We start from the raw sequence: 60,630 nt of genomic DNA, 5'->3' as shown, positions 1-60,630 counted from the left end.
ACACTAAACTGATGAGCGGTAAAAGCGTTTAAAGCGTCGCCTATGGCCAATTTTGGCTGCGGTCGTTTTCTGCGATTTCGCGGGCGTGCGCAATTTTAAAGGTTGACATGTTTAGTGTCTATTTACCCGACGTGACCCCGTCTTTTATATTGTACCAAAAAATTGGGGTAAAAATAAATGTTTAATAAAATTTTATAGGGAAACATGTTTTTTTTCAAAATTTATGGTACTTTTTTGTTATATAGTAAAAAATAAAAACCCTATTGGTGAATAAAAGCCACCAAAAGAAAGCTCTATCTGTCCCCAAAAAATGGTATGAAAATCGTTTCAGTAAAGTGTTGCATGACAGAATAAACATCAGTCAAAGTACCGCAGCACTGAATAGTGAAAAATGGCCTGGCCAGGAAGGGGGTGAAACACTATGGCCTTTAAGTGGTTAACACCGCGGATGTCAACTGGTTAAAAGGAGACTGACGCCTGTCCCGAAGCGATCCTCCTTTCCCCATTCTTCCTGGTTGTTGGGGAGGATACTGATAGCAAAGAGCCATAGGCCTTCTGCCATCAATTAAACTGTTGGGCGAAGAGGAGGGAAGTGGGCTGCCGCAGGGCTGTGTGCGTCTTTTGATGCACACAGCCACTGTGGGGATGAGCACGCACAGGGGCTTCCACGGCAGCTGCTTGGTGGATGGCGGCACCCGTGCAGTGCATGGGGGATGAGCGCTGTGGGGACTAGAAAACGAGGAATTAAACATTTTTAAAAAAAGAAGAAAAGGAGATTTAGTTAAAGGTGGGCCTCCTAGGTGGAAACAAAAAAACTCCTGAAATTGTATTATGACTTTAAGGTATGAAAGGCAAGCAAGGTTACAACAAATGCTCAAATGCTCAAATCTTAACTTTTTTGGTGTTTTAAAAACATTTTTGGCTCTTATTGTAGATACAGATGATACATTTACTAGGATAGTAGTGGTGACATTGTGACAAATGGCTTTTAGAATGGCTTTTGCATAGCTACAACTAAAAGAGACATACGAGAAGTCAATTCTTTTGGTATATTTAAGGCAAAACACATGGGTAAATCTTTTTTTATTTTTTTTATTTCTATTCTTTTGTGAAAGACTAAAGTTGGTCAAGAAAATCACATTAGCAACATCCTTCTGAAAAATGCAGGGAAAAGCAAGTTTTTTTTAAATGGTACCTTCCCATCAGCCCCTACCAGGCCACAGGACAGGGGAGCAGGCGCAGGAGGGGCAGCTGGCCATGTTGCAGTGTATTCATGTTGGGAGGTAATGCACAGCATTTCCTTTCCTGGTTCCCTACAGGAAAGTAAACTCTTGTCACTTAGTTCCAACCCTGATACCAGATCTGCTCTGTGCCCAGATTATTTGCTCATTTAGAAAAAGCCTTGGCCATTTCCACGTGAGGGTTTGGGATGTATCTGTTGAAACAAGTAGACTTCCACCTACCCAACCGCTTGATCACATGCGCCGTTACGCCATGCTTGGAAGGAGCCAAAGCCGCCCCTAACCAAAAAGAGTGGCCCGTACAACGCTTGGCATTGAAACCTAACTGCGTAAGAAGGATCCTCACATGTCCTATGAACTGGCTTGATGACAGCGGGTTGCTTGGGAAAGGTAGTAACGGACTCTCATCAGTCAGATAAGCTGACTGAGACCTCAACTGATCTAGGACCATGACCGGACACCAAGGACTACCTGAGGGAAAATACATTACCTCCGTAGGCTCCCCAACTTGATTCGCTTTACACGCAGGAGTAGTAAAACGTAATGCCCAGAATGCCTGACCAAATGTTTCTGCAAAACTACATTTGACTTTGACCCGGGTGAACTCACCCGGCCTCAAAAAAACATAAAAAGAGAGGTAAATAGCTGCTTTTATGACCAGGCTTGGCAGAAACCCGAACGGCTTTCCATCCAAAGGTGATACCTATGACCCCCACCTCTCCTATATGAATATTAATGTGCTTCCTACTTTTTTTTAATATATATGTTCATGAACCAAAATTCAATGTCACCCATGGAACCAAGTGACTCCACCCCTCAAAGCCCTACTAACGTGAATATGTAGCGTATGCTGCCTCCGATGAATGTGACTGAGTGTGACGATTGCACCTCCATTCGGTCCGGCGGCGGAGTCCGGCAACGTCCTGCACAGGCGCGCCACGGGGCTCCGCCCCATCCTTCTCGGGCACAGTCAGGCACAGGTGCACCACAGGGCTCCTCCCCCTTTTGCGGTGCTTTGACAGGGGGTGACCACTGCCATGACCAATCCTGACAAACACTAGCTGCAACATGACAGCTATGCTCCCAAATGTCAACAAAGGGGTGGAGCGAGTTCTGACATCACATGACTTATTCCTCCATTTGTTTACATTCCACTGGGGACCAGGAGCTATCATGGAATGTAAATAGATGGGCGGAACAAGTCCTGTGATGTCACCACTCGCTCCACCCCTTTGTAGACATTTGGGAGCAGAGCTTGTATTTTGCGGCCGGTGTTCGTAGGGTTCAGTCATGGTGGCGGGTCGTGGGGATTTTTTCTTTTACAGCCATTGTCCATTGTGATTGACATGGATCTGCATTGCTGGACGATGTGATTTATGTTTCGATTATCTTTGGACCATTTTTAGTTGTTTTTTTTTTCCCCAAATAAAGGATTTTTTTACAGTGTGGTGTGTTTATTTACTATTTTTCTGTATTTAGTGAATGAGTAGAGGTAACAACTACTTCAACCTTCAAGAGCTATGGCTGCAAAATAATCTTTTGTATCTGATAGAGTTCTGGGAGTGTCTGATGTTTGGTCCTTTACTATGCAATCTGGTTTCTCCCACCATTCCCTTTAATTCTACCATTATGGCCACATAGTGATCATAGCTCATGGCTGTGAAAAACATCAACTCATCACTAATCAGACATCCGAAAATATAGCACTGAAAAAAGCAAGCATCATAGAAAATTGTGCTGTCCCCTGTTGAAAGTTATTAAGATTGCTATAAAGAGTGACTATGGTGGAACACATATTCAGGGTAGACAGATTAGCCAAGACAAAACTGTAAGAAAAAACATAATAAATAAATCCATTCACTAAAATATCATTTTTTTTTTAACAATATATTTTTATTAAGTAGAAAGAGCAGGTGCATACAGAGTCCAAAACAGTAGGTTGAATACACATGTCGACATAACAGTAAGATCGGTAGTGTCAGAGGACTTATCAGCCTGTCGGTACACCTCGGTATAAGTAAGGAATGCGACATAAAATAAATAAGAAAGAGAGGAAGAGAGAGGGGAAGGCATAGAGTACCATGCCTATCCCTCAACAGGTATGAGGTATCAACTGCGCTTAGATACTTGAATTATCTGGTAGGGGATAAGGATAGGGAGCTAAACATGTAGGGGGAGGGAAGGACAAGACTATGGAAAGGGTCTATGTAATTTGCCATATTACCTGAATGTAAATTAGACTTCAAAGTAAAGCTACTCAGTATATGGTACACTGTTAGACAGAGACTTGTAGTCTCAAGTGTAACCAAAGAAATGTTTTCAGTCTACACTTTAGAAAAAGGCTTCGCTAGGGGGACGAAATCGGTGAGGGTAGCTATAAACGACAGGCAGTAGGACCTGGTTGGATATCATGTGGTAATGAGGCCTATTTCTGCATTAGTTGCAGCCTAGCAATGACATCCCTGGGTATGGAGGCAGGGAGGTGCTGCGGTTTATGCAGCCTGTGAGCTCTGTCAATGAGCAGCTCTGATGCAGGGAAAATCGGTAGCAGAGACGTCACCATTTGTTGTAAGAAGACATGTAATTTAGCAGGGCTGACAGACTCAGGGATCCCCCTGAATTTAATATTATTCCTCCTGGACCGGTCTTCAAGGTCTGCTATCTTATCCTGGAGCTTTTGAAGCATATGTTGTTGATCAGAATAGGCATCAACCATGCTATTATATGCTGATGCATAGTCACTCATTCTGGCTTCAATGTGATCTGTACGTTCCCCTATCTCATTAACTTGAGATTGCAGGGAAGTGAAGGAAGTTTTGAAATCATGTTGAAGTTCGGATCTAAGTGACAGGAGCATAAGTTTGATGCTGGCTTCAGAAGCAGGGTTGTTAGAGACTGGAACATCTTCTAACAGGGCTAGATGTTCAGGGGGGCCCTGAGAGTAGGGTTGCCACCTTTTTCTTCAAGCGAAACCCGAACACTCTAGTGACGCGCGGACATTTTTTGGGAGAATGAGTTGTGGCTTCTATTCATATGTAAATATCAGAGTTAACACTATTTTCAGTGGGGGGCCAGTAGCCCCATATCTTAATTTTGGTTGCCCCTATCTGCCTGACATCTTGTGTCCAGGTCTCAACTGCCATGGAACCCGGACACAGCATTCAAAACCCGGACTGTCCGGGTGAATCCTGTACAGGTGGCAACCCTACCTGAGAGGGGGGGCCTGTGAGAGTGTGCTGGTTTGATTTTTTTTTCCACAGACTCCTTGGTGTGTGGAGAGCTGAGAGGAGAGCTAGCTGGCCTCTTGGAAAGGTGCTTTGAATGCAGAGGTGAAGTGCTGTTGTTGTCATCCATGTCAGAGTCCTGGCTGCCGCTGTGTGAGGAGCGGGATCTGTGTGAGGTAAACACAGGAGCTGCACCTGCGCCATCTTGTCTCCCTGCTGTCCTGTGAGGAGGATAGTAGTCTGTGAGCCTGCGAGGTCCTTTTTGCTTATTCTTTCCCTTAGTCATGATGATCAATGCAGCGGGGAGTAGAACAGGCAGGTTAGGGAATCTGAAGTTGCGTGTGTGGCTGCTGTGAATCTCTTACAGAGGGATCTCTTCGTGAGCCTCAAATCATGCAGCCATCTCTGTCTGTGGCCAGGCCACGCAGCTTTAACATGTTTAAGTGTTTCTCTAAACAAAATTTTGGATAGAGTTTATACCCCTGTCACGTTTGAATTTTCCCACCTCAGCCTAACCACTGAACTATAACTTTCTATAACAATTCATCCCCACATAGCTACCTCCTCATGTATTACTTGCCCCTCCCTTTTAGATTGTAAGCCCTCAGGGGCAGGGCCCTCCTTACCATCTTGTCTTGAATTGTATAGTCTTCCTTATTTTGTAAAGTGCTGCGCAAACTGTTGGCGCTATATGAATCCTGTATAATGATAATAATAATAATAATAATAATAATAAAAAAATAATTTTAGTCTGTGTCCCCTTTGGGTAGATTTACCTCAATATTTGTGCTCATGATCATTGCAACCAAAAATGAAAGCGAGAACATATCCAAAACTTTAGAGTAATCAACAAAACAAGGTTAAAGGGAAATTTTCAAACAGAACTCCTGTTCTGGGGAAATCTGTCTGAGAAGGAAATTCCCCTCATTTTGGGAAATTTCCTCTGACTTTCTTCTGTGTCTCTTGAACAGGTAGTAATAGGAAATCTGGTCAATTAAACACACAGCGAAAAAAAGAGTACCTGGCAGGGTTTTAACCCTTACTTACACTATCCAAAACAAAAAAGTGTTGGCTATAATAAAAAAAAAATGTTTTCATATTTTTAAATCTGCAGTTTTTAATAGTATATTATTTGGTTTCTAGGTGTTGATCAGTCATAGGGTCCTTATAAATTACTATTCTGATAAAGGAGAGAAAAATTATTTATTGGATTACTTCCTAAAGAGCTAAATTCTCTGTCATTTTGCAAAAGAGTTTTCTCATACCACTTTGCAACGTATACCCAATTAGGTGCTATAGAAATAACAATATTTTTGCTTTCACATGGCATCCCCAGCCTGTGCTCTTTGTCTTTAATAAAATTGGGCCTAGACTAGTTCATAAAAACTTTCCTGCTGCTGGCCTATTTTGCACCACTGTGGTCTCTTAATTCATGTAGTACATTTTGGCCTAGCCACGCTCATTAAAAATTTCCTGGTGCAGGCCAATTTTACACTACTGTATTATCTGCGGTCTCATAGAAATTGTTCATATAAGTTGGCCAGCTGCACAACAGTTTTGTATCAGTGAGTAAAGGTACAGCCACATTTTCTATACTTCCACCTGTCAAAGAGGGTCTATTATAATTTAATTAAAAAACACATGCATCACTGCTAAACTTACTGGGAAAAAAACTGTTTTGCAACCTGAAATTAGGAGTCTTGCTGCCTTATGTAAGCCAAACTAAATATACAAGAAAGAAATCATAGCCACAGCCAAATATGCTCTGTCAAGTGTATGCTGTCACCAGAAAATATCTTAGAAAATTGCACTGTTCCATAGCACAATGTAGAACTATAAGGCATCCCCTAAGCATGTTGTTTATAGGATTTGTATATTTTCAATGCTGCCCTTAAAGCTGCACAAAAATATCTTCTCCCCACTGTATGTTTTTTTTTTTTTTTGGGGCGGGGGGTTGGTACATGTCAACTATGGCAGTTGCCTGCTTAACAATGACTTTTTACAGTAGTTTACCTTTTATCAATAACAATGGCTAGAATTTAAAAACAAAATGTACTCTCCCCAATGGACTTCAGTCATAATCCTCTCCAAGCTCAGCTTTACCAAACTTTGAACAAGATTTGCGGTAGCCTTGGCAAATGGAACGCGGGCAGATTCCCCCATTATCACGCATGATTAGACTTCATCCAGATCTGTTTACAGCTGTTTGAGATTTTTGGTTATTTCTAATACATAGTTGGTTCACTGTCGTTTAAAGTAAACTTTTCATGTGAGAATTATGGAAGCTGCTATTACTGAACATTTGAAAATGCTACTTTACTGGCTGTTATAATGACTCCTGCTTCACTGCTTTGTGTCACTGACCTGGAAGACATATACTGTACATATCAGGAAGTCAGAAGTCCTTATTCATAATTGTTCTGGGTCAGTGGCTCAAGGTATTTAAAGCAAAAGGGTCAATATGGCAGCTTGGTAACTAGTATTTACAGAAAGTGAAGCTAGCATGGCAGCCTCTGTGTTTCTGTCTAGAAAGGTTACTCTATGAAACGAATGTGTTTGTTTAAAAAAAGGATTTACTGACACTGACATGCTGATGCCAGCAGTACGTTTTCCCAGTACATCTTTTTTTAAGACAGCAAATAATGTCCACAAGTAATGTTTAAAGCAGATCCCAAATGTATTTAAAATGAAACATTTCACTGATTGCTACATAAGACATCATTGATCTTCCTATGTATCAGTTATTAATAATGTTTGTATATTTTTAAAGTATTAATTATTATCAGTACTATTGCTGCTAATTTATAAATTTCATATAGGCTCACCACATCTTCCTAACATTCATTAAAATTTGAAATAATCTATTTATTTTATAGCATAAAATGGTATTTCCAGAAATAAAGTCATGGTAGCAACATACAAGACCTTGGATTGATTTAGGCACTATATTTTGATATGTGATTTACCCGCAGCACAGTAAAGGTTAAAATATATTGTCTGTAGATTTTCTTTGCATCAACTTCCTTATGTGAACGTTATAATGTCCAAAAAATATGCCTTAATTACAGTCAACAATCAATGTTTTTCCTTTCATATAAATAGTACAATTGTTTTGAAACAATTAACACATGCAGCAAGGCCTTGTCCCTTATTTTTGATATGGCCATACACACCTAAACACAACAACCTGAATACAAATTACAGAATTCTAGTAGTAAAGACAGAACTCACTGTGAACAATAGTGAGTCAATCAGCATGTCCTTTTACATATATGTTTCTTTATTTAACCCCTTCCCGACTGCAATCTGTTTATTAATGTTCGTTAGAACAATGCCCTGTGCCAAGCATACTTAAGTAAATGTCCTTCTCTTTGTACTAAGTATATATATTTTTTTCTACATTTTGTAATAAAAACAGAGCAGTTTCTTTTTTTTAATTTCTCTTCCAAACTACCAAATGAAGCTTACATGCTCTTTTTTGCAGAGGAAACATGACAAAGGAGGGGGCATGTGGGTTGGACTTAGGTATACATACTATATATGTTGCTACAGATCTGGAAGGGGAGAGGTCAACCACCCATCCCGTGGGTATATGGGGACAATAAACAGAGGAATTTACAATTGAGGAATTAAATGTAGGGTGGTCCCGTTCCCAATCCACCCCCCATATACTTGGGGGGAGGGGGGGGGAACTCGTCACCTGACGAACTAGGTACCTCTTCTGTGGTTCCCCTCCGGGAGGATGTAACATGGTGGGATAGTCCATCTCGAAGGTCCAGGTGCCCTCCCCCAGTCCTGTCAGAAGAAAACAGAGCACAACAAAGTACCTGGAGGAAATAAATGGTAGTCTACCATGAAAAGGGGGAGTGGTACAGGGAGGGGGCTCAGTCCAGAAGGGTCACAGCGGTAGTGAGAGTTAGGCCTCTCGGGCATTCGGGGGTCCAGTACGGAGTCCCGCCCTCCTAGTAGTGTTACGAGGGCTGTTTGAAATGTTGCTTGTGGAGCGTGTTCGGTATGGAGTGGTGTTCCGGGGGGGGGGCATCTCGATTGCGTGGGTGCACCCCGGTCGATTCTAGAGAGGGGTGGAGCCAGTCCGGTACCGCGACACATTCAATTTCCAGGAAGGTGAATAAAGCAGGAAGATCCGCAGGAGTCTTCAGTGTAAAGGTAGTTTCCGCTTTCCGAACCACCAGATGGAACGGGAAACCTCCCTCTACATACTCTTTAATATATACTATATATATTATAGTATATATATATTATATTATGTTAAATATATATACATATATATATACATGTAATAGTGTATATGGGTAAGACGTATTAGTCCAGTAGACAAGATGTCAAAAAAACAGAGTATTGCAGTATGCAATGATACCTTTCTAATTGGACTAACATAATATTTAAAAGACAAGCTTTCGAGAGTTAACAAATATGCAAATTCATCATAGAGTTATTGCGACATTACCCAACACATGCTGTTACTGCTAAATTTGGTCTGGGCATAATATGTTTTCTGTTGGTCTTAATGTAAAGTTTAAATGAGACATTTCCCAAATCTTCAACAACAAACAGTTCACATTCTTCTGCAAGGAAGTACAGGTGAAACTCGAATAATTAGAATATCGTGCAAAAGTAATTGCAGTAAGTGCTGCAAAAGGGGCCCAAACCAAGTACTGAGTACATATGCATGCTTGTACTTTTCAGAGGTCCGATATTGTTCTATGTACAATCCTTGTTTTACTGATTGCATGTAATAATCTACTTTTTTGAGGTTGTGGATTTGGGGTTCCACAACCTCAGCTGATCATTATATGTGGATGACCTTAGATGATGACTGATGCATATGAATTCCCATGTTTTTTTTTGTAGTTTGGGTCCTTAAATATCTTTTGGGAGAAAGAGACCAAAGTCTGTTCCAAAGGCTACTTGTGTATATCTGCTTCTGTTGTTGACTGAGCAACAAATGTTTAACTGCCATTGTCGCCGGGTTTCACTATTCTATCTGGTATCATTTTTAGTTGCTCTGGTTGTGTTGTGGCTCATCTCATCAGGTGGGGCTACCAGGATCTACCCAAATATTCTGCACAATTGTGCAAACTTTTCTGGTCCAGCCTGGTTCAGGTACCAATAAAAGTAGTTCATGATCATTAGTTACAGACCAATGCAGCCCTGCTGCAGACTCCTAGTTCTAAAAATGAATGTATCTTAACATACTCTTAGCATGGGACGTGCTGGGGAATGTTCATATATTTCCGTAAGAGGGCTGGAAAGGGTTCATTACAGCTTCCCTTAGGCTTTTGTAATTCTCTTTAAACATATGTTTAAGTTTTGGTTGAATCTGAATCTGAACAGTTGACATAGAAAAGGAGTTGTACCCTAAATGTATCTGAAGCCAAAACGTTTGACAAGGGTTTTAGCTCTGCCCCTTCCTATCCACAACTATTACACACACAAAAAAAAATAGTTTTGGCTTTAGAAACACTTTAATAACAGAAGTTACCAAAAAATACTATATTGTTAAAGAAAACATTTAGTAAGAAGGAATTGTTTTGTTTAATATGAACTTTCTATTCTGCTGGGTTTTGGGCTCTTTGGAAAAACAACCAAGGTGCTAAGTGACTAATTAATCTTAGCTTAGTTATTGTCATTAGAACTGTATATAAGAAAGAAATGCTGCCACATCCTTGACTGAAGATTCTATCTATTTTTTACTTACTTTTTAATGCTAAATATAACTTCTACACAACTCAGGTTTTCCATATTCAGGTCTATTCACAGAAGGGTGAAGAGTCTGGAGAAGGCAGGAGAAGTGAACAATCTAGGACAACATAGCTGATTTGGAAAAATTATCCAACTCAGCTCACTTTCCAGTTCAGCTATGTTGTCCTAGATTGTTCGCTTCTCCTGCCTTCTCCAAACTCTTCACCTTTTTGTGAATAACCCTGTAATGTTAAGCCAGTTGTTGTTTAAACCAGTGCACAAGCCCATTAAAACATAGTGATTATTTTTGTTAAAAATTAGAATTTTAGCTTCAGGGTTCAGAATTGTTATTTTCATACTTCACCCAAATGAAAATTCATATCTTGAATGAATATGAATATAACAACATGTTTCATTATTATTGGGGTTTCTAATCATCCTGTGTTGCAGCTTCTAATTTTTCTAGTCCTAATGATGTATCTGCTTGCTCTTGGTGGTAACATGATCATTTTTCTACTAGTATGCCTGGATCCTTACCTTCACACTCCAATGTACTTCTTCTTGGCCAATTTGTCCATTTTGGATATTTGCTGTTCCTCAGTCACTTTACATACAATCATTATTGACTTTATATCAGGTGACAATATTATTTCTATTACTGGCTGTGTAGCACAGATTATAACGTTTTTATCCTTAACATGTGATGAGTTGCTGATTTTGACAGCCATGAGCTATGATCGTTATGTAGCTATTTGTGTTCCCTTGCATTATCATCAGGTCATGAATTATAAGGTCTGTGGACTTTTAGCCACAGTTTGTTGGACTTGTGGTTTCTTAGAAGGCATACCAACTCTTATGGAATTACTGAAGCTCAAGTGTTTCATTTCCGATAAAATCAACCATTTTTTCTGTGACATTGTACCTTTAATTAAGCTAACTTGTCACAACACTTTTGTTCTACAGCTCTATATACTAACTGTGGGTAGTTTTGTATCTGGTTTCCTTCCATTTGTTCTGACTTTCACCTCTTATGTTTTCATAATTTCCACCATACTGAAGATTCAGTCCAGTGCTGGCCGTAGCAAAGCCTTCTACACATGTTCTTCCCATCTCACAGTAGTTACCCTGCTCTATATCTCTCTTATCTTCCAATACCTGAGACCAAATTCAATAGTTAATTTAAGCTCCATTAAATTTTCTTCACTGTTTAATATAGCTGCAATCCCAGTGTTAAATCCATTGATTTACAGTTTAAAAAACAAAGATGTAAAGGACACCTTAAGAAGGAGATGGAAATGCATCATTCTGCCACACAAAGAACGTTTTGCTGTTTGATAATGAAGATATTTAAATGCCTGTTTTGTTGACAATGTGTGATTCTCAATATGGTATGGTTGTGTACAGATCAAAGCAGTTGAATACTTTAGAAACAGAAAGGAAATCATTATTTGAATTTGCTTTTTTAGACGAAAAAAATCCATGTGGGTAGAATATGTAAAAATCATAATATTTTGCATTCTTTAGTTATATTGTTTGCCATTTTTAAATCATATAGTGCCAAATTGTTAGTGCATATTCTTATTATTAAAATAATTTTTATTAAAAATATTAAATATATAAAAAATATACATTTTTAGTTATGTCAACCCAACTTTTTGATAACAATGGTGTTGTACCCTCTTGCAATTCTGGGATCAATTCTGAAGTTATGACTTGGCTGGGGGCAACAATAAACAAATAAAGTTTAACTAACAAATAGATCCTGGGGAACAGGGGCTGACTGGCAACTTTTAGCCCAGGGGGCAAGTACAACCCAGAGGCCCATGGTGCAGCAACTTGGCCCCCCTCACGCTCTGCCTCTTCCCCGGCTTCTCCCCGCCCCTGTCTGTCACTTTTGCCTTCTATGTAACAGTAGTTTGAATGTATTTATCGGTTTAGGAAATGTAAAGCGCACTGGTAGTGGAGAGATGCCTCGTCAGGGCTGTGCGTGTATGCATGACTGCTGCGCCTCTGGTAGTTCTGCCACTAACTCAGAAATACATTTTACAGCATTGCAGAATGGCATTGGCTATAGAGAACTACAAATCCCAGCAATAGTACATTATACAGCGCAATGCAGAATATCACCAGCTATAGAGGACTACAAATCCCAGCAATAATGACTACCAACAGATAGAGAACTACAATTCCCAGCTAGCGGCCGCACCGATCATAGAGCCGTCGGATGCGGCGGGCGGCCATGTGCAAGTGGCAGTGGGGGTCAAGGGGCCATTCGAGGTGGCTTCAGAGAGGCCCGGGGGGCAATTGCCACCCTGCCCCCCGGCCCAGTCCGCCCCTGCTGGGGTACAATTTTTGAATCATTAGCCATGATATACGTTATAAAGTCATTTTCATATTAAATTGAAAACAAATCTTAACTGTTTATTTGTGGCTCAAATGTGGGCTGTATTTTGGCCAGGCTGTATACCTGTTATTTACATAAGAAAGTTGGTTCACAATTGTTTTAAAGTTTTTTATGACCTGCCTTAGGATAGCATTGTTCCCATTTATCTTTATATTGCTTTGGCAGCAATATAAAGACTTGAAGTCTAAATATAAATAATGCATAATTTCCTTGTTGGTTTTAAAATACAATTAGTGTTCAAAAAATCTTACAGTGTTAAGTCAAATAAAAACACTGGAAGCTTGCAGCACTCTGCTCACTGCCCTGCTCGACCTCCTGACAGTTTCTCTCCTCCAAGCTAGACACCCAATGAGGCCAACCCCCTCTTTCTCTTCCCTGATTTATATCCTCTGGGTCTTTGGGGTAGGCATTGCTGATTCTTGTCAACGATCAGAGTGTTTTGAAGGCTTTCCATTAGTGTGGAATACCAGATAGAATTTTCTCCTTCTTTGCCCCAATAGGTCCAACTCCCTCTTCCTCCTACCTGATTCATAACCTCTGAGTCCCAGCATTGCTGATTCTTGTTGATAATTATAGGTAGTTTTGTTACTGTTTTTTCTTTCTTTTTCTTTTTATTTCCTATGCTTTCATAATTTCCACCATACTGAGGATTAAGTTCAGTGCTATTTATAACAATGACAATTTGATAAAGCAGGGGGCATGAAGATGCAGAAGCATGGCAGCACACCGCTGATTAATTAGACCACAAAAAACATTTACAAACAACTTGGGGCTTTCGAGGTGCCAAGAACTGAATGACAATATGTATCTAAAATTCCATTTTTTATTTATATGAATATACATTAAAATGTTTGTAAAAACAAAAATTGCCATGTGTCGATTTTGTTTGTTGTGAGTAAATATATAGTAATGGCATACACAGTTGACTATATCAATAAAACAAATATTGTATTTAATTGTACAGACTCGAATCGTTTCGCAGTATCTCTTCCTCAAGAGTCCTGACAGTTCATGGCTCTTAGATCATCCAACACCCGCAAATCACAGGAGCAGAGGGATGGGAGAGAAGGGATAGTAAGGTGAAGGTAAAGCGGTGGAGCTGATAACAGTATGCACAGTGTTCCAGTAGGGGTTTTCTAGGGAGATCAAATAAACAGGAACCCACTTTGTATTCAGTGTCCGAGTACAGACTCTCCAAATAAAATTTCAGCCATTTCAGAATCACCATTTGGTTGTTGAATACAACTTCCCCACTCCCACAGAGTGCTGATCAAATGGGTGTCCTCTTTTTGTATTGCATGTGGGTCCTGTCAGCAATGGAGTCTGCAAGCATCCACCTCCCTCCAGCTGGAAAAATGATCATGTTGTTTCATTGATATAGTCAACTGTGTATGTCATTAATATATATTCGATCGCAACAAACAAAATGGACACAATTTTTGTTTTTACAAACATTTTAATGTATATTCATGTCAATAAAAAATGGAATTTTGGATACATATTGTCATTCAGTTCTTGGCACCTCGAAAGCCCTAAGTTGTTTTTTATGTTTTTTGTTGTTTTTCAGTGCTAGCCAATGCAAAGTCTTCTACACTTGTTCTACCTTACTCAATATTTGTCCTGTCTTCCTGTCTTCCAGTCCCTGAGACCAAATGCTTCAATGATATTAAGCTTCACTAAATATTAATTCTCACTTAGTACATCCCAGTGCTGAATCCATTGATTTACAACTTAAAAACAAATTGTAAAGGCAGCCATAAAGTGGAGCTTCAGTTTTTCGTTTTTCATTTCAAAGTCCCCCACCCCTCCTGTGAAAAATGTATTGCTTGATTTCTTTGGTAAAATGTATATACATATTTTTAAAATATTTTTTATAAAGGATGCCAGGGGGCTTTTGGTGGGCTGAGGGGCAGTGGTAGGGCATGCAATTCCTGAAATTTCACTTTAAAAAGGGAAAAATTATTTAAATTAAAAATAAGTATGTCAAGAGGCCTATGTACTGTATGTGGAAATGTGTGATATGTACTTAATATGAAATGGGTGTTAATAGACCTAAGTACTCTAGGAACATAAAGGACATGAGTATGGATTCTGTTTTGCCATTTAAAAGAAAAATGTTTGTGCTAATATAAAAGATCATGATAGATGCATATTGGAATATGAAACTAAAAGCAAAAAACAATACAATAGGATTAACATCTTTATTACACATTGTAAACCATCATAAATGGTGCATCATTTGTTATGCTATGCCATTCTAACTTTTTGCAAACAAAGATTGATGATATTCTCTATTGGAATCCTCAAAATTTTCAAATGTTTCCACTTATATAGAAAGTTTATGTGCTTGCTCACAGTACAGCAACATGCATAATCTCTGCAAAGACCTCATGGGGGTTATGCACTGCAGAACCGAAGGATCCAGCCGTAGCTTCGGATGATCCTTCGGCTCGCTCCAGCCACCTGAGTCCTTCAGGTGAGTCAAACTGAAGGGCTGCTATACAGGCCCGTACAGCAGCCGAAGGCAGCCATCACATCACAACGTCACGCCTAGCTCCGCCCAATTGTTTATACCGGCATCTGTCAGATTTGACAATATGAGGTGGGAGTTTGTCGCATGTAGTTGGGTCGGTGATTGTCGTTTTTTTTTTCTTTTTTACATAATTTTTTTCTTTTCTTTCAAATATTTAAAAACATTGTAATTTTCCTATTTTTTTAAATTTTTAAAATAATCTCTCAAACATTTTTTTTTCATTTTTTTCTTCTATTCTGCTCGCTACCCTGGAGGTAGCGAGCAGAATAGCCTATTCACTTACTGCCGTTCGGCCCTTATGTAAATAGGGCGAACGGCACTGAATGAGCTGCTGGAGCTTCGGCTCAGCCGATTCAGATGTTGGATCGGCTGAGCCGAACTCCTTCTGCACTTCGGCTCAGCCGAACATGCAGAGCATGTTTAGCTGACCGAAGGCAGCCGATGTACGGCTGATTTTAGCTCACTTCACTTTGGCTCGGTTATTCACTCGGCTGCCATCAGCAGCTAAGTGAATAGCCCCCTTTAAAACTATTTGCAAACAATATAGATAATTCCATTTCAAAGGAAGGTGAGTACAGACTAGAGTTACCAACATTCTTTCTAGTAAGTGAAATATCAAATCTGAGGGCAGAGACTGTCAGCGATAATAAGTTAATTTAATGTTAAATGCGAACAGCCTAGATAGCAGTCTTCATTTTCAGTTATGCATTTTTAACCTATGTAAATAAAAATTATTGCTTTTTATTGGATATATGTTTTGGCTATCTGGTTGTACCTGCAAAGCCACCAATTCTCTTTATGGTTCTATCTATGTTTTTATAGGGGTGTGGTACCAGAGCCGACCCTCTTAGTTGATAGTTATATGTGTCATCTAACACACAACGTTAAAATAAATGAGCTAAGATAGAGAAGTGCAGATGAGCAAAAACCTAAAACACCACAAGATGGCAGCCTACAGCCAACAAACATACAGGTGAAACTCGAATAATTAGAATATCGTGCAAAAGTAATTGCAGTAAGTGCTGCAAAAGGGGCCCAAACAAAGTACTGAGTACATATGCATGCTTGTACTTTTCAGAGGTCCGATATTGTTCTATGTACAATCCTTGTTTTATTGATTGCATGTAATAATGCTGTAAGCCATAATCATCACAATTATGACAAATCACGGCTTGAATTATCTTGCTTTGCATGTAATGAGTCTATCTCATATATTAGTTTCACCTTTTAAGTTGCATTAGTGAAATAAATGAACTTTGCACGATATTCTAATTATTCGAGTTTCACCTGTATAATAATGTACACTGTATATATTGAAAAGATGTGTAACAATAAACAAAATACAAACTAAAAAAGAAATTATATGGATAAATATAAAATGTATAAAGCATTTTACCAACCTCTAGAGGCAATGGATTATACAATTACACGCCATTTATCATAAAGCCTATGAGATCTAGTACATTATTGGCCTTGGAGATTAAAAACAAAGCATCCTAATTAACTTTTTCAAAAAATTGCATTTTCTACAGGACAGTTTGCATAACAAAAACTCAAATATCTGACACATTTTTTTAAATGAAATATAAAAGCCAATAGTTCCCCCGGGACACTGCAAAGCAAGGGACTTTTAAGGGGATAGTGAAATTAGCAACATTTCTAATGAAAAAGAGTCAACACATGTCTTAATATAAAAATAGGATGAATAATCAGTTTGTAAAATTGAAGTTTTTACTAGGTTAGGGACAAAATGTTTGGGGTTTAGATACCTTTTAACTATTATTTAAATAGAGTTCACATTGTGCTTTATAAAAACTGATCTGATAGAATCACATAGGGGTCTATTCACTAAGCTGCCGTAGGCATTCGGCGTGGCTGTTCTGCTCGGTACCTCTGTGGTATCGAGCAGAATAGAAAAACAGTTAAAAAAGTAGTAAAAAATAACAGCTAGCTCCGCCCAACTGTTTTAACTGTTTTCTATTGGCCGGGCAGTTCTGCTGCCGTCGGAAGAATAAAAAAAAAATCACCATAGGAATGCATAGCTAGATTCCTATTGGCTATTTCACTTTGCAATAGCCAATAGCAAACTATTAGAGAACTGCAGGTCCCCCTCTGCAGATTGACAGCAGCACTGGGTGGGTGCAATAGCTAGTTTGCTATTGGCTACTGCAAATTGAAATAGCCAATCAGAATCTAGCTATGCATTTCTATGGTGATTTTTTTTTTTATTCTGACGGCAGCCAACAGCTCCGATGTCAGAAGAAAAAAAAAACGAGCAGGCAAAGGTATACTCTGCTCGATCGAGCAGAGTGAACCTTTCTGGGAGAAAGTGTTTCTCTCCCGGGCGGCCGGGAGTCGTATTAGACTCCCAGAGCGTCCGGGGGAGTAATGACAGATGGCGTTCCTGGTTACCAGGTAACCAGGAACGCCATCTGTCATTACACACTGAGAACACGGAGAGGCCGCTCTCAGTGTGTAATGACAGCGTACCTGGTTAGCTGGTAACCAGGGTCTCTGATCTCTCTGAAAGTGGCCGGAGCCAGCAGTGAGATGACGGCTGGCTCCGCCCAGCTGTCAGAAGCAGGCTGTCGGCCGGCCATTCAGCCAGCTTCAGCTTTCACCGCGGTTCAGTCGAGCCGAGGCATATGCCTTCGGCTCGACTGAGCCGCTCTGCCAACTTCGGGAGCTGTACGGGCTATAGTGAATCAAGACAGATATTAAAATGAACCTAATCCTAGATCATGGACAATAAAGTATCTACATATTCTGAACAAGCAGTAAAATAATTTCACAGCAAGCTCTCATTTATCTTTATATCTTTAAAGCTATACACTTGCTTAGTAGTGTTGCAAAGTCAACTGAGCATCATCATCTTCACATTGTGCCTGAGAACAATAGAATATATGCAATAGCTAACAATATGAAGCACCACAATGCATCCAGGTAGCCATCAACCATGTAATCTTTAACAACACTTTACGACACATGTAAGACCCTAGGAGCAGCATTTGTTTCATTATGTTTTAATTTATTTGTATTATTCTTAATGATGGCAAGAATGTGTTAGTTTGTTATTAAAAATATTAAAGTGATTTAGTAATGCGGACATGCGACCTGCTGATTCATGTGAATATTAATGAGAGGTCCACTTCAGGAAAAAAAGTGTTTTCCTTAGTTTAAAATAATATATAAACACATAGATGGAATGATTATAAGAATAATTTATTTTACTTTTGAACAAAGGCAGGAATAGAATTGATGTTTTTTAGAATATACGGCATCTGTCTGAAGAGGTTAAAATTATAATGAAAAATCATGATGAAAAAAATGTATACATTTTGAGTTACCTTTTCTTAGGCTGCTCTTCCTTTAAGCATCTCACTCTATTGGGAAATCCTCCCATGACTATACCTAATTTATTTATAAGCATACGTATAAAATATAAATACCAGTACACACTTAAGCAGACAGTGTCAACGTATATCATCTTACTTTGATGCATAAATGCTTCTCGCTATATAATATTGACTGATTTAAAATCAATGTATCAATTTGTTCTTATATCTTCATCATCATTATATGTTTAGGTATAACAAATTTAGAAATATATATTTCCCTATGTAAATCCATTTTGCACGTTTTCAAATGTTATGGTGTCTTTGTGATTTATTTGTTGTAGGACCATCTGAAAACCTTCATATTGATATCAATTGTGCTACATCTTCAACTTTCTATGGATCAATCTAATGCAAGTGCTGTCAAATATTTTATAATTGCTGGTATGTCAGACCTTCCTGTCCTCCGTTTATTAATCTTTCTTCTGGTCTTGATAATTTACCTCATCACTGTAAGTGGTAATCTGACCATTCTTGTACTTGTCTGTCTGGATCATCATCTCCATACTCCGATGTACTTCTTCTTGGCCAATCTGTCCATCTTGGACATTTCCTGCTCTACAATCACTTTACATAAAATCCTTGTATCTTTCATTTCAGGGAATAACATTGTTTCAGTTGTTGGCTGTTTAATACAAATATATATGTTTTTCTCCATGACTTGTAATGAATTAATGATTTTGTCAGCAATGGGTTACGATCGGTATGTGGCAATATGTAACCCGTTGCATTATCACACGGTCATGAATCCCAGGGTCTGTGCATTTTTAGCCACTGTATGCTGGCTTTTTAGTTTCTCAGAAAATATTCCAACTCTTATACAGTTATGTCAGTTAACTTGTTATAAGTCAAATGTAATAAATCACTTTTTCTGTGATGTTGTCCCCGTGACAAAGCTGTCTTGCAGTGACACATTCTTTTTAGAACTTTACATGCTTGTTGTAGGGAGTTTTATTGCTGGTTTCTTTCCATTTGTTCTGACATTTATCTCCTATATTTACATTATCATGGCTATACGGAAGATCCGAACCAGCACTGGTCGACATAAAGCCTTCTACACATGTTCCTCACATCTTACAGTGGTTATCCTCCTCTACAGCACACTAATCTTCCAGTACCTAAGACCGCATTCAATGGTCAGTGTGAACACCAATAAACTTTTTTCTCTGTTTAACACAGCTGCTATTCCCATTCTGAACCCTTTGATTTACAGCTTAAAGAATAAAGATGTAAAAGATGCTTTGCGGAGGTGTTTATGTCGTCAACAAACACAGATCAAGAAGAGATGAAGAGGGAGAACTTACCAGGTACCTAAGCTGGTACACAGGTGTGATACAGCAACACATATTTATGACTGTAGTACCAACTACCAACATACACTCAATGTTTGAAGTCATTTAGAAAGTTCACAAATCAGTAAACCTCGATCTGTACAACCAGATTGTATTTTTGATGTCAGCAGTGCTTCAAATTAGGTTTGTCATATTGCTCCTGTGCACAGGAAGCCTTTCTGATACTTGCACTTGCAGTGCAAGTATAATAACAAGCAAAGGAACGCCTCCTCGTGTATCTCTATTGATTGACGATTTTATTTTAACAAATTAACACACTTGACAGTACTGCTTGCCAAATGTTCTCCACACAGATTGCCTGTACGGCTTAAAGGTCCAAGTCTGTGGTGGCAGCAATTACTTTGCTCTATTTCAAGTACAAGGAGTCTACCTTCATGCTGGATGCACCTGACCCTCTTCCCTCTCTCCCTGGAGTTCAGAAATAAAAGAGAATCGTCTTGGAGCTATTGTCTGGACTTCAATCTGTCGTAACCACTGGAGGTGGTAAGTGCTATTGGGGCAGCCATGTGTGTTAATAATCCCTAGACAGGCTATGGAAGACCCGATCATCCAGCGGCTCCTTCGGGGGTGAGCGCTACACGTGGGGTTGCTCGTCCGGGATCTTCCTAGCCATTTTGACCCGTTTTGTGATATTTTTTTGCTGCAGTAACCCATAGCAACCAAAATTGGGATCGGGGGATTTTTGCTCAAGTGTGCTATTTTTGTGCTCTAATTACCCCTAGCAACTCAGGAACTGTGTCATGTGATCGTTTGTGCTATTAAGGAAAGGAAAATTTGCTTTTATTGGGAAAATTTCCTTTTCAACTGGTCACAAGTTCCTGCCATGAGGGAGAGGGTTAAAGGCACCCAGAGAAATAGCGCGTGTCTCTGTGTGGGCGGAGATGGCTGTCACTCACGCAGCTGGGCGGATCCCGACGTCTAAGTAGCTGTAGCTCGCGGTATACTGAGCTTAGGGTAACGGGAGGACGCTAGTTTGTGTCCTCCCATTACCCTAAGGAGAACTATGGGGAAAAACACTGACCCCATAGTTCTCCTTTAAGACGTAAGGTATTCCAATCAATGACGGAGGTGTTCCGAGAAATTCAGTGTGCCGCTGACATGCTCTGTCATACAAAAAGCATACTCTCTCCACATGTGGTGATTTCAGCCGATATACAGCTGAAATCAGCCGTACAAGCCTGCTGTTAAGACCGAACAGCGTTCGGCTCACTTCACTTCGGGTTGGTTATTCACTCGGTTGCCTACGGCAGCTTAGTGAATAGACCCCTTAGTAGCAGCTGTAGGTAAAGGATAGGGAAAGCTAACAAACTGCATAGTGAGAAATTAGGGTAAGAAAGGATACTGTACTCTAATTCTAATTGGTAGCTCTTTGGGCAATCAACTGTTTTGCTGTTTTTTTAGTTTTCTTTTGGAAGCTTTTTTGTCTTTGATTTTTGAATGTAATGTCACCAATCAAGCGCAATGTCCCATTCATCAGGCTCATAATGAGGTCATTCATAGCATGATGAAGGGGATCCGGCATCGCCCCAAAATGTTGTGCTTGATTAGTGACAATACATCAATAAACAGATAAATCTTTGACACTATACTACGGTGTACTGGTGTTACATTCAAGCTCGGATTCAAACGTCACCACCTGCTGTCATTTCAAGCACCCATCTTGAGTTGGAATATCCGGTAAGGAATATGGCAAGCAATCTGTAAATGTTTCATTTCATTTTGTCGCTGATTTGAATTGAGGGGTCACATTTAACTGATCTCCGATCCATAGCAATTTTTTTTGTTGCAAGGCTTTCCTTTTTCATATTTTGGTGGTATATTGTTTTTTTATTTTTTGATAGGGCCCTTTATTTTAGATGTAACTGCTTTTTTCGCAGCAAGGTTTCCTATGAAAAATTGGGTGACTGTTTCAAGTCGTATTAATATAAAGTTGTTTTTTTTTCAATCAGATAATTTTTATTAAGTTTTTCTTTATTAATATAAAGTTTTAATTCACTTTGGGGTATGTTGTTTTATATTGTGTATTGATAGGGCATTGTTTAATTACTTTTATGATGTAAAGCCCCCTTTTGCTTTAGAGGTGATTGTTGAGGGTTTCTTGATTTTATTTTATGTTGATAGGACCTGTTTTTAGGTTTGGGGTACTTAAAGTGCTACATTCACTTGTTACTAACCATTTGTTCTAGTTCACGTTCAAGAACAGTATGCACCTAAACCACCTCAAATAATATCAATCACATTCACATACCACATATCCACGTGGTAAAAATAAACATTAGGCATACACTGGTTAGGCCTATGATCCCTGGTTAAAAGGTAGGGTTGCACAGATACCAAGTACAGTACTTGGTACAAGTACAAGTACATGTACCGATACTTTTGAGCTCCAAGACTACACTAGAGAAAAATTCAAAAGTTAGGAGGCAGCTGTCATTTGTAAGGAGCACACGGAGCTCCTGGGATTTGTACATCTCTGTTTTAATGTACGATTTTGTTTTTATAAATATTATTATTTTTTTATTTCCAACAAGTTTTTATTGTTTTATAGTGTTATACGTTAAGGGAAGGGGGTAGGATCTCAATTCACAGCACTTAAACAGTACATGTTCATCCACGGTTGCCCAATGCAGAAAAAAAAACTTGCGTCATGCCTTATATGTATATTTCAATCCTGTCTGACCTAATTTAATTTTTAATGCTACTCATCACCCATATAACCGCTAAATGTTATTACTTCTGAAAATATAAAGAGCATAATCACAGGTTTCATTAGGCTTGTAACAACATCGTGGTGTACAACTCGTGCCACAACAGTTTTTTCTCTATATGAGTACCTAGCACAACATTTTAAGCTCTTTCACATTCCAATGTCTCTTAATGCTCAAGGATCTGCTGAAAAACATGCCCTTGAAAAGAAAAATGGATACCTGTTCCCTTTGGGGCGTAGCGTGGCCGTGGGGTACCCCCCATAGACCTGACCCCGCTCCTCATCGGGCTGACAAACTTTTGAAAAACTATAACACTCCACATTGTGATACCCTTTACGGGCAGATGACCTTCGTTTGAGGTAGATGCTCCACTCTATACCCTGTATGCAGTATGTCCGCCTGCATTCAGGATTTAGCTTTGAGAGCTTGGAAATCCTGGGTGCTGGTGAAATGATGCCAACACGCCCACATACGTGAGAACTTGGTCAGAGCATCTCTTTTTGTGAATAGCAGTTCTTCCATCTCATGTACATGTTCGACATGTCTGATCCACTCGGACAGCGAGGGTGCTCTCGTCTTTTTCCAATGTCGGGCAGCATTGATCATATGTTGTCTTAATGATTTACTGGGGCCTCTGGTATGGTCAAGGTCTGTCAGTAGGAATGTCGTTGGCGTATAAGGCGTGTCTAGTCCAGTGACCTGCGAAGTGATTTTATGGATTTCGGTCCAGTACGAGTTCAGGCCTGGGCAGTGTAGCTGAGATCAGCAAGTTTGGGGGACTGACCATTGGTCTGTCTGGATCTGCAAGCCACATAGATGAAGATAGTGGTTGCTTGAGCCAATTTTGTTCTATGTCCACCCAAGGTTTCTGAGTCTGCTATGTGTGCCATTGTATTACTCTGGCTAAGTGTGATGCCTGGTAGTATCTGAATGGATCTGGCACTGCCAAACCTCCGTGTTGTTTGGGTGTTTGTAGTAGGTCCCAAGACAGACGTGGTCTTTTGTCTTTCCAGACAAATTGCGAGAAGGCTGATCGCAAGCCCCGGAAGAACGACCCCAGAAGAGTTATTGGGATTGTTTGAAATAGATATAGCAGTCTCGGAACCACATTCATTTTGAGTAAGGCTACCCTGCCAAACCAGGTAAAAGTAAGAGTTTGCCACCTCTGGAGATCAGCTTTAAGTTTGGTCACCAGCGGTTGGAAGTTAAGTGGGAATAGGGTTACGAGATCTGCCGGGAGATGTATTCCCAGGTATTTGATGGAGGTGTTGTTCCATTGAAATGGGTATCTTTGTCTTAAAGGATCCGTAATTGAGACAGGGGCGGAAATATTGAGCACCGCTGATTTGCCTAGATTAATTTTTAGGTTGGACAGTGTGTTATATGTCTCAAATAGTTTCATCAGTACAGGCAATGAAGTGGATGGTTCGATCAGAAAAAATAGCAAATCATCCGCAAATGCTGCGATTTTATGTTCCACTCTGCCCATCGTGACTCCCTTTATTTGAGAGTTTCTAAGAACCATACGAATGAACGGTTCTAGTGTCAGAATAAAAAGCATGGGAGAGAGTGGGCATCCCTGACGCGTACCATTTGAAATTGGGAGACTCTGGGACATACAGCCCGTCGTCTTCACCCTCGCCGTTGGTCTGAAGTACAAAGCCTGTATCCAGGACATCATCTGGGTCTGAAGGCCTATGTGATGTAGCACGGCAAACATGAAGTCCCAGGAGACCCTGTCGAATGCCTTCTCCGCATCCGTGGAAAGTAAAATTGTCGGCACTCTTTTGGCATGTGTCCAGTGGATAACATCAATGGCCATCGTGGTGTTGTCTTTAGCCTCGCAACCCAAGACAAATCCCGCTTGTTGAGTACCGACCAGTCCAGGTATATGCAGGAGAAGGCGATTCGACAGGATCTTGGTGAATAGCTTCACGTCAATGTTCAGCAGCGATATTGCCCTGTAATTTTCACAGAGGTGGGGTTCTTTACCGTCTTTAGGTATGACCGAAATCTGTGCTTCGAGTGTTTGGCTGGTAAGGCCGTGATTGTTATCTATCGAGTTAAATGTCCTTAAGAAGTGGGGCGAAAGTATGTCCTGAAATGACTTATAATATTGCGTGGTAAGACCATCAGGGCCTGGGCTTTTACCTGGTTTGGAGTGTGCAATAGTATTTCTAAGCTCCTCCTCCGAGATCGGCAATTCCAGGGCCTGCGCAGCCTCCTGTGCTAATTTAGGCATGTCTGAATCCTTTAAGAAGGATTGGATCGCCCTCCCCGCCTCTGCAGGCTGTCTGGGATGTCCCGCACTCTGGTTGTACAGTCCCTGATAGTACTCTCTAAATCGTTCCGCTATATCTGGGGGAGAGCTGGTCGATGATCCATCACTCCTTTGAATTTGTTGTATGTTTAGGGTACGCAGATGCGACTTGACCGCTCTGGCTAACAGTTTTCCACATTTGTTCCCTCCCTCATAATATAGGCCTGTGCGTAGGGTATAAGCTCTGCGGATCTTATATCCCAAAATCTCTTTTAATTCTTTCCGTGCACTAGTTAGAGCAGCCAGCGTTTGGGATGCCAGGGATTGTTTGTGTGATTGTTCTAGTCTAGCAATGCGAGTCAGAAGGTCTGTCACTGTTTTCTGTCGTTGCTTTCTGAGTTGTGTTGCATATGTCATAAATCTCCCTCTCATAAATCATTTATGTGCTTCCCATTCATAAATGGGTGCCATGCCAGTGGATTCGTTAATAGCAAAATATTCTTTCAAGTCTTGTGTTAGCTGTGACAAAACGGTCTTGTCTGTGAGCAAAGAGGGATTGAGTCTCCATGAAGTTTGGCGCTTTATAGCCGGGCTCAGGGATAATCCCATCATAACTGGGGCGTGGTCCGAGGAAGTCATTAAGCCAATAGTCGAGTTTTTGAGATGTGGCAAATCCGTCTGTGTTATAAAGAGGTAGTCAATGTGTGTATATTTACCGTGTAGTGGCAAGAAATAGGTGTAATCCCTTCTGTCCGGATGAACGGTCCTTCAAACATCACAGAGGTTCAGGGATGACAACTGTTTCTTCAGGAATTTGAGGGTCCTATAGGGCAAAGATGTCTTACCGTCTGAAGTATCTAGGATCGGGTTGAGGGGGGCATTAAAGTCACCCCCCAAGATCAACATACCTTCTGTGAAGTCTGATATTAGTGTCAGGAAATGGGCGAGAAACGATGCATGGCGTGAATTTGGGAAGTACGCCGTCGCTAACGTCACCGGGATGGTGTTGAGTTTTCCTTTCAGGATAAGGTACTTACCCTCGCTGTCCGATATGGAGTCCGACAGGTCGAAAGACAGAGATCTATGAAACAAAATCGAGACACCTTTAGATTTGCTAGATAAGGACGTTGCATGATATACAATCGGGTAGTCAGGGTTTGAGAATTTGGGTGGTGTCCCCGAGCGAAAGTGTGTCTCCTGGATGAAAGCTATGGAAGCCTTAGCTTTCTTTACATCTCCTAATATGAGTGACCTTTTCTCGGGTATGTTAAGTCCTCTGGCGTTAAGTGTCATAACTTTTAGTTTCGTTAGGGAGGACATTATGGACTCGGTGGGTCCGGGACCAATTATTAAGGGGGGACTAGGTTATTCCGTAAATAGCTTTTCAGGAGATGTCTAGTGACGTAGGGCAAATGGTAATAAGGGAGCTCGTGAACGTCACACCGCAGTGATACCCTATCTATTTGCAGCTATACGGGAGTTTCGACGTGTCAGTAGCCAAGGATGAAGGATAGGGGTAGGGGTAATTGTGCGGATGGGACAAAAGGGAGATTGTCAACTTCAGACATGTGTCTCACCGTTTCCCGAGAAAAAAGGCTCGTCTCTGACCTAATCCTGCTATATCCTGCTAGGTTATTTCCCCACATATCGCCTATCTGCATTTCCCCTTCCTCCTCCGCTCGTCTCAGGGACACATGTGGGTAGCTTCTGACCAAGGGGGATCCCACTGCAGCAAAATACTTGCATAACAATAACAGTATTGTTAAAACGTTTCAACTAAAAGTTTAACTTTAACCCTTTTAACCAGCCGCTGACCAGTCCTTCCAAGTACTCCACTTAGATGTGTAGTGAGTTATTATCTGTCTGCAAAAGTAACTGTCGGCCTATTCGGTATGAATATTCGAGTAGGGAAGCTGCCCGATAAGCTCAACGACTTGAAGGAATAAGTGATCCTGGTCTGCTGATCTCTGGTCCGGGTAGCAAAGCCATCTCCAGGCGAGGTCAGCGGCGGCTATTGTCTCCTTCTATTCCTTCTGTAGGGCTTAGGCGGTAATCGTCATGGTAGAATAGTTCCTTCGGAGCCCTCCGGCGGCGTTCTGGTGTGGAGGCCTCCATGCCTTTGCGTGCGCCTATCTCCTGAGGGGACCTCTCCCGTCGGCGGCTTGGTCTCTCAGCTGTGGCCGGCATCCGTAGGTCTTCGTACCAGTCAGGCACTGATATAGTCGGGATTCCTAGGTGTTTGCAGAAATCCACCGCTTCTTCGGGTAGACGCAGGGTAGATGTGCGTCCCCTGTGCTGCGCTGACAAGCAGAAAGGGAATTTCCATCTGTATGCAATGTTGTGGTTGCGGAGGTGGTCTAGCAATGGGCGCAATGCTCTGCGTTGCTGCAAGGTAATATTGGATAGGTCTTGGAAGAGCTTTACCTCAGCACCTTCAAACTTGATCACTGCCTTAGCCCGGGCCCGTTGCATAATTTCCTCCTTCAGTGGGAAGTTCTGTAGACAGCAAATTATGTCTCTTGGGATATCATCTTGCACATTACGAGGTCTCAGTGCTCTGTGGGCTCTTACAAAGTCGATTGGGGACTCCGGCAGGCGATCCAGCAACTCGTTGAAAATATCTGTCAGTGCCGCTTTAACAAAATCTGGCATGACTCTCTCACGCTGATGTTTGCGCGGCGGCCTCTATTATCGAGGTCTTCCATGTGCCTTCGCATGTCAATCAGCGAGTGGGTGGTCGAGTCTTGATGGACCCTCAGTGCATGGATAGCTGCGTCTCTCTGAGCCCCGGCCCGTTCCGCCTCTTGAAGCCTGCGGCCTATATCTTGGATGTCCTGCTTGAGCTCGGTGACCGCTGAGCTCAGCGCACTTTTGATATCCCCCGCTAGAAAGGTAAGATCTGACCTGGTTGGTAGTTGATGTATGTAGGAGGATATCCTTCCTGGCTCCAAAAAGTCGTGGGGCATCAGCGAGTCACTGCTAGCTTCAGGCGGGGCTGTCGTGGTTGGCGCCATGTTGGACGAGCGGGCCGCCGGGGTCTCTGGGCGCTGCGTTCGGAACATTTCAGGAAACTGGCGGCTCAGTTGGGTTCCTTCTGCTCCAGGTGACCTGGACTTGCCATCTTGTCTGCCTATTTTCCCCATAATTGCCTTTTGCAGGAGTCTGTAGCGTCGCTCGGGAAAGCTGGAGACGGAGCTCTGAAGTTAAGCGTCCATCTTCCTCAGCGGTTAGCCTTGTTTTTATAAATATTAATAAAGGGTAATTTACCTTCAATAGACTTAACGGTGGGATTCACTGCTAAGTTTGGATTCTGCAATTTTTAATCACAATTCTGGAATTCAAATCCAGGTAGATTTGCTCATTCCCAATTAAGATGAACACAGCTTGATTTTATTCACTTTCATTTTTATTCACTTTAATTTTTAATATCAGTGAACATTCCTTAAAAACCTGTAGTTCCACTTTTAGTTTAAAAAAAAAAAAAGGATATGTATTCATGTAATAAAGAAAGATGCAGTTAGCTTTTTTTTCCCACTAGATGTCCTCAACAGATTATGATTTATTGTAGAGGTTAAACAAATTACATTTTGATATAGTTTGTCACATTTAGATATATTTGTATATAATTATAATTAATGTAATTATCACAACTTCAACATGTTACAACAATTATTGAATTAATTAAAAGAATGATTTATGCTGTTTTAGAGGATCTCTCTTCTCCCTTGATTCATGTGTTTGATTAAAAGCATGATTAGTCTCAGCCAACTTGCTGATTTAACTAACTATTCAAACACCTATGAAAACATGGTTTAATGATGATGAGCAACACTGAAAGTTTTCATTTCACTGAAATTTTGTTAAAAATCAGGAGACTTCAACAATATTTCACCATGTACTGAAGATGTACTGGAGACAGTAAGAAAGGGGAATTTAAGGTCATTTTTTAAAATAGATTTTAAGAGCACAGTGGGCCCCAAATGGAGCTCCTTTTACCTACCCTTCTTATGCCCAATAAAGCCTCATTATTTTATGTTTTTGTTTATGTTTTTGTTTATAGAGAAAAGAAATGAAAAAATGAAAATAAAAAATGTTAGAAGGGGGCATGGCCTGGTTTGCAACCAAGATGGAGACAAAAAAAGCTGAGTTCAAACACACCAGGATATATAATTAGTTTACAAATGGAGTGGAGCACACCCACAGCTAAACCTCAGTAGGAACTGGGTATGCACCTCAGCCTAAATACCCAAGGAACTTATTCGATTTCAGCATGTGGAATTCTTTGCCATATCCCTGACCACTCAGCTCTCAGTCTTGTTTTCACGTGGGAAGCTATCCTACTTACAAGGCAGCAAACATCTGCTCTCTGACCCAGCAAGTTGACCAATTCCTCATCACATATGTCTGCCAAGAATGACAGATATACAGAACATTACCTCCAAAATCAAGACTCTGTATCTGCTGCAATCTGACCTAAGGGTGGCTATCCACATGATTTCCACAAGGCTAAGCAGAGTATGACAGAAACTGTGCTCTAAAGGAACTTTAACACTTCTCCACAATTTACAATGTGAGATTCATTAAAAATGCATAGACATCTAGAAGACATTCACAGGCACAATTTTTGGGTTCGGGGGATCACGTAGACAATGGAGCCAGAACACCTGTGCTTTGCTCTCCAAGCAATTCTCAATAGCCTGTTAGACAGGGTATTGAGGATTGACCCTCACACATGGATCTTGGTAATGTTCAGGGTCTCAATTATCACAACAGTACAGTGCAGCTCTTTACAGGAGTGTGTTCTTGGGATTTGAGATCCTTAACGTTCCCAGGATCCCACAAGAAGACACAATGGGGACATTTATCAATTTATTTGCATCATCAAAGTCTTTTAAATTATTGCATCACTGATTTCTAGTACAATTAGAGACAGATTTATTATCCCAGTCCATGCTTCATCCCTACTTGCCTTCATAAGGACAATTGTCTCAAAATTGTCTCTAAATTGTCTCTGTCTCTCTAATCTGTCTCTAAATTGTTGCAAGCTTTCAGGGAACCTCCTGGGGGACAGCTGACTAGTCCTGAAGTGCTTAGCTGACTTGAGGTTATGAAGCTGAATTATCTTTAAAGAATTCTCAGGAGGACTTCTAGAATTTGCGGGAGTTTGGAGTGTTTTTAATATAAAAAATGTTGGACACAGTTGAGAAATTATGGGAAATGTCACAAAACATGTGCAGTGAGATACATACATGAAAATGTTGCAAGAACACTTAAACTTTTCAGTTAATTAGCATGACATTTTGGTTTCTTGCACCTAAAAATTTTGTTGCACAGGCGTTCATAAATTCCCCCCAATGGCTTCACCCCTGCCTAAGTGAGCCTTCCTTAAGCCTAGGAGTGAGGTTAGTATTTTTCAGGATTTTCCCCCAAAGTGTTTTATTTTTTATTTTTGTAGTGATTTAAAAACAGGGGGTGGGGGCAGCCACATAGGCGGAACTTGCACTAAAATGCAAAATTGAATTGTTTTTGTTTTTGGATGAACTGCTAATAAAGAATATAAATTCAAAATGAACAGCCTGATTGTAGTTCACTGCTGCCCTCTGTGTGACCCACCTTCCTTTAAATACTTTTAGTATCATCTGTAGGTCTTCTGTCTCTCCAACTCCTACTGCAGATCCTATTTTTATAATTTGATCCTTGTCTGTGGCATGTATAGTTGACCATAAACACTGTTAAAATTGTATATGAACGTTTGAAATGGTTCGTCAGAATGTTCAATCCTTCCATCAGTGAATCCACTAATTTTGTTTGAAATTCCTCAAAAATGTAATCTAGGCATGATACTTGAATAGAATCACAGACACATTAAACGGGTTTTTGTGCCTAGCACATGTGCATTACAAAATGTATGATTTTTCCCAAATGTAAACTATATACACAATTAGAACTTTGTTCAGATAAAAACGTATTTTCCTCATTACTAATAAATTACTGCTATAAACTGTTGATTAGACCCTACTAAACATAAAAAAAATCGAACCAACTTTAACAAAATTAATTTTCAAACAAATTTCTACTGGTGTATGGCCAATTTATTTGACTTTTTTGTTCTCTATTAATGACAAAAACATTTGAATAAAAATTCAAGGTGATTTTGTCTAAATGAATTTCTACCTTTCCATAATTACTTTAAAAACATACACATAAACAATATTATTATAATTATGATCCCTACGGTGGGTGTACACATCAAATTCTTCTGGGCTTCATTTAGCAATTAGGATGATCCCCGTAGTTATCATTAGACTATTAATACACCTACTGGAATCAAAGCAACACAGTGCAAAGGAGGGAGTGCACAGAACTATATTAGTAGTGTCTTAATATTACTGCCTTAGATTTTCCTTATTTGATCTATTTAATGCAGTATATATTTTACTGCATGTTTATTTCATGAGAGTCCAAAATATATCTATGTAGAAAACAGTATATCTTTTTTTATATCTAAAAATACAGTGTATATATTTGACATATTTGCTATATATGAACTTTTATTGTTTTAATTTGAGTGCTTTTATTTTATTTTGGTGATCATGGGTCAGACCAATATGACTGTGGCAACCTATTTCATTATTGCTGGATTCTCAGAGCTTCCTGTTTTGCAGCTACCAATTTTTCTCCTGGTCCTGCTTATTTATTTTCTTACAGTTGGAGGTAACTCAACCATTCTTCTTCTAGTCTGTACAGATCATCGTCTCCACACTCCCATGTACTTCTTTTTGGCCAACTTGTCCATAGTAGACATTTCTTGCTCGACTATAACTCTACACAAAGCCCTTGAGACATTTATATCGGGAGATAACACAGTTTCTCTTTTTGGCTGTCTCATACAAATCTTTATCTATTTATCTTTGTTATGTGATGAGTTATTAATTTTGACAGCCATGAGTTATGACCGTTATGTGGCCATATGTAACCCATTACAATATCACACAGTGATGAATCGTAAAGTATGTTTACTTTTAGCCTCAGTGTGTTGGACTTGGGGAGTTATTGAGACCATTCCTATATTTATTGAATTACTTGGCTTTACCTGCTACACATCTTGTAAGTTAAACCACTTCTTCTGTGACATTGTGCCTCTAAAGAAGTTATCTTGCAGTGACACATCTATTCTAGAGCTTTATATGCTCATTGTCGGGATGTTAATTGCCACTTTTTCTCCATTCCTTCTGACTTTCATCTCTTATGTTTTTATTATCTCCACCATACTAAGGATCCGTTCAAGCATTGAAAGACGTAAAGCCTTCTACACATGCTCCTCACACCTAACAGTGGTCGTCCTTCTATACAGCAGTCTTATATTCCAGTACGTGATGCCACACTCATTTGTCAATTTAGACTTGAATAAGCTTTCTTCTCTGTTTAATACAGCTTTGATCCCCATACTCAATCCACTTATTTACAGTCTAAAGAATAAAGATGTGAAAGCAGCTTTTAGAAGGAAACTAAAAATAACCACAAAATAATGATGAATAGGTTTTCCCAAAGCCTTGTCATTTACTAACTGAAATGCTGCATGAGACTGGCTGAATGTTGAGGAGAGAGAGACACTCGGACCACACATACAGACTGTCGACATCGACAGAAATAAACTATTAGATCATAGATTATAGTATGTGAGGAATTACTGAAGAACAATACAATATACAAGGACAAAGCACAATAAGTAAGCCTGGGTCCTGGGTATCCTTGTGGTCCTGCCGTGGTACTGAGAGGAGGGGGGGACAAGAAGGGGAACCCTATGATCTCCAAATCCTTGAAAAAAACTCCCATCCGTCCTGGAAATCTCTGTAGATTTAAGGCCTCCAGTCCCTTGAAAAAGCTGATTTGCTAAATGCGTCGGGCACAAAGCCAAGCTGGCCACAATGGACAAACAACAGATTGAACTGTATAGAGAGCAATAAATGTTCCATGAGCTAATAGGTATGTTTTGTACTTGTTGATGCATGAGTTATTACAGCATAATATGCATAGTTCATATGTGGCAGCAGGAAGCTATTAAAGGAGAAATTAATTATTTGTGAACATTGTTTTTAAATATTTATGTTTATTTTAATAAATAAATTAAGCTTGTGTTTTATAACAAAGTTATGTCTGATGCCTCTGAAAGCCCCTAGTATATTTTGGGATCTATGGATGGTAGAGGGCTGAGGTGTTAGTGGATCTGGGAATAAATAGTCCTTGGAATTTTGTAGTATCAAGGACTAACTGAAAATCATGTAGTGGAAATTTTCCAATTTTGTTGCATCGCAAACCAGTTCAGGTGAGGGATCATTGAGCAGATTATGATATGCATTTACAATGATGGTTGTTTCTTTCATTCATCCATTTGTTGCTCAAAAATAAAACAGAGCCAACCTAAAACTTGCCCCTGACTACATCTTTTTTATGCATATGTATTCAAATAGACCTGACATTCAAATATATTTGTTAATATATATGTTGCGTACATGTTAATATATATGTTGCGTACATGCTTAGCAATGCGCTGTAACAATTTCAGGTCTTTACTATCTCAGGTCTTTTTTTTTTTATTATTTCACAGACATCACTTACCTTATCCTGCACTTTATATTCACTTCACATATTTGCAGAATAATTTTTCACATTGGACTAATCACCACGGAACCATACTGTGACTATTTTCACTATTCACAGTAAAACCAAATAGATTCACTTTCCAAGCGCAACATACCCACTTCTCTTTAAAACACTTAAACACACATTGTTGCGGCTGGTGTTTTAAATCCGACTCCTAGCGCAAACTAAGTTGTTTTGAATATCTCAGGTCTATTACTATAAGAAATAACTGTACATCACAATGCTTTTATCTATTGTTCTAATTAGAAGGATGGTTCAGGTATTGTTCAGACCACATCCAGAGTCAGCATCTTCTTCAAGAATTGATATATTGGTTCAGAAAGGACACATTGTGTAAATCCTGCTGTCTGTGCAGTTGTTGGCTATTTTCTCAAATATCTGACACAAATCAGACCCTGTTGTTGCCTGTCACCTTGTGACTTCTTACAAAGTCACAAGATTGCAGTCTAACCCTTATAGGAGATTTAAGAAATGCTTCTGCCTGTCTGTAGCGGACTGATGCCATCATCCTAGCCTACACACATTTACTGAGTGTGCCTCAAGGTCGGCTTTTTAAGGATAAAAGGTTGGGATATGGGGGGAAAAACATAATGTTGTGACCTGTGACATTGTGACATGTCAGGGATTTATCATGCAGACTTTTAAAGCCAGTAAGAAGTCAACTTTAAGTAGAAAACTGAATGATGCAAGAAATTGCTTTACCCTGTTTACATACATAAGCATCAACTCAGAGGACCTCTTGCAGTATATAAATTACTGTGCATTATTTGTTGATTGTTCAATCAATTTATTTCAAGCTAGAAAGGTTTTTATCACAGATTAGATAAAATCACTACACTTATGTTATAACGTCATGTTTTGCAGTATTTTGTGTATAAGTTAGTAGCCAAAGATTACCACATGGGATTTGGCTCATAAAATGATTGGCTGACATCTACAGTGAGTGTCTATGAGGTGCCTATTGATAACAGCCAGAAAAAGAGTATTGAGGTGGTGATAAAACAACAACTCATGAGATAAAATATTAATTCACAAGGAACAGAGGCTTTTGCATGCTTTCAAAGGATGTAATATTCATTTTAGTGGACTAAAAAACTGCAGAAAAACATATTGTAGTATTAAACAGATATAATGCAACACTTTGGGCTTTTTGAATCACTCCAAAATTGCAATGGAGAAAATCAGTTAATCTGCTAGAGCTAGAGGGAATGAAATCTATGCTTCTACGGGGCTAAGGTCATCCATACCTGGAGGAAAATGTTTTCTACAAAAATGCAAGAGAACTTGTATCTGTTCTGCTCTCTGTTAGTTGCAATATCAACCACCATGATGTAATTGTGGGTGCACATCCTAAGGAGAACCTGAACTGCGAAAGCTGTGTTCAGAAAAGGCAAGCAGAGGACAAGGGACTAGTCTCCATTATTACCTGTGGCCTTATTGCAGCTGATCTTTTCCCCATTACTGGCTTACCATGCCTTGTTCTGCACCCTGTGTGGAATTTGCCATCATGGTGGAGGCAGGCTTTCCTTTATCATGTCAAAACTGCCTGCCTGATGATTGCTGATCTGATGCCTAGTAGAGGAACAATCAAGACGAAGCAGCAAGAGAGGTGCAAAAAGCTAAAATAAATAGATTAATGAAGTAGAAGCAAGGAAATCAAGACAAAAGACATATTTTCAGGGTACTTCTCAGGCGCAATTAACATTAAAAGATATACCCAATAACATAGCATATCTTTACTTTTTGAATTCATGACCACTTTATTGTTGTCCAGGTCTGCACATGACATGCTCTTCTAACTTGAAGTTGGCAAAAATGAGGTAGTTATGTTTAGCCATATCATAGTATCCTGTTTTTTCACTAGAGTGAATTTTTTTATTTAAGGCAAATTAATAGCTAAATACACAGCATACTGTATATATAGTATATATAGTTTATGTATGATATATATATGATTGATAGAGAGAGATCTATCTATCTATCTATCTATCTATCTATCTATCTATCTATCTATCTATCTATCTATCTCTCTCTATCAATCATCAGAAAAACTAATATGAAACATTGCTTTACAAACTTACAAAAATAAAAGGGAACTGACCAAGAGCTACTGTGTTTTTTCTGGTTAGTTGTCAACCAGAAATAAACATCTGGAGTCTACGCATCCTATATCAATATGTTATTTGCACCAAATAGAAATGTGGCACGGATCTGGCAAATTCCAAATTTTAAACATTAAATCTTGCTTTTTTTGTATGGAAGGGAGGCACAGATTATGCAGCGCTGTTGTTATTTAAAAATGTTTTTGCAAATACTTGTTTTATAGTGGGTCCCCACATTGTCTCCCCTAACACGGGTACCTACATCAGCTAAGCGACTGCTGTTGAGGCACCCATGCATGCTCGTTCCTGGCCGTGACCCTGCGGCAGGCCACACCCCTCCTCCCTCCACCCAACAGGTTGATTGATGGCAGAAGGAGCATATGGCTCCTCTGCCCTCAATCTCCTCCCCCGCAACCAGGAGGTTCGGGATGCAGCATCACTTCGGGGACCGGCGCATGTGACAAGCGGCGCTGACAGGTAAGTATGGGGCGGACGGGTGGCACAGAAAGGTACTGGGTGTTTTTTACCTTAATGCAGAGAATGCATTAAGGTAAAAAATGATATGCCTTTAATACTACTTTAACCTTTTGCCGTCCGCCCGTAGTAAAAAAACGGACGGCACTGCTACATCTGCGGGCACGCACGGGCAGAAAAGACCCGACCGTTGCACACACCCGTTACCGGGTGTTTCACATATAGGCGATCAGCGGGTCCATAGCCCGCCGATCGCCTTTATGTGCTCGTTCGCGGCAGATCTCTGCTTCATCAGCTTCTTTTGGGGTCCACAGGTGATATTAGGGGTCCTAGAGACCCCTAATATCTCCATAAAGAGGACCTGTCAGTGTGCCTTTGCTATTATATAGGGGGTTGTTATCCCCCTATATAATAGCAATAACAATAAGTGCAAAAAAATAAATATAAATAAAAAAAAATAAAAGTAACACATAAAAAAGTAAAATAAAATAAAAGTCACATATAAAAAAAGGGGAAAAACCCCCCCCAAAATGTTTAACTCCCCCACCCCCACGTTTACGCGCCTATAAACGTAAATACGCGTCCGGTGCCCCAGCGCGCAAAAATTACAATTGCGCTACACATGTTACATATCGCCGCGAACGTCGCAGTGAGAGCAATCATTTTAGGGCCATCAATCACTGATAACACTAAACTGATGAGCGGTAACAGCTTTTAAAGCGTCGCCTATGGCCAATTTTGGGTATTATCGTTTTTTGAGGTTTCGCGCGCGCACGCAATTTTAAGGCTTGACATGTTTAGTGTCTTTTTACCCGACGTGACCCCATCTTTTATATTTTACCAAAAAATTGGGTAATAATAAATGTTTTATCATTTAATATAGGGGAAACTGTTTTTTTTTTTAAAATTCGGTAATTTTTCCTTAATATAGTAAAAAAATAAAACCTCCCAGTGGTGAATAAATACCACCAAAAGAAAGCTCTATCTGTCCCCAAAAAAGGGTATAAAATTCATTTCAGTACAGCGCTGCATGACGGAATAAATGTCAGTCAAAGTACCGCAGCGCTGAATACTGAAAAATGGCCTGGATGGGAAGGGGGTTTAACACCGCGGATGTCAACTGGTTAAGATGTTTATATATTTAAAAATGTATGGATCTCAAGTATATGTGAAATCTTTTTACAGCTGTCATCTATAATCATCACTGTTGCCTTGCCTGCTATACTTCTTTTAAAGCACATTGGTTACAAATCTGAAGAATGAGCACATTATGAAGAAATGCCTAATCAGATGCTACCTTCAAAGAAGACCTTTAAACAAGTATACACAGAGATATATGACAGGTAGCTGTGGGTAAATGCAAATGATTACTTTTAGTGTAGATACATAGATGATTGACAAAAAGACCAAGGTCCATGGAATCCGTCCCTTTTTTTGTCTAACCAACTACCAATCAACTACTCTTTTGGCAAATAAAACTTTCTGTAACATCAGAGCTATGCCTCCTAAGCTTCCAAATTAGCCTGTGAGGCTTCTCATTGCCTTAAAACCAAAAGGAAGGATTAGGTCCACAGGGTGGTAAATACATTAATACTTGCAGTGAAGTTGATGTCAGTAGTAGACTGGAAAGGAGGACAGAGCTGCTGCTAAGATTTAGGGAAATAATCAGGCCGAAAATGTTTTATTAAGGTACCTTAAGCTGACAGTTTATTTGGTAATGTAACCATTAGGTCAAAAGAAGGAGGAACTCCAGGAATCTAAAAAGTTAACCCTTGCTGTGGGGCTACCCCTGCACCGCAAGGATTTAGTGCTCGGTTAGGTCTAAGGACTCACATTTTTAAAAAAAAATGCACTCACCTAAACCTCTATTCCACCTTGTTTCTAGACAGGTCCCCACAGCCTCTTCTACCCCGGACTCCGGCAGTCTAAGCCCTGCTGACCTCATTCACCTGCATTAGACATGTTAATGCTGAGGGACATACCACAGCTGGGAGGGGGGTGAGTGCTGACAGCTGTAGGACCAAGAATCAGGTGAGTATATATTCATTATTCTTGCCCAAAGAACCAAAATGAGCAGTTAACCCTTGCTGTGCAGGGGTGGCCCGTCTGCAAGGTCTACCTTTTTTTATACCTGAAGTTCTTTCACTAATCAGGAAGTTTTAGATCTTCACTTTCAGAAAATGTTTCTGAAGTGAACTGAGATATAGTAGGACTATACTTAAAGTGACAACAAACTCAGGAGTTAAATCTTAAAAGTGCATTCAAGTACCTTAACTATTAACAAAAATCTATATTATTTGTGTATCACTCGGCTGTAGATCCTCAAATCATCTCTGAATTGGTGCTGACACTGTCCTTCCTTCTGGAGGGGGGCTACTTTTGTTCCCCGTGGTCCCTGTGTGTGTTGTAAAGTAGTCACCACTCCAAACTCGCTCCTGTGATACGACTATAACTTGAATACAAATTATTAAACTAAACGTGAGATTGTAGTCCATCACAGGAATTTTGGGGAATCTCTCTAACAGAGCCCCAGAGGGGTTTTAGCCCTTTACAAATCTATCCAAAAATAAATAATAAACTTTCAGCTGGACAAACACTCCAACTACAGCTCTGCTTTGCTTATGTTATTTTCTATATGTTAACTTTACTATTTTCCATTTAATTGTGTTATGACATTGCATTTAACATTATAATGAAAACTCTAATTATTGAAGGCAAAAAAAAACATTTTCTTTACATATTTATTTTAATGAAATACATGTAATGAATTTGTTCCCTATGGTAGATGTACTGGATTAAATCTTCTGGGTTCCATTTACAAAAAAAGCAGATCCCTATGCTCATGCTTTGACTATAAATACACCTGCTAGACTCACAGCAGCACAAAGAATGAAGAAGAGTGCGCAAATCTAAACGTCTGTTGTCTTTATTTTTTTAGCTTAGAATCCCATTATGTTTTTGTATTTGTTTTTAACCTGTATGAAATATTAGATATGTAATTATATCATTGTTTTCTCTGAGTCCAGGACATACCTATTGTCTTTTTCTTTTTCTTTCTGTAAAACCCAGGACAAACCCTTTGTCTTTTTATATGATATTCTTATATACAATATGTATTAATATGTTTTAATTTTGTGGTTTTACTTTTGTTTCTTTTTTTGCTCATCACCAAAAGTACAGATCATGAGTCAGAGCAATGTGACTGCAGTCAATTATTTCATTATTACTGGCTTCTCAGATGTTCCTGTGTTGCAGCTACCAATTTTTCTGCTGGTCCTGATTATTTATCTCATCACAGTTGGAGGTAACGTGACCATTGTTCTCTTGGTGTGTGTAGATCATCATCTGCACACCCCCATGTACTTCTTTCTTGCCAACATATCCATAGCAGACATCTCTTGTTCAACAATTACTCTACACAAAGGCCTTGTAACATTTGTGTCCGGAGATAACACTGTGTCTCTTCATGGCTGTCTCATCCAAATCTTTATATATTTATCTTTGTTATGTGATGAATTAATAATTCTGACTGCTATGAGTTATGACCGCTTTGTAGCTATATGTAACCATTTGCACTATTACACAGTGATGAATCGTAAAGTCTGCTTAATTTTGGCCGCTGCATGCTGGATTTGTGGTGTTCTAGAATCCCTTCCTATATTTATCGAATTACTTGGCTTTACATGTTACACATCTCGTAAGATAAACCACTTCTTCTGTGACATTGTGCCTCTAAGGAAGTTATTGTGCAATGACTCTCATGTTCTAGAGCTCTATATACTTGTTGTCGGGATGTTAATTGCCACTTTTACTCCATTCCTTCTGACATTCATCTCTTATGTGTTCATTATTTCCACCATACTAAGGATCCGTTCAGTCTCTGGAAGGCGTAAAGCCTTTTACACATGTTCCTCACACCTAACAGTGGTCATCCTTCTATACAGCAGCCTTATATTCCAGTATGTGACACCACAATCATTTGTCAACTTAGACTTGGTTTAATACAGCCATGATTCCTATACTGAATCCACTGATATACAGCTTAAAGAATAAAGACGTGAAAGCAGCTTTGGGAAGGACAATGACATGGCTAACTACAAATAAATCAATTCTCCTGCTGCCTTCTTTTTTTTCACAGTTTACCAATAAAAAACGTATATTACATTAAAAGTATGGAAAAAATAGTTTAGGTATGCTCAATTGTCATAGCATTTTGTTAGGGTAGCCGACTCATGTTGATGCTGATAAATGTGGCTTGAGCATCTAGGTATTAATGTTCTCTGGTCATAAAAACTATGTATTGTTTGAATAATATAACAGCAGTCATTTAAAAAAAAAAAAAATGCTGGCAATGTTTGACCAGCTCTCCTTATCAGTATATTACAGCGTAACAGTCTATGCCTAGAGGTATTAATCCCATAATATAAGACATGATGTAAGAGAAGAACAAATGTATAAACTCCTGATCTTCCAGCAGTTCACTGTGATCCATTTCTCAGGTCAGATCACAATCCACTGACTTCTGTTCAATTATTTTGTATCATTTTTTAATTAACCAAATTAACCCCCTTCCTTCCCCAGCTCCCTGAAAGTTACATAGTATTTGAGGTTGAATAAAGACATAAGTCCATCAAGCCCAACCTATTGGGTGTATGCATTATGGTTGAGCTGGTGTGTGCGTGTGTATGAGTCCATGTGTGATTTTGCTCTTAGGCGTACCTGTACCCCTGTATGTTATGGTCTCCAAGGAAATTGTCCAAGAATATCTTGCATGATTCCACACTCTTAGCTGAAATCACTGCCTGCGGCAGTGAGTTCCAGTCCTTAACCGCTCTAACTGAAAAGAACCCCTTGCGCCTCGCGTGTTGAAATTTTTTTCCACCAATTTTTGGTGGTGGCCTCTAGTCTTTGTTATGGGGTTAACCGTAAAGAGTTTGTTAATAATGTTGCTCTCACCATTGAACAGTTTATACAAGAAAATCACGCCCCCCCCCCTTAATCTCCTTACTTCCAATGAGAACATATTTAATTTTAACAGCCTATTTCATAGTTCTGGTCCTCCAACCCCTTAATGAGTTTGGTTGCCCTCCACTGGACTTTTTCCAGCTCAAGGACATCTTTTCTGAGTACTGGTGACCAAAACTGGACCACATACTCCAGATGAGGCCGAACCAGTGATCTGTAAGGTGGCAAAATTATAGACTTGTCCCTGCAAAACATTCCCCTCTTAATACAAGACAAGACTCTGCTTGCTTTGTTTACCGCAGCCTGGCACTGCAAGCTATTCTTCAATCTGTTGTCTACAATGACCCCCAAATCTTTCTCCATTTCCGACTTCCCTAGTGGCATACCCATAAGTGTATTGTCCATTTGCCTATTTTTAACTCCAAAGTGCATTACTTTGCATTTATCGACATTGAACTTCATCTGCCATACAGTTGCCCACTCTCCGATTTTATCCAGGTCCTCCTGTAATGTTACAATGTCTAAATCCGTGTCTATTACCCTCCCAATTTTCATATCATCAGCAAACACTGAGACATGGCTATTTACTCCCTCCCCGATATCATTAATAAACAGGTTGTAAAGCATGGGGCCCAGCACAGAACCCTGGGGCACGCCACTCATGACCTCAGCCCAGTCTGAAAAGGTGCCATTAACCGATACTCTTTGTTCACGTTCCTGTAACCAGTTTTCTATCCACGTGCACACAAAGGAAAGTGGTAAAGGTATCCTTTGATCGCCCTACCAATTTATTTCTATGTTTCCATAGATTGCTTGCAGACTTCCAAATCAAAAGAACAAGGAACACAATTATGAATTCCTATTTAAATTATGTAAGGAAATCTTTAATTCAAACACTTTAAAACACATGCATCAAGAAGATTCACCTGCAGTGACTGTTTGGTGAATATCAGATTCACTGCTCTACAAATATGCCCCTTAAAGTGTAACTCTAGTTTTGTTAAGAAAAGCACAATCCCCTCTAGATGATCTGTAGTATGTACACTGCAATGATTTTAGCAAACTTTGCTGCAGATTCATACATTTCTGAAGGCATTGCTGTTTGTTTCACCACTTCCTGCTCAGACTAATTCTAAATCGGAGGATCAGCCTATACAATAACCACCTGAGCAAATCTTAGTGTTCTAATGAAGAAAGCTGCAGTGTTTTCAGTGTTTCCTTTGAAATAGGGAGTATCTCACCAAAACTGAAAAGCCTATTGCAGAGGATGCCTAAACTTTGACTTGTATCTCAGCACTGACATCTGAAAAAACAAGTGAGACAAGAAGTGACGTATCTGGGGGTATTCTGTACACTATCAATGTACAGGAAGCCTCCAGGTTGCCATATTGGAAGTAAGGGACATTTGGCAGTTTCAGAAAATTACAGGCAATGTAAAGGTAATTTAAAAATGAAATTACAAAATGGTTTATGTAGCATTTTGTGTATGTTACAATATCTTGTTTCTGGAAAGGGCATCTCCTTACCCCTTTATACAAACCTTACCCAGTTTCCCTCTCAGCCTTGCCCTTCTGCATCTATTACTGAAATCAGCTGTGTCAGGGACCCAGAGGAGTGGTGACACCATGCTCCTGGTCCTGTCATGGTGACTTCTTTTCAAACACATTTGCAGAGAAATTGGGGTACAATTTCAGACACCGCTATCATTGTTAAGTATTCAAAAGAGCTCCATAGACTCACCACTCCATTCTAACTTCTGCAGCAGTCAGGCTATAGTGCGCTTCCCACTTATTCAGAGGAATCTTCAAAAGATCAGCAGGACAACCAGAATAAGTGCAATCCAATGCCAATAATGTGTTTCACCACCTGGCTTAATCATATTATTAAGCCCAGGTGGTGAAACACATGGGAGGGGTTGGTGTGGTGTGGGAGATGTTCATTGCGCTATTGGATTTTTTTTTTTTTGGAACCTGTTTGGACTATGTCAATACATTTTGGATTGCACTTATTCTGGTTGTAAAAACAAGCAAAAAATACAACAAAAAGGCTAGAGCGCCCTCACTAATGGGTAAAGGACCTGTTACGCTTATAAATGTGTGTGGTCTAACTGTAAATGAGCAGGAGTACAGTGTGCAAGCTCTATCAGAAACAGGGAGAGGAACCCTGCCTGGCCAGCTGAGACCGCGGGGTTTAAACAATCACCCCTGACAGCTATTAGACTGCTCTCCGACATCTCCAAACGAGCTGACACGCTGTATGCTGACACCAGCACCGCGAGTAAAGGTTTCACAGGAGTGGCGCTTTTTCATCTTTGTGACTTATTCTGGTTGTGCAGCTGATCTTTTGAAGAATCACCCCTAGCATTGTCCTTACATTTACAGGAGTGAACCATTCATCTTTGGCGAGAAACTGCTAAAGGTATTGCATATCTGGAAGGATACTTAGATGCAGCTTTTCTCTTTTTATAAAACATTGGCTGATTATGTCATTATAGCAGGTAGATCCTTCCAAGAGCAGTCTGCTCGAGAACGGTAAAGGACACTATCTTGTTGTCCATGCAGATTAAGGTTGTAGTGTCTCTGGTTACAGTGTCTACCAGACACCCACATACTCTCTTCACCTGTGCTCCCTTGCAGTTCCTTGCTCTGTCACAATCAGCAGCCCGACTTTCCTAGCAACCCGGAGGAGAAGTGACATCAATAACCCAGTAATGTTATAAGTAGTGAATACTTATTGTACTGATATATTCACACCAAGTAAGAGAGAACACTGAGTAATACATCATCATAAAACCAATGAGTGGACATTAACCAGTCTCTTCATTAATATGCAGCCACACATGCTGCGTAGTAAAAAGAGCCAGATTTATTCCCTCTGCTGCCCCAAGGCCAGGTTCCTCAATGCGCCCCCCTACCCTCCCCCCACACAATGGAGAATGGCAGACCTGCAGGCTACATACAAGTGATCTCGCCGAGATCACTTGTACAGAACAAGCTGCGGCTTCCCCGCTGTACATTTAGCCCTGCTTGCCCAAAGCAGGGCTAATTTAGAAAAACTACACTCCCGGGGCCCGGAACTACTTGTCCCGGGCGTCGAGAGATAGGAATTCCACACCCCTGCTGCCCGTCTACCCCCTGCTGCCCCGAGGCCGGGCCTTGGTTGGCGTTATGGGAAATCCGGCCCTGGTAGTAATACTATACTTTATATGTTTTGTTGTTGATGCACTACTTATGTCTTTTCCACTCTCTACTGTGTCTTCTTGTGTCTTACTGTATGTGGATACAATAGGCATGCATTCATAAAGGATTGATCTGGTTGTGTTGACAGTACTTTAAGGGTATAGTCTACTTTTTAGAAAAATAAATACATGCACCCACATCAATAAAACAATTTTTTTCAAGCCAGTGCAGGTACAGACCTACCATTAGGGGATAGAGGAGGTAATCAATGTACTACAAGTGCAGTAATGCCATTGCATTGTGCTTCACTGAGATTTACTAGCTCCTCTCCCACAGTCACAGATGGGATTTGCTTACACAGATTACTGAGTAAAAAAAAACAACCCAGAATGTTGCAGGGAAAAAGAATCCCCCGATTCAGAGAAGTGGGGAGCCATTTTAGGGTGGGGGATAGGGGAGTGTGACAACGTGTCATGTTACACCCTAAATATGAGTGTAACATGAAAAATAGTCACAAATGTGGGCAATGCCTTTAACCTTGTTGCCAAAGGGTGTCTCTAAGAGATAATTACTGGTGGATTTTCTAACGGGAAAGCACTGAATGCTATTCAATTACACTGTCCATGTATGTGACCTATATTAAATACCTAAATTAAATACATTGCCCAAAAGTTTATCTTGGTAAAAAAAAATCCATATATAAAGTGTTGTATTAAGGGCTAAAGTGAAAAAGTCATGATAACTTATTTTTAGAAAAAAACAAACAAAAAAAATGTATATTTTCTCAACTACAAACACCCCCAGACTAGTGCCACAATGGATTGGCTGAAATCCCAATTGCAAACAAAACTGTATTGGTGGATGGACAAATCTTCCAGATCTGTGTGAAATGTAACTTCATAAAAGACAAAATGACAACCACTAGCAAATGGTGGGCATGTTGATGGTATGATATACAACAAATGAACACAATAAGAAAAAGCTTCAAGTCTTCTGGCCAGAAAAGGACCTAGTTAAAACCCATTTTTAACATGGGTCAGAGCTTACATAGGGCTATGGACCTTCCCCTGCCACAATGTCACAGTGTTCAGGCCCAAAGATTGACTGCTCAGATGTTGTGCCCTTCATTCTAGGAGGAAGGCAAGAATGTCACATGCTCCCCCAATATATGAAAGCATTAGGTATTTCCAAGGCCTGGCAGATGTAGAGGGAGGAGCATAAATAATTTAGGCATTAGTAGCAAAGGAAATAGGTTAGGAAGATAATCTATTAAAGGGACAGTATGCCAATACAAAACATGTACCATATCCAGTTACTATGTTATACACAAGCCTCAAAAAGTAAACCAAACCTTGATTTTCATTCCCTGACTGAGCCAAATCCGCCTTTATTTATGTCTTACATGCTCCCCCTCCCAGACACTGCAGCTCACACTGCAAAGGTTTTAGCAACAGAGGCAGTGCTGTCAATCCACAAAATAGGACTAGGTGCTGCTTGACAAGATACAAGTTTGTGAATCAGCAGTGACAATGGTGATAGCCACACCCGTAACATGTTTTTCATCCCATTGTACTACTAGCAGGTGCATCCTGGTTCTATTTGAAATCCACACCAGACCCTTATCCTAAATAGGGGTATGGTATGGATTTTTAGAACAAATGTCCAATAAAAGAAACCCAAGATCAATCACGTTGTCCAGTGATGTTGATTTATCATCAATCATGATGCCCTGAAAGCCCACCAACACAAACATAATGACCTGTGCATGAAGATCTTCTCTTTATCTGGACTCAAATTGAAAATATTGGTTTCCCATTGCTGTGGTCAAGGAGCTCATCCTCCAACATGTTGGCATTGATGTAATATCAATGGATAGCATGATTTTTTCAGCCTAATCTTTTTCAGTGCCTTTATATGGAACATAGCCTTGAGTTCTTCTTTAGCTTTTATTGTGATCATTTCAAAAATTATGATACTGTTAACAATGAGATCTTACACATATCTGGGGATTTCTGACTCTAAGGATTGTTCACTGGGAATTTATTTCACACCTTTTTTTAAAACTGCATTTCTTTAAAAGGTGACATACAACATATTTTTTTTATCTGAATTATATCCTCATATATGCATATATTCTTCTAATTGTGTGTGCACTTATGTATGTTTTATTATTTGTTTTTATTTGAATTTGGATTATTTATTTTCTTTTGTTCATAAATAAAGGTAAATATAAGTTTTTGTTATTGGGGATTTTTCATTTAACCTGTATTTTGTACCCAAGAAGTTTTTATGATTGCTTTCACTCAACCAACTAGTCATTAAAAATAGACTAAAAGTGGAAGTTAAAGCTCATCTAAACCCCAAATAAATAAAAGGTTTTATATATATATATATATTATATTGAAGATTTCCAGTGCTTAGGTGACTGCGAATAGATGACTGTGATATATAGTTGCATTGGTGTTATTTTTTCAGCCTTTCTTTCCTTTATTTTCACCTGGTAATCCTATAAATAACATACTTCCTGTGCCTGGGTGGCTACAGTCCCTCATCCACTGTATCTATAGTCAGCCAAGGCTGTCACCCAGCCTGGACTTTAAAAATGTTGGCTTTTGTTCATCTACATTACATGAAGGCTGATGTGATTAGTAGACATGTGGGTGTGTATAAAATGTTAAAGATATTGTGTTTTGCTGTACTCAGTACATTTATTTAACAATAAGTAATAAACTTAACAGTAGTGAAAGCACTTAAAGCCAATAAAGGACCTGGACCTGCTGGATTTAAAACCACGTATTAAAAGAAATAAATATAGCACAAAACAAGTTCTCGTCTACACTAACACCTCAGTGTCCTGATCCAAAAAAGCAAAACCTCTATGATTCAGCCTAGGTGGTGAAATGCATGAGAGACGTTGGAGTGGGAAAGATGCTATGGTGTTATATACCTTGTATTTTGGACTTTTCATGGAATTTGCCACAATAAAGTTGGATTTTTATGGACCTCGATTTTGTGTGGCTGATTGGAGAGACGTCAGTGTCCTGAGTATATTAAACTCAAATTTATCTGCAGGATAATTCATCTGAGGACTCAGGGCACAAAGTTAGTTAATCAAAAGAACAAATGTATAACTTCCCATCCTTCAGGGGATGACCTTATGTTCTCTTGATAAGATAGTGTTCCAGACTTGCCATCTTTGAGATAGATGTCTTTTCCCCCACTTTGGTTTGTTGCATACCTGTGGACTAGGTCCTAAAAAAGGTTCTCCCATCCGATTTCCTGGTTTCTTACCCTCCATTGTATTAGAAATTGCAATAATTCCTCCTCCTGAATTATGTCCCTCATTCATTTATTGTGCCCCCATGGTGACACTCCTTTCCTCATTCTGCTTTGTGTTCTTTCTTCATGCCCTCTTATTATATGAAGCTGATTTCTGTCTATTCTTTGTGCAGGGGATATTTAATTCCTCACTAGAGGAATACAATGATGTCAGGCTATTGGAGGATGAACCCTGTTTCGCCTCTGCTATAGTGTTAAACTATCTGGCCTCCCTCTGATTACCTTTTCTACTTTAATATTCTCTCCCATCTGTATGCCTTTCGGTTCATAAAAGCTATCTTATCCCATTCAAATTTAAACTATTCATTTGGATTTACATTAAAGTTTCAGATTGTATTAGTCCATGTGGCTGCAATTTTAGGTGTTTCATGAATTAATGTTTTTCTTTGGTGGATGTTTTAATATTATTTAATAAAGATATGATATAATTCTAAATGTTGTATTCTAGTCCACAGGATACTGAGGTGTAAGTGTATAAGAGAACCTGTTTTGTGCTATATTTAGTATTATATACACCTGGCGTTTTGTGGGACGAGGCCCTTATGATTTGACATGAGATAAAATTATATGTGTGAGAAAACTCTTGAGCTACCCACCTCCTATAGGTTCTCTGTCTTTTTTTGTTAAAACTTTTTTTATTATAAGAAATACTCAGACACTCTAGTTCCAGTTTTGGCTAATGTATTTAATAGTCTATGTGGAGGTCATTGCTTTCCTCCAGAATCCTCATCTCTGATGGTATGTATGATCCCCAAACCCAATACCAATTATGTTAGTTGGGTCAATTTCAGGCTGATCTCTCTTTTGTCCATGTCAAACTGCTGACAATGATTATGGCCACCAGACTAAATTTGGGCCTAGGCACATTGATTAATAGAAACCACGTTGGCCTTACACCCTGTTATCAGGTAGGTGACAATATACTGTACGTAAGCGTGTGTTTACAAACTGAGACAGCTAAACAGAAGGGAATACTGCTTATGCTTCTTTCAGTGGACAGAAATGAAGCATTTGACTCCCTCTCTCATGGCCCTACCTTTTTTAGGTCTTGAGAGATTGGAGGTTTGGGTGAGAGTAGGTTTCTGCTCTCTATTCACATCCTACTGCTTCTGTTAAGTATGCTGGCTATAAGTCCGCAATGTTTCCGATACCTAGGGGAACGAGGCAGGGCTGTCCATTGTCCCCATTGCTGTTTGCATGGACCATTGAGCCTCTTGCCCAACTTATTCAAAGGTATCACCATATCATAGTGGGCCATGGGCACAAACACTGTTTGCTGATAATATTGTTATTTTTATTTTAAACCCTTGTGTTTCTCTTCCCAATCTTCTAGCATTACTGCTGAGCTTTGGAAAGCTTTCTGGTCTCTGTGTGAAGCCTGGACGACCTTGTGTCTTTTATACTTGGGTATATATTTAACAGTTTCCTCTTAGACACTCTGTGATGCTAACCACCCCTTGATGTTAACCACCCCTTGATGTTAACTAAACTTGTGAGCCTTCTGCAGACATGGAACTACAACCCCCTTTTAAAGTTAGGGTGAATATCTGCTATTAAGATGTCTAGGTGACTAGACATTTAAGATGCCACCTATTGCAAAGTTACACCACTTTATTGTATTCCTCGTGAATATATCAGAATACCATATGCAGTATGGACTTGAGGGCTGATATGCAATTACAATAACACCTTGTCCAAGGTGTTGGGGAGGTTACAGATCATGGGATTGTTGTCAGTCCAAGGGGAGGAATGTGGGCTTCTGGTGCTTATCAATCCAGTAGAAAGGTACACCACAGGTGCTTGTCAGTTCCAAGAGGGTTGTGTAGGTAAAAGCCTGTCAGTCAACAGGTGTGGTGTGTGTCCTCCAGGATTAAACTAAATATATATCCTTTTTACAGATATGGGATAATTTTACGTAGCATACTTCGACCAAGGATTCTCCAGATAAGATTTTTTTAAAGATTTCAAAGCAGCCACATAGAAGGCTTTGTAATGGAGCAAATAAATATAAGTGTGACAACTTATTTCATTATAACTGGATTCTCAGACTTTCCTGTGTTACAGCCTCTAATATCATTTCTGGTTCTATTCATTTATCTCGGCACCCTCTGTGGTAACATAATGATCCTACTACTGGTATGTCAGAATGAACATCTTCACACTCCAATGTACTTCTTTATATGTAACTTATCTGTTTTAGATATCTGTTGTTCAACCAACAATCTACATAATATCCTTATCAGTTCTATATCAAGAGACAACACCATTTCTGTTCTGGGCTGTTTAATACAGATCTTTATATTTATATCTTTAACATGCGCAGAGCTGCTCATTTTGGCTGCTATGGGTTATGATCGCTATGTAGCCATATGTAGCCCATTATACTACAACATGATCATGACTTATCCAGTTTGTACCCTATTAGCAATGTCATGTTGGGTTTTGGGTGCCCTAGAAAGTATCCCAATTTTTTTGGAATTGTTTAAATTAACTTGCTACAGATCAAACACCATCAACCACTTCTTCTGTGACATCATGCCAGTGATGAAGTTGACCTGCAGTGACACAACCTTCTTGGATTTTTATATACTTACCTTAGGAGTTTTGGTTTCGGCTTTCTCTCCTTTTCTTCTCACAATCATTTCCTACGTCTTCATTATTGTCTCTATTCTAAAGATCAATTCCTACACTGGAAGACATAAAGCCTTCTACACTTGTTCTTCACACCTCACAGTCTTCATCCTACTGTACACAACTCTTGCTATCCAGTACTTAAGACCACATTCAGTAATCAACTTAGACTCCAATAAAGTGATTTCCCTGTTAAACACAACTGCTGTGCCTCTGCTGAACCCATTGATTTATAGCTTGAAAAATAAGGATGTTAAAAAGGTCTTTAGAAGGAGAGTTAGAATTACCATTTTACAATGTGGCAAGAATGGAAAAAAATAAACTAAAAACATTCAGTACCACCCAAGTACCCATGAGTAGGTGTGAATAATCTCTCAAAAATTCTCCACAATGGAGTCACAAACAGTAGCAAAGGCCTGATAGAAGATTAAACCCTTTCCTCTACACTGTCTGGAGTTGTGTTTTAAAGTAGAACTATGCTCAAACTATATAGGTTGTCCAACCCAGTAAGACTGTACTCTCTGTTTTTCTAGGTACCCCCTGGAACATTATGTAAATGCCTGTTCATCTTGCCAGTAAAACTATTGTTAGGCACCTTCTTTGGCAGTGTAACAACTCAATTCCTTCAGTAGAGTAATGCTACTCTATTATTAGCATGGATGATAGCCCTGTCAGTGGATAGCCATGCCTAGCTCTGCCCACAGACCTTTAGATAGACAGTGTATTGTTCTATCTGCAGAACATTAGCAAAATTACTTAACGGCCCTCCAAGACTTTCTAGGATAAATCAAAATTTTCTGTATAATTTACTATTGCAAAAGTGGAAATTACATTTATTTTAAGACAATAAACATGCCAACTTGCCCTTGCCTCTAAGAGATAATTAGTGGTGGATTTTCAAAAGGTAAAGCACAGTATGCTATTCAATTACACTGTCCGTGTATGTGACATTAAATACATTGCCTAAAAAAAGTTTACCTTGGTAAAAAAAATTCATATATAAAGTGTTGTATTAAGCGCTAAAGTGAAAAAGTCATGATAACTTATTTTTAGAAAAAAAACAAACAAAAAAAGTATATTTTCTCAACCCCAAACATCACCAGCCTAGTACCACAATGGATAGGCCGAAATCCCAATTGCAAAAAAAAAAGTCTGGATTGGTGGTTAATGGACAAATCTTTCAGATCTGGGTGAAATGGGACTTCAGAAAAGACAAAATGGCAGCCACTAGCAAATAGTGGGTGTGCTGATGGTATGATATAACAACAAATGAACACAATAAAAATCCCCAGCCTCAAGTCTGCTGGCCAGAAAAGGACCTAGTTAAAACTAATTTTTTACATACATCAGAGCTTACAGAGGGCTATGGACCTTCCCCTTGCCACAATGTGACAGTATTCAGGCCCCAATATTGACTGCTCAGGTGTCGTGCACTGCATAGTAAGAGGAAGGCAAGAATACCACATGCTCCCCCAATACCAGAAAGCATCAGGTATTTCCAAGGCCTGGCAAATGTGGAAGGAGGAGCATGAGGAATTTAAGTATTAGTATCAAAGTAAGTGAGCTGGAAGAGAACCTATTAAAGGGACAGTATGAAAATCCAAAACATGTATCAGATCCAGTTACTGTGTTATACACAAGCCTCATAAAGTAAATAAAACCTTGATTTACATTCCCTGACTGAGCCAAATCTTTCTTTATTTATGTCTCACGTACTCCCCCTCCCAGATACTGCAGCCCACAGTGCAAAGGGTTCAGCAACAGAGGCAGTGCTGTCAATCCACAAAGCAGGACTAGGTGCTGCTTGACAAGCTACAGGCTCGTAAATCAGCAGTGTCAATTCGGATTCGGACGAAATTCGTTAGCTGTAGTTCGTTCGAACGTTCGTTTTGTTTTCGTTTCTTATATGTTTCATTCATGCGTTCGTTCGTTGCAGCAAAGTGACATTTGAAGGGAAAACATTTTTTTCTCCTTCTCTAATGTCACTTTGCAGCAACGAACGAACAAAACGGATAAGAAACGAACATGAAACGCATGTTCGAACGAACTACCGCTAACAAATTTCGGAAATGGAAATTCGGATTAGTTTGCATTCGTTATATCTGTAATTCGGAATTCGGATACATCCGAAGGTCCGAATTTCATTTCAGAACAAAACAAATCGCACATGTCTAGTACCAGCAGGTGCAGCCTGGTTCTATTTTAAATCCACACCAGACCCTTATCCTAGATAGGAGTATGGTATGCATTTTTAGAACTAATGTCCCATGAAAGAAACCAAACATCAGTCACATTGTCAAGTGATGTCAATTTATCATCAATCATGACGCCCCGACAGCCCACCAACACAAACATGATGACCTGTGCATGGCGTTCCTCTCCCTCTGGACTCCCATTGAAACTATTGGTTTCCTATTGCTCAGTTTGCTCATCATTATTGAACATATTTCATAGTTTAGCAAAACAAATGATTATCCGCGCTATAGTGCTCTACCCCAAACTCCTCAATAACACCCTATTGACAGCTGCAGAGTTAGAGAGAAGCTATATAAACTTCTCCCACAATATATTAAACAAAAAACACTGCGCTATCTCTAATATTATAAAACTCTAAGTGCATATACTTAGTGACAATTAGCTCCTCCCCTACATGTTTCATCCAATGGACTTTCTCAAGTCCATTGGACGAAACGCGTAGGGGAGGAGCTACACGCTGACGCTAGTGTATGGAGTGGAGGAGACAGAGCTGAGCTCATACAAGCCGATTTTATGTTTTTATAGCGCTGAAAAACCCTTTTAAATGTAAGTGTTCTGATTTTTATGAATAAACTATCATCTAGCAGTTTTACACTATGTGCCATCTTGGTTTTCTATTTTGAGTGGATAAGAGGGAGTTGGGAGAGACATCGAGCAGATTCATCATTTTCAGCTGTTGGTGATTCAGTGGAGAGGGAGGCATCGGACACCAGGGAAGTTTGCAGAGCGTTTGAAGACCACTGGGTGGTCAGAATTATCTGGTGAGTGTGCTAGTGTTTGTGCACCTGGAGGTGGATCACTGGTAATTAATTGATGCGGAATTGAAGCGCAGAAGTCACGAGTGATTGTGGAACTTTTTTATGCAATGATTATTTGACTCACTGATGCAAAGTGAACACAAGGATTTCATCACATTTATTTTTGATCATATCAATTTTGGGAATATTTTCATATGGACTATATATAAGTTGGAGTGGACATTTTGTATAATTGTCACTAAGTATATGCACTTAGAGCTTTATAATATTAGAGATAGCGCAGTGTTTTTTGTTTACTATATTTTATAGTTTGGCACCACTTTCTCAGTTCAAATGAGTGTTGGGACAATGCTTGGTCATGACACTACCGTGTTTCCCCGAAAATAAGACACAGTCTTATATTTTTTTGGCTCAAAAAAACACACTAGGTCTTATTTTCGGGGTACGTCTTATTATTATTATTTTTAATGTACAACAATCCACACTTATTCATGTACAACAGTCTACATGTATTCATGTACAAAAATATGGTGATCAGGGCAATCAGGGGTGCCTTACCTTTCCAAGAGCAATTTGGTAACCAATCGCTGGCCAGAATGAGAGAAGCACACTTTCACTATGGATTCCTCACAGGAGGAGTGCATTTGGTATCACTACGCCTGTGACAGGAGTCGGTGCTATAGAGGAGGCATCGGCTTATGCGGCTCTGCTCCCTCTGCTGCCGCCTCGCTTCCTCTAGCGCTGGCTTCGTTGGCATCGATGATTCTCTCCTGCCTCTCCTGCGGCTCTTCAAGTTCTCCCTTATGCCACCACCAGCCCTGGGAATGGTCACAACTAGGTCTTATTTTCGGGGGTAGGTCTTATATTTTAGCATTTCCCAAAAATAGTACTAGGTCTTAATTTTGGGGTAGGTCTTATTTTCGGGGAAGGTCTTATTTTCGGGGAAACAGGGTAATTTCAGCTGAATCGTAAGTTAAATTTATTTAATATTACAGAAAAGTCTAGTTGAATGTTAACAATACTCTTCTACTTTTAAATTTTTGGTGGTGTAGAGAACACTATTTGATCTAGTCATCCCTGTGGTCAAGAAGGTCATCCTCCATCATGTTGGCATTGATGTTGGCATTGATGATATCAATGGACAGCTTGATTTTTTCAGCCTAATCTTTTTCAGTGCCTTTATATGGAACATAGCCTTGATTTCTTCTTTAGCTTTTATTGTGATCATTTCAAAACTTATGATACTGCTTACAATGAGATCTTACACATATCTGGGGATTTCTGACTCATGAGACTCTAAGGATTGTTCACTGGGAATTTATTTCACACCTTTTTTTAAAACTGCATTTCTTTAAAAGGTGACATATGAAACATCTTGTTTATCTGAATTATATCCTCATATATGCATATATTCTTCTAATAGTGTATGTACTTATGTATGTATTATTATTTATTTATTTTATTTGGATTTGGATTATTTATTTTCTTTTGTCCATAAATAAAGGTAAATATATGTTTTTGTTATTGAGGATTTTTCATTTAACTTGTATTTGTACCCCAATGAGTTTTTATGATTGCTTTCACTTAACCAGATAGTCATTAAAAATGGACTAAAAGTTGAAGTTAAAGCTCATTTAAACCTCAAATTAAAAAAAAGGTAATATATTGCAGATTTCCAGTGCTTAGATGACTGCAATTAGATGAATGTGCTTAGATAATGGCATGTGTTTTTTTCAGCCTGTCTTTCCTTTATTTTCACCTGGTAATCGTATAAATAAATACTTCCTGTGCCTGGTTGGCTACAGTCCCTCATCCACTGTATCGATAGAGTCAGCCAAGGCTCTCACCCAGCCTGGACTTTAAAAATGTTGGCCTTTGTTCATCTACATTACACAAAGGCTGATGTGATTAGTAGACATGTGGGTGTCTATAAAATAATAAATGTTTGTGTTTTGCTGTACTCAGTACATTTATTTAAAAATAAGTAATAAACTTAACAGCAGTGAAAGCACTTAAAGCCAATAAAGTACCTGGACCTGATGGATTTGAAAAGAAATATAGCAACATAGGTTCTCTTATACACTAATACCTCAGTGTCCTGAGTTTTATAAACTCAAATTTAAACTATCTATTAATTTGGATTTACATTAAAGTTTCAGATTGTATTAGTCCATGTGGCTGCAATTTTAGGTGTTTCATGAATTAATGTTTTTCTTTGGTGGATGTTTTAATATTATTTAATAAAGATATGATATAATTCTAAATGTTGTATTCTAGTCCACAGGATACTGAGGTGTAAGTGTATAAGAGAACCTGTTTTGTGCTATATTTAGTATTATATACACCTGGCGTTTTGTGGGACGAGGCCCTTATGATTTGACATGAGATAAAATGATATGTGTCAGAAAACTCTTGACCTACCCACCTCCTATAGGTTCTCTGTGTCTTTTTTTGTTAAAACTTTTTTATTATAAGAAATACTCAGACACTCTAGTTCCAGTTTTGGCTAATAGTGGAGGTAATTGCTTTCGTCCGGAATCCTCATCTCTGATGGTATGTATGATCCCCAAACCCAATACCAATTATGTTAGTTGGGTCAATTTCAGGCTGATCTCTCTTTTGTCCATGTCAAACTGCTGACAATGATTATGGCCACCAGACTAAATTTGGGCCTAGGCACATTGATTAATAGAAACCACGTTGGCCTTATACCCTGTTATCAGGTGGGTGACGATATACTGTACGTAAGCGTGTGTATGCACAATGAGACAGCTAAACAGAAGGGAATACTGCTTATGCTTCTTTCAGTGGACAGAAATGAAGCATTTGACTCTCTCTACCTTTTTATGTCTTGAGAGATAGGAGGTTTGGGTGAGTAGTAGGTTTCTGCTCTCTATTCACATCCTACTGCTTCTGTTAAGTATGCTGGCTATAAGTCCGCAATGTTTCCGATACCTAGGGGAACGAGGCAGGGCTGTCCATTGTCCCCATTGCTGTTTGCATGGACCATTGAGCCTCTTGCCCAACTTATTCAAAGGTATCACCATATCATAGTGGGCCATGGGCACAAACACTGTTTGCTGATAATATTGTTATTTTTATTTTAAACCCTTGTGTTTCTCTTCCCAATCTTCTAGCATTACTGCTGAGCTTTGGAAAGCTTTCTGGTCTCTGTGTGAAGCCTGGACGACCTTGTGTCTTTTATACTTGGGTATATATTTAACAGTTTCCTCTTAGACACTCTGTGATGCTAACCACCCCTTGATGTTAACTAAACTTGTGAGCTATCTGCAGACATGGAACTACAACCCACTTTTACAGTTAGGGTGGATATCTGCTATTAAGATGTCTAGGTGACTAAACATTTAAGATGCCACCTATTGCAAAGTTGCACCACTTTATTGTATTCCTCGTGAATATATCAGAATACCATATGCAGTATGGACTTGAGGGCTGATATACAATTACAATAACAACTACACCACAGGTGTTTGTCAGTTCCAAGAGGGTTGTGTAGGTAAAAGCCTGTCAGTCAACAGGTGTGGTGTGTGTCCTCCAGGATTAAACTAAATATATATCCTTTTTACAGATATGGGATAATTTTACGTAGCATACTTCGACCAAGGATTCTCCAGATAAGATTTTTTTAAAGATTTCAAAGCAGCCACATAGAAGGCTTTGTAATGGAGCAAATAAATATAAGTGTGACAACTTATTTCATTATAACTGGATTCTCAGACTTTCCTGTGTTACAGCCTCTAATATCATTTCTGGTTCTATTCATTTATCTCGGCACCCTCTGTGGTAACATAATGATCCTACTACTGGTATGTCAGAATGAACATCTTCACACTCCAATGTACTTCTTTATATGTAACTTATCTGTTTTAGATATCTGTTGTTCAACCAACAATCTACATAATATCCTTATCAGTTCTATATCAAGAGACAACACCATTTCTGTTCTGGGCTGTTTAATACAGATCTTTATATTTATATCTTTAACATGCGCAGAGCTGCTCATTTTGGCTGCTATGGGTTATGATCGCTATGTAGCCATATGCAGCCCATTATACTACAACATGATCATGACTTGTCCGATTTGTACCCTATTAGCAATGTCATGTTGGGTTTTGGGTGCCCTAGAAAGTATCCCAATTTTTTTGGAATTGTTTAAATTAACTTGCTACAGATCAAACACCATCAACCACTTCTTCTGTGACATCATGCCAGTGATGAAGTTGACCTGCAGTGACACAACCTTCTTGGATTTTTATATACTTACCTTAGGAGTTTTGGTTTCGGCTTTCTCTCCTTTTCTTCTCACAGTCATTTCCTACGTCTTCATTATTGTCTCTATTCTAAAAATCAATTCCTCCACTGGAAGACATAAAGCCTTCTATACTTGTTCTTCACACCTCACAGTCTTCTACCAGTAAGACTGGACTCTCTGTTTTTCTAGGTACGCCCTGGAACATTATGTAAATACCTGTTCATCTTGCCAGTAACACTATTGGTAGGCATCTTCATTGGCAGGGTAACAACTCAATTCCTTCAGTAGTGAAATAATGGCAACATTGTCACTATTGCTGCTAATGCAGCTACTCTATTATTAGCATGAATGATAGCCCTGTCAGTGAATAGCCATGCCTAGCTCTGCCCACTGACCTTTAGATAGACAGTGTATTGTTCTATCTGCAGAGGATTAGGGAAATTACATAAAGGCCCTCCAAGACTTTCTAGGATAAATCAAAAATTTCAGTAGCATTTACCATTGCAAAAGAGGAAATACAATTTGTTTTTAGACAATAAACATGCCAACTTGCCTTAAAAATGCCTGTTTGTCACTCTGACAGGAAAAAACTAGGATGTTTAGATGGCCTTTAAAAGCATACCTGAGCGACTGCTTGGAGCAAATGTTAGAGTTCATCTGCAATAATCTTTTATTTTCCTTTAAGTCAATATTTGAAATCTTATATTAATCCATTACATCCAAATGACTTTCCATGCATTGATAAGTCCCAAGTTTCTTTTTTTTTTTCATCGCTGACTGACTTTTGAAAATTCTGGTTGCCAGGCTGTCTGTGGTTTAAAGCATGCAGGAAGTGAAATCAGTATATCCACACTGCCTCCTTGTTCTGGGTCAATGACCCTCTGGAGGTAGAGAGGCTGCAAGGCAATTAGCATTTTCAAAAGCAATGGCAGCCTACTTATATCTTTCATGATAGGCCTTGAATCCAGGGTAATGGCAGCTTGGCCACGGTCATCAGGCATAGTGGGCTGGATATAGGACCTGAGTCATGGCCAGCCTGGGTCGGGTTGCTTGCCAGGGTGTACCAAAGAGGGTTATGTCTCAGTGTTCTGCCCTTTGGGTCATAGGAACCCTGCAAGCCCCATGTTATTGGACCACAGTTATCTTCATTGATCACCGGAGCCAACTAAGGAAATAATTATTGCAATGGAATCTAGTGTGCAAATAGTGTAGTGGTCAGGAGTAATATATACAACAAAGTGTACACAGTGTACAACATAGCATGTACAATGCAGCAGCCAGGAGTGTAATGTACAACATAATGCATACAGTGCAGGGGTCAGGAGTATAATGTACAACACAGTACAACTATTTTGCTTCAGCTGTCACAGTATTTGCATATTGTATTGGCAAATCCAGGACAGTTGGTAAGTATGAGCATACTGAGTTACCAACCAAATAAAACAATTACAGTGCTAGGTGATTTAATAACTATACAATTTTGAAAAACATATCTCATCAATCAAACAAATTCACATTAGAGCTGTCCATAAATTGAAGGAATTAAACTAAAAAGTCCCAAAAAACAGGAGATAATATGCTGCATAAATAGTCTTTCTCCACTGTGCTGTTCTGTGCAAATCTTCACAGGTAGTGACAAAACTGTTGCGCTCTTCACCTCTACACCTCTGTGTAAAAGAAGCACTCACCAGATGTGTAGGACTCCTGAAAATTTAGAAGGTTTTAAGCAATTGATGAAAAGGTTGATATTTGATGAAAGAACACTTCCCAGTACACATGATTCTTAGGGAGTAGAGCTGAGCAAATCCTTCCTTAACGCACCTCATGAGCCCAACTAAAGTGACAAGAAAAGAGGTTTGCGTGCATTGCATAAAAATATCTTTAAGAAATTAAAGCCACGTAAAACATTTCACTCACATTTGTGTTGTCTATTTCCTGCACCAAGAAATATACAGAGATACACCACCAGTTGCTTCCAAAGCTCTTGTGCATGTAGCCACGCCCACAAAGAGAAGTGATGTTGCACGCATACTTTGTCCTGTCCTTGTATCTTAGTCTTGCATCAGTAAAATTGTTGTTTTTGTTATTTACTATAATATACATGTGAGTTTCAGAATGATTTAATAAAAGGAATAAATGGTTGTTCTTGTAAAAAAAAACTGTGTAAATATATGCTAGCTTTAAAAGTTAAAAACATGGAAATTATGAATGTGAAATAAAATTATCAAATATTCACTCATCAATATGTTGTTTGTAAGTGAAAATCTAAACACCAGACCCTGTTTCATAAAAGATGTGACGCATGGATTCAGTTTTCCAATTCCGTTTCTGAAATTGAGAATGTAGTTTGACTTTTCTTATGTTACACTGTGTGCCCTTGTGGGAACAAATTGAACAGCCCAATGCTCCTTCCTGCTCTCTTCCATACCCCTTATCCCCCCCCCCTCATGTTTCATTTCCTCCACCCTACCCTTTACCTATCCCCAACCTCCATTACAGCCTTCCCTACCTCCTCCACCTGCAACACCTCTCTATTTCTAGACATTCTATAATCTTCTCTATTTCTAGACCTTCTGTATTCATAAAAGTAATATTTTTAATTGTATGACTACGATGTCTATAATTGTATCTGCTCTGAGCAACGGTACTAAATATATCTCTGTATCACTACACTTGACAATGTTGCAATAGACGTTAGATGTCACTGTTATGGTTTGTGCTGTATACTTTATACCCCTTAATAAAATAAAAATCTTAAGTTGAAAAAAAGAAAAACTAAATACATGTGCATTGTTTAATTTGAAACTTCTAAAAATATACTTTAATATACCATATGTACAGTGCTATGCCTGGATCAGTTGTAGAATCTCTGCTCTTTTTTAAGTACTGACATGTTAGGGGCTCTAATCTTTTCCTACTATTTAAAAAATGAAACAAAAATGTTTTGGCTGGACATACAATTTAAGAAAGTGGACTGAACTGACTGAAAATGTTTGACTTACATGGTTAGATTGGAACTTTGTGGACATGGTAATCTGTAAGTAATATTAGTAATATTTACTGTTAGTAATATTCTTAAATTAGTCATTCTGACCATGCACACTTTAAGTGTCCAAACACCAAATGGTTGATCATACTACATAAAAATATTTTTTTATTTACTGAAAGA

General features: G+C 39.3%; 2 protein-coding genes and 1 pseudogene across 2 annotated transcripts; all 3 read left to right on the top strand.

Annotated features, from left to right (window-relative positions):
• Positions 1-18,838: 18,838 nt before the first annotated feature.
• On the top strand, positions 18,839-19,789 carry LOC108794483 (olfactory receptor 145-like). The gene has a single exon (XM_018565528.1). The coding sequence runs from the start codon at positions 18,839-18,841 to the stop codon at positions 19,787-19,789; it is 951 nt and encodes a 316-aa protein (XP_018421030.1).
• Positions 19,790-31,413: 11,624 nt separating this feature from the next.
• LOC108794481 (olfactory receptor 5V1-like) lies at positions 31,414-32,349 on the top strand. The gene has a single exon (XM_018565527.1). The coding sequence runs from the start codon at positions 31,414-31,416 to the stop codon at positions 32,347-32,349; it is 936 nt and encodes a 311-aa protein (XP_018421029.1).
• Positions 32,350-39,243: 6,894 nt separating this feature from the next.
• Positions 39,244-40,228, top strand: LOC108794480 (annotated as a pseudogene).
• The last annotated feature ends 20,402 nt before the right edge of the window (positions 40,229-60,630 follow it).

Source organism: Nanorana parkeri, unplaced genomic scaffold (genome assembly GCF_000935625.1).
Source record: "Nanorana parkeri isolate BGI_ZX_2015 unplaced genomic scaffold, ASM93562v1 scaffold857, whole genome shotgun sequence".
NCBI lineage: Eukaryota > Metazoa > Chordata > Amphibia > Anura > Dicroglossidae > Nanorana > Nanorana parkeri.
Note: the sequence above shows the minus strand (reverse complement) of the source record. Positions and strands in the feature narration are given on the sequence as shown.

Bases quoted from the DNA above. Each gene is read 5' to 3' on its own strand.
- LOC108794483 (XM_018565528.1), top strand. From the start codon at position 18,839: ATGGATCAATCTAATGCAAGTGCTGTCAAATATTTTATAATTGCTGGT.
- LOC108794481 (XM_018565527.1), top strand. From the start codon at position 31,414: ATGGGTCAGACCAATATGACTGTGGCAACCTATTTCATTATTGCTGGA.